At 35.3% G+C, this 72,089-nt stretch overlaps 1 protein-coding gene and 2 pseudogenes across 3 annotated transcripts; all 3 read left to right on the top strand.

Moving 5' to 3' along the window:
* Nucleotides 1–366: 366 nt before the first annotated feature.
* Nucleotides 367–798, top strand: LOC143391257 (mitochondrial import receptor subunit TOM20 homolog pseudogene; annotated as a pseudogene).
* A 19,578-nt stretch (nt 799–20,376) lies between these two features.
* Eed (embryonic ectoderm development) lies at nt 20,377–50,141 on the top strand. 3 transcript variants are annotated; one of them, XM_076846556.1, is made up of 12 exons: nt 20,377–20,798; nt 25,288–25,440; nt 27,219–27,311; nt 30,622–30,687; nt 32,056–32,181; nt 33,025–33,106; nt 37,039–37,130; nt 38,300–38,433; nt 40,564–40,669; nt 48,456–48,614; nt 49,353–49,426; nt 49,806–50,141. In XM_076846556.1, the coding sequence occupies exons 1-12, from the start codon at nt 20,685–20,687 to the stop codon at nt 49,930–49,932; spliced, it is 1,326 nt and encodes a 441-aa protein (XP_076702671.1). In that variant the 5' UTR covers nt 20,377–20,684; the 3' UTR covers nt 49,933–50,141. The 3 variants fall into 3 exon arrangements, 2 of the variants coding, with proteins under 2 accessions (XP_076702671.1, XP_076702670.1); XR_013090391.1 differs by having other exon boundaries at nt 20,585–20,798; nt 48,456–48,525; nt 49,206–49,426; nt 49,806–49,830; XM_076846555.1 differs by having other exon boundaries at nt 20,585–20,798; nt 48,456–48,525; nt 49,806–49,894.
* Nucleotides 50,142–51,655: 1,514 nt separating this feature from the next.
* LOC143393192 (U6 spliceosomal RNA) lies at nt 51,656–51,746 on the top strand (annotated as a pseudogene).
* Nucleotides 51,747–72,089: the final 20,343 nt, after the last annotated feature.

The following is a 72,089-nucleotide window of genomic DNA, read 5'->3' as shown; positions in this document are numbered from 1 at the left end:
ATGGAGTCACATTAGTTTCTCAATACTACTATGTAACCTCCAGTATGGCTAAAATTATAAGGACTGACAATATCATGGATTGAGGAGGATGTAGATCAATTGGAACTTTTAAACATTACTGGTGGCAATGGAAAATGGTACAACCATCTCGAAAATGGTTTGACAATTTATTAGCTATATGATGCAGAATTCTGCTCCTGGGTATTTGCCTAAAGAAATGAAAGCACACTTCTACACAAATATTTATCCACGAATCACCATAGCATCTTTAGTCATAATAGCTCAAAACTATAAACAACCCTATTAGAGCGGCAGGCTGCAAGGCTCATTGGAGTGCTTGCAGCGGCTTGGCCGCACTGAGGGAAAATGGTGGGCCAGAACAGCGCCATTACCGCCTCCGTGTGTGGGGCGCTCTTCATCGGCTACTGCATCTACTTCTACCGCAAAAGGCCCAGCGACCCCAACTTCAAGAACAGGCTTTGGGAACTAAGAAAGAAACAGAAGCTTGCCAAGGAGAGAGCTGGGCTTTCCAAGTTACCGGACCTTAAAGATGCTGAAGCTGTTCAGAAGTTTTTCCTTGAAGAAAACAACTCAATGAAGAGCTGCTAGCTCAGGTGAATATGAGAAAGGTGTGGACCATCTGACAAACGCAATTGCTGTTTGTGGACAGCCACAGCAGTTGCTGCAAGTGTTACAGCAAACTCTTCCACCACCAGTGTTCCAGATGCTTCTGACTAAGCTTCCAACAATTAGAGAATTGTGAGTGCTCAGGGCTTAGCTGAAGATGATATGGAATGAGAAACAAATGTCAACATAATAAAATCTCAGATAAAAAAAATGTTAAAAATTGTTAACTTGGAAGATGAACAGCTCTGGGGGAATAAGAGCAAATGTTTTTGTTATAGACTGTCCTACACTGAAGTCTACCAAAGTTATTGTTTGCTTTATGTAGATCCATTCATTTGTTTTATTTATTTTTCCCAGTGAAAAGTGTATTTGAGAGAGCCTTTCATTTTGTAAATACACTATAAGTTACCAAAAAATATAACAGATTTTATGTATTCCTAAGACGTGCAGTTAAAGTGTATGCATGGCATAGGTTTCTTGGGTTAAAAAATAGCCAGTTCTCAGTTTTAAAAGTTAGGCAAAAAAAGTGTGAAGAGTGCACATTTTTTAAGCTAATACGTTTTACTATAAATCAGAAAATTGGATAGAAACTTTGTTGTTTGTGAAAATGGAGCATTAAATCTTTGAGAGATCATTTCATCTCTGAAACGTGAAGTGTGCTACTGTGCTGTGTTAACTTTACCTCCTCCCTGTGTATCAGTTCTAAAATCTTTTATTTAAATCAGTGGGCTTCTGTTTTCTGGGTATTATATCCTTATTTTAAGTATATGGGGTTGCAGATGGCACCAGGAGTTAGATCTGTGTGTACCTGGTATCGCCACATGAGCTTCGCCAGTTGGTGTCTGCTCACTTTCCTCATTCATAGAAGGAGAGACTGGTCTGCTGATCCTCAAGTGTCCCTTTCAGTTTGCAATTCACCTGAATATATTTGTGCAGCCAGGCTTTGCTTTTTTTTTTTTTTTTAATATTCTGAATTTTGCATGCTTGCCTGAATTAATATTTCTAAATTGATCTTTTCTAAATGGTATGACTGTCTTCATTTTCACTGAGACTAAATAGTTTTGTCACTACTGTGTAAATTAATCTGAAACTTAAACTTTTAAGTAACTGAGATGATCTGCTTGTAAGATTATTCCTTTTTTGCTTTTATCTTCAGTGTACCTCCTTAATTCTTCAGCTTGATTGTCTTCTGCGGTGAATGAAGTGTGATCTTGTGACTAAAAATATGGGAAGACTGAGGCTGGTGGGACCTTTTATTTTCAAATAGTGGCATATTATCTGAGTTACAGACTCCATTTCAGAACTGAGAATAAATAAAGATCCTTGGTACTTAATGGCAAAAAACAAGAACAACAAAAACAAACAAACAAAAAACCCTATTGTCCATTAACAGGTAGATTAGTAAATGCATCACAGTGCATCCATACAATGAAATATCATTCAGCAATATAAAGGAACAAACTAAGTATCTGTGCAGCAATATACAAACAGCTTAAGAAGTACATACTGTGTTATTCTATTTATATAAAATTCCAGAAAATGCAAACTAATCTCTAGTGTTCCTGGGTCTGAGGTGAAGCAGGGAAGATAACTGTAAAGGGGAATGAAGGAAATTTTGGATAATGGAAATGTTTTGTATTTCAATTGGCCGTTACTCTGCTGTCAAAACTCATTTGCCTCAAAACTATCAACTGTTCATGTTAAATGAATGCAGTTTATTGCATATAAATCATACCTCAATGAAGTATGAGAAATGTTACGTGTACCAGGTGCAATGCTAAGGACTTAGTAAACACATGAATAATAATATATGGTTCCTGTGTACCAGGTGCAATGCTAAGGACTTGGTAAACACATGAATAATAAAATATGGTTCCTGTCCTATAGGTGTCATAATTGAAATGATATATACCTGTGATGGGATGCAGGAAATCCTACTCTAAAATATGACACCTTGGCATACTGACTATTTTAAAGTGAAGGAAATTGAAAAAAAAATACACAGAAGCAAGAAGCTTATTCTGATCTTCCCACATTTCTCCTTTGAAGCAGACCATAAAAAAAAAAAAAAATTCTTTGACCTACCTTTCCTGAAAGTAGGGTATAAGATCCTTATTCTGGAGTGATCCTGCCCTATGCCTGGAGGCCAAAAAGAATCTGAACAAACAGTACTTGCTCAGCTCCCCTCAGTTTATCACCATTAGAGTATTCCCTTTTGTTCTCCAATCACACTTCTACAGTGCAGTTTTCTCTGGCCTTTGGGTCTTTATCCATTTTAGATGACTCCCATGTCGCATAAAATTTGTATGAAATTAGTGTCTATTCTTTTCTTTTATTCAACTGTTTTTTTTGCCAGATTTTCCAAATTTGTCAGGCATGAACTCTGCAATGGGTGAAGAAAAGCAATGACGGTTCTCTCTTATGCATAGTTTCCATAAAGATAGAATTTGTTTTCTTTATGCTGTTCCCTCCTTATTCCCCTAGCCAACAAATATTTATTGAACTCCTATTATATGCCAGGTATTTGGCTGAATGTTAGGAGTACAAGGCAGACAAACAACACAATGTATCTGACCTCATAAAGCATATAATTTAATGGGGGAGACAGCAATACCAACTATAAACTAGGATGATGACTTCTGTGAATATCAATGAAATGCATTTGCATGGTTAGGGGAGGCTTCCTGGAGCAAGAGACAATTGTACTCTTATCTTAAAGGTGTGAGTTTCAAACCAAAGCTAATTGCTGTTTCAGAAATGCTCCCTTTCCTTATAGACAATGGTATCCAATGTGTTCATGTTTACTCTTTTGAATTAATGCTTCCCCAACTAATATTTCCTATTTTTCAAAAAGTTTTCAAAATAGGAGGTAATTTATCTATGCTTTTGGTTTAACACCGCAAATTGCACTTATGTGTTGACCAAAACCCTGGTAATTTTGTGCCTAAAATCCTTACCAACTTTCTACATTACAGTTTTTTATAACATTTGATAACATTCAGAGTTGACATTTTAAATCTTATTTTTGGTGGTGTAATTATAGATTCATTAATACTGCAAAACAGTCTGGTATAAATTAATAATTGCATTGTTAAGTCAGTTAAAAGTCTGTGATTGTCACAATGTTTGAGAGAGCTATTAGCATTTATGGGTTGAGATCAGAGAGGCTGAGTGACCTGGGATACTCAGAACATTTTCCCTCATCCAAAAACTACTCTACCCCAAATGCTAAAAGCATCTCTTTTGAGAAATACTACTAGAGGGTCTCCAATAGCTTTCTAGCTCTAAAAGTTTGTTAGTGAATTTTATTCATCCTTTTGAACTGGCATTGCTTTAGTATTCTAAATATCAAATTTAACAAATGGTCCATATCAACCAACTAGGCATCTGTGATGGTTAATTTTTATTTCTTTTTTGATATTTATTTTTTAGTTGTAATTGGAAAAAATACCTTTATTTTATATATTTTTTTATGTGGTACTGAGGATCAAACCCAGGGCCTTGCATGTGCTAGGTGAGCACTCTACTACTGAGCCACAACCACAGCCCCTGTGATGGTTCGTTTTTATGAGTCAACTCATAGGGCCACAGTGCTGAGCTATTTGTTCAAATGTTACTCTGGATGTTTCTTTGAGGGTTTTTGGATGAGATTAACATGTAAATGAGTGGGTACTGTGCAAAGCACATTACTCTCCATAATGTGAGTGGACCTCATTCAGTCATCTGCAGGCCTGAATAGAACAAAAGACTGACCTTCCTCTGAGCAAGAGAGCATTCTGCCAGCAGATGGCCTTCAGGCTAAAACTGCAGATTTTGGACTTTATAGCCTTCATAATTGCATAAGCCAATTCCTTAAAATAAATCTGTATATGTAAATATACAGGTCTTATTAGTTCTTTTTCTCTGGAGCACCCTGACTAAAATACACATTCTTATTCCTAGGCAGAAGATTTAGGAAAAGTGAGAAGAAATAAAGTTAAGGAAAATTGATCTCCAGTATTTACCCCATACAAATAGCCATGGCCTCATTTAGTGAATACCTCAAATGTTGAAATTCAACATTCCAAATATTTGGATTTCAAAGTGTCCCCGAGCATTTTGCTGAGCAGGTTTTCCTCTACACTTTGAAACTCATGTGCATCTAGAGGAATATAATCCATATGTTTCTGATTTATTTACACTTGACGCGTCAAAATCTGTTCATTGACACTCTGTACCTCATGAATGCTTAAACTAGCTCTATCAAAATTTTGTTTGAAGAACCACAAGTCACCTTTTGCTCCATCAAAGAAATAAAATAAAACCCCATGTTGGAATAAATTCAAAATGTATAATTTCTAATTTATTTAGTTCCCTCTCTTTTTAAAGTATACATTTTTATTATCAAATCTTCATTTGAAAAACTCTTATTTTGATCAGGGTTCTCTCCCAGGCATATTTTTAAATGTATCTACAAACCAAAAGCAGCAAGTAATTTTTGCATAAAATATATTAAGTATATATCTTTTCTTATTTTGGTTATTTGCACTGATGGTGAATTAACATCAAGGTCAGTGAATCTGAATGCAACCTGTTATAGAGAGCAGATGTATTTTTGTTTTTTATTTTTTCTTTAAGTGCCTCATGTTGTTTTGGAGTCTATGTAATTTGATCTATGTAATTACTCTTTCAACACAAAAACTTTCTCGTTGTTGACTTATTCCAGCATACACAGTACTATCTGATCCAACAGATTAATTCTCCTGAGACATCACATAATAACAAACCAGAATGAATATAGCAAAAGGAAAGACCAAATTTTCACAAATGTATTAGAAATACAGTTTTATACTTCTAATGGAATAGCCTTATAGTTATAAGTTAAATATCAGATCTCAGAACTGTTTGGGCCCTGACTTTAACTGATGGATAATAGTGAATTTCTTATGGTTCATTAACAAAATTTCAGATGATATAAAGATTACAAATGTTTAAACAGCAGCAACAAAACTCCTGTTTATCTAGCTTTAATTCCTAAAATTTTATTTCAGAATTGGGGATTTACTTGCATATTCTAGATTCTAAAATAATGACAGTTAATTAACCTGGCAGAAATTGTAGTCTTCAGGAATTAAATGTGCCATATATATATATATATATATATATATATATATATATATATATATATCTCATGCACCCAGGAAGACTTGGCCTTCAAACAGCAATGCACTTAATACTTAAAATCAAAATTAGGTAGAGAGGAGAACTGGATTATTTAAAATTAATTAATGTATCTGATTGCTTTTTAAATTAAAATAATCCTTTCTCTTAACTCAAAAGTAATATATGCATATTACCAAAAATACAGAAAATCAGAAAGGAATGGGAGGTGGGGAGGAAGGAAGGAAAGAGAAAAACCAATATATAAGTCCATTCACATAGAGAACATGTTGACAATTCTGTGGAAAGCTACATAGTGCAGGGTTGAAGAACTCCGTCCCAGAGTTAGGTTATGTGGACTCAAAACTTGCTACCCCACATATCATCTTTGTGACTCTGAGTTAATTTAACTTCTCTGTCTCAGCTTCCTCCTCTGTAAAAACAGATACAAGGATATCATAAAGATTAAATGAGATAAAATGTGCAACGTGCCTGGCATATAACAAGCCTGCAATGAATGTTACTTCTTAGTGCAACTTTCTGAATCCTTTTTGTCTTAGCACTTTAAATGGGAGCATTGCTAGTTTTGATTTACATTTGAAAAGAGCCCTGAATATATCAAAAGATGGCTACTTTTAACTAAAATATATTTTCCTGCATCCTTTCTTCTTTATTGTATAAGGGGAAAATTGCAGATAAAATCTTATCATTCTTAATATCGAAGATGGCAATTTTAAAGCAGGATCAAATTTTGTTTCAAAAACCAAAATTTATTTTTTAACAAATTTTCCTTTAATAAATGTTTTTTAGCTCTTCCACACACATTGTCTTATTTAATGCTTACACAAACCTCTCTGACTTGGTGACTCACTCCCGTAATTCTAGCAACTTGGGAAGCTGAAAGCAGGAGGATCACAAGTTCCAGGCCAGCCTCAGCAATTTAACAATTTAACTTAGTGAGATCCTGTCTGAAAATAAAAAAAAAAAAAAAATTAAAAGGGCTTGGGGGATGTAACTCAGTGGTAAAATGCCCCTGGGTTAAACCCCCAGTACCCTCAAAAATTTTTTTTTGAAAGATTAAGACATTGGAATTATCTCCATTGTTTGAGCTAATTCTTCACTTAAATTAGTGAACAAATCCTTTGCATTTGTTTTTGACACTATTTGAATTTGAGAAATTAAATAATACTGTACCTGTTTTTTCAACAAAGTTAATAATTCTATGTACTCCTATTTTTTCTATCTTAGAGATATCACCATTCAGGAAGTCAGCTAAACTATAAATCTGAGTCATCTTTGCCCCTCTCCCTTTAGTCTTCACATTCCTTGAATTAGGGAATCCTATAGATGGTATTCTTAAACATCTCTGGAAATAATTTCTTGCTTTCCATCTTCATTGTTACTGCCTTAGTTCAGGTCTGCAGTACTAAAATAGTCTCAGAGCTCATCTGCCAGCCTCCAGTTTTTTCCTGCAGAACTCTAAGCAAAAACTCTTCTTTGGCTACCTTTACGTTATTGATCTACAGTCCTAGGCTTTTCTTCATTAGCACCTCCCAAACTAAAAAGAAACTTATTATGAACCATATGCCAAAGTTATGCAGAATATACTTCTCTAGTGACTAGATATGAATAGTCAGTCTTTAGAACCCTTCCTCTTTTTTTTTAATCTTTTTTTTATTGGTTGTTCAAAACATTACAAAGCTCTTGACATATCATATTTCATACATTAGATTCAAGTGGTTTATGAACTCCCATTTTTACCCCAAATACAGATTGCAGAATCACATCGGTTACACATCCACATTTTTACATAATGCCCTATTAGTAACTGTTTTATTCTGCTACATTTCCTATCCTCTACAATTCCCCCTCCCCTCCCCTCCCATCTTCTCCCTCTACCCCATCTACTGTAATTCATTTCTCTCCTTGTTTATTTTCCCATTCCCCTCACAACCTCTTATATGTAATTTTGTATAACAATGAGGGTCTCCCTCCATTTCCATGCAATTTCCCTTTTCTCTCCCTTTCCCTCCCACCTCATGTCTCTGTTTAATGTTAATCTTTTCTTCCTGCTCTTCCTCCCTGCTCTGTTCTTAGTTGCTCTCATTATATCAAAGAAGACATTTGGTATTTGTTTTTTAGGGATTGGCTAGCTTCACTAAGCATAATCGGCTCTAGTGCCATTCATTTCCCTGCAAATTCCATGATTTTGTCATTTTTTAGTGTGGCGTAATACTCCATGGTGTATAAATGCCACATTTTTTTATCCATTCATCTATTGAAGGGCATCTAGGTTGGTTCCACAGTCTAGCTATTGTGAATTGTGCTGCTATGAACATCGATGTGGCAGTATCCCTGTAGTACGCTCTTTTAAGGTCTTCAGGGAATAGTCCGAGAAGGGCAATAGCTGGGTCAAATGGTGGTTCCATTCCCAGATTTCCCAGGAATCTCCATACTGCTTTCCAAATTGGCCGCACCAGTTTGCAGTCCCACCAGCAATGTACAAGAGTACTCTTTTCCCCACATCCTCACCAGCACTTGTTGTTTGACTTCCTAATGGCTGCCAATCTTACTGGAGTGAGATGATATCTTAGGGTGGTTTTGATTTGCATTTCTCTGACTGCTAGAGATGGTGAGCATTTTTTCATGTACTTGTTGATTGATTGTATGTCCTCTTCTGAGAAGTGTCTGTTCAGGTCCTTGGCCCATTTGTTGATTGGGTTATTTATTATCTTATTGTTTAATTTTTTGAGTTCTTTGTATACTCTGGATATTAGGGCTCTATGTGAAGTTTGAGGAGTAAAAATTTGTTCCCAGGATGTAGACTCCCTATTTACCTCTCTTATTGTTTCTCTTGCTGAGAAAAAAACATTTTAGTTTAAGTAAGTCCCATTTGTTGATTCTTGTTATTAACTCTTGTGCTATGGGTGTCCTATTAAGGAATTTGGAGCCTGACCCCACAATATGTAGATCGGAGCCGACTTTTTCTTTTATCAGATGCAGAGTCTCTGATTTAATATCAAGCTCCTTGATCCATTTTGAGTTACCATTTGTGCATGGCGAGAGGAGGGGATTCAGTTTCATTTTGTTGCATATGGATTTCCAGTTTTCCCAACACCATTTGTTGAAGATGCTATCCTTCCTCCATTGCATGCTTTTAGCCCCTTTATCAAATATAAGATAGTTGTAGCTTTGTGGATTAGTCTCTGTGTCCTCTATTCTGTACCATTGGTGCACTCGCCTGTTTTGGTACCAGTACCATGCTGTTTTTGTTACTAATGCTCTGTAATATAGTTTGAAATCTGGTATCGCTATACCGCCTGATTCACACTTCCTGCTTAGAATTGCTTTTGCTATTCTGGGTCTTTTATTTTTCCATATGAATTTCATGATTGCTTTATCTATTTCTACAAGAAATGCCATTGGAATTTTGATTGGCATTGCATTAAACCTATAGAGAACTTTTGGTAATATCGCCATTTTGATGATGTTAGTTCTGCCTATCCATGAACAGGGTATATTTTTCCATCTTCTAAGATCGTCTACTTCTCTTTTTAGGGTTCTGTAGTTTTCATTGTATAAATATTTCACCTCTTTTGTTAGGTTGATTCCCAAGTATTTTTTTTTTTTTTGAGGATATTGTGAATGGGGTGTTTTTCCTCATTTCCATTTCAGAAGTTTTGTCGCTGATATACAGAAATGCCTTTGATTTATGCGTGTTGATTTTATATCCTGCCACTTTGCTGAATTCATTTATTAGTTCTAGTAGTTTTTTTGTAGACCCTTTTGGGTCTTCGAGGTATAGAATCCTGTCATCCGCAAATAGTGATAATTTAAGTTCTTCTTTTCCTACTTTTATGTCTTTAATTTCTTTTGTCTGTCTAATTGCTCTGGCCAGTGTTTCAAGAACTATATTGAATAGCAGTGGTGTTAGAGGGCATCCGTGTCTTGTTCCAGATTTTAGAGGGAATGCCTTCAATTTTTCTCCATTCAGAATGATGCTAGCCTGAGGCTTAGCATAGATAGCTTTTACAATGTCGAGGTAAGTTCCTGTTATCCCTAGTTTTTCTAATGTTTTGAACATAAAGGGACGCTGTACTTTGTCGAATGCTTTTTCTGCGTCTATCGAGATGATCAAATGGTTCTTATCTTTAAGTCTATTGTTGTGGTGAATAACATTTATTGATTTCTGTATATTGAACCATCCTTGCATCCCAGGGATGAATCCTACTTGATCATGGTGCACAATTTTTTTGATGTGCCTTTGTATCCGATTCGCCAGAATTTTATTGAGGATTTTTGCATCTAGGTTCATCAGAGATATTGGTCTGTAGTTTTCTTTCTTTGAGGTGTCTTTGTCTGGTTTCGGGATCAGGGTGATGTTGGCCTCATAGAATGAATTTGGAAGAGCTCCCTCTTTTTCTATTTCCTGAAATAACTTGAAAAGTATTGGTATTAATTCTTCTTTAAAGGTTTTGTAAAACTCCTCTGTATACCCATCTGGTCCTGGGCTTTTCTTGGTTGGTAGTCTTTTGATTGCTTCTTCTATTTCATCCATTGATATTGGTCTGTTCAAATTGTGTGTATCCTCCTGACTCAGTCTGGGCAAATCATATGACTTAAGAAATTTATCGATGTCTTCACTATCTTCTATTTTATTGGAATATAGGTTTTCAAAATAATTTCTAATTGTCTTCTGTATTTCTGTAGTATCTGTTGTGATATTGCCTTTTTCATCCTGTATGTTAGTAATTTGAGTTCTCGCTCTTCTCTTCGTTAGCATGGCTAAGGGTCTGTCGATCTTATTAATTTTTTCGAAGAACCAACTTTTAGTTTTGTTAATTTTTTCAATGGTTTCTTTTGTTTCAATTTTGTTGATTTCCACTCTGATTTTAATTATTTCTTGCCTTCTGCTACATTTGCTGTTGTTTTGCTCTTCCTTTTCTAGGGCTTTGAGATGAAGTGTGAGCTCATTTATTTGTTGGTTTTTTCTTTTTTTGAGGAATGACCTCCAGGCAATGAATTTCCCTCTTAAAACTGCTTTCATTGTGTCCCATAGATTCCGATATGTTGTGTCTGCATTTTCATTTATCTCTAAGAATTTTTTGATTTCCTCCTTTATGTCTTCTGTAACCCATTGATCATTCAGTAACATATTGTTCATTTTCCATGTGATGTAGGATTTTTCCTTCCTTCTTCTATCATTGATTTCCAGTTTCATTCCATTATGGTCAGATAAAATGCATGGTATTATCTCCACCCCTTTATATTTACTGAGGTTTGCCCTATGGCATAATATATGGTCTATTTTTGAGAAGGATCATGTGCTGCTGAGAAAAAAGTATATCCACTTGATTATGGTTGATATATTCTATATATGTCAGTTAAGTCTAGGTTATTGATTGTGATATTGAGTTCTATAGTTTCTTTATTCAACTTTTGTTTGGAGGATCTGTCCAATGGTGAGAGAGGTGTGTTGATGTCACCCATAATTATTGCATTGTGGTCTATTTGATTCTTGAACTTGAGGAGAATTTGTTTTATGAACGCCACAGCACCATTATTTGGTGCATAAATATCGATAATTGTTACGTCTTGTTGGTGAATGGTTCCTTTTAACAGTATATAATGTCCTTCCTTATCCCTTTTGATTAACTTAGTCTTGAAGTCGATTTTATTCAATATGAGGATGGCCACCCCTGCTTGCTTACAAGGACCATGTGCGTGGTATATTTTTTCCCAACCTTTCACCTTCAGCCTGTGTATGTCTTTTCCAATCAGATGTGTCTCCTGGAGGCAGCATAATGTTGGATTTGTTTTTTTAATCCATGTTACCAGCCTATGTCGCTTTATTGGAGAGTTTAAGCCATTAACGTTTAGAGTTACTATTGATATATGTTTTGTACTTCCAGCCATGTTTGATTATTTATTTATTTATTTTTAATTTAGTTTGTTTCTCCATGATTAGCTTTCCCCCCGCCCTCTGTCTTTACCGAGGCACTCCCCACTGATGGTTTTGGTTATTGTTTTCCATTTCTTCCTCATGTAGTGTTTTGCTCAAGACGCTTTGCAATGCTGGTTTTCTGGCTGCAAATTCTTTTAACTTTTGTTTATCATGAAAGATTTTTATTTTGTTGTCGTACCTGAAGCTTAATTTTTCTGGATACAGAATTCTTGGTTGGCATCCATTGTCTTTCAGTGTTTGAAATACGTTGTTCCAGGATCTTCTCGCTTTCAGCATCTGTGATGAAAAATCCGTTGTTAACCTTATTGGTTTACCCCTGAATGTAATCTGCCTCCTTTCTCTTGTAGCTTTTAATATTTTTCTCTTTGTTCTGTATATTGGATATCTTCATAACAATGTATCTTGGCGTTGGTCTACTGTGATTTTGTGTGCTCGGTGTCCTGTATGCATCTACAATTTGTATATCCGTTTCCTTTTTTATTTCTGGAAAGTTTTCTGTAATTATTTCATGCAGCAGGTTACTCATTCCCTTGGTTTGAATCTCTATACCTTCCTCTATCCCAGTGAATCGTAAGTTTGGTTTTTTAATGTTATCCCATATCTCTTGGATGTTTTTCTCGTGATTTTTTTACCAGCCTTTCTGAGTTGGCTAGAGTCTTTTCAAGGTGATATATTTTGTCTTCATTATCTGACGTTCTTGCTTCTACTTGCTCCACTCTGTTAGTGATACTCTCATTTGAGTTTTTAATTTGGTTTATAATTTCCTTCATTTCTAGAATTATTGTTTGATTTTTTTTATTATCTCTATCTCCTGATAAAGATGCTTAACTTCTTCTTTTATCTGTTTATGTAATTCATTTTCAATGTGTTCTTTCACTGTTTGAATTTGTTGTCTCGTGTCCTCTTTAAGGTTCTATTCCATCTGTCTAAGGTATTCCTTGAGTTCTTTATATGACCATTTTTCTGATGACTCTAGGTCCTCCTGAATATTTAGGCTGTCCTGCATTGTTTGTACTCCTTTTCTTCCTTGCTTTTTCATGCTGCTCATGTTACTTCTTGTTCTGTTTGACTGCTGAGTTACTGTTTACTCTTATAAATTTGTTTGATGCTTGGGAGGAAAGATATTAGAAGGGAAGGGAAGTAGTCACTAAAGAGAATGAGAGTAAGCAGGTAGAATTCAAGGAAGGGGGAATAAGAAAATTGAAAAGAAAAGAAAAGACAAAAGAGAAAAAAATAGAAAATAAAAAATAATAATAGTAAAAAATGAAAATTAAAATTAAAAAATATAATAATAAAATTTTAAAAAATTTAAAAAACAACAACAAAAAAATGAAAATGAAAAAAAAATCCAAATTAAAAAAAAATTGGTAAATGCAGTCTTATAGTTTGATTAACTTCTCTTCCATTATGCGGAGCTGTGCCCACTGGGCCAAGCTTCTCCTCTCAGTAGGCGGGAACCAATCACTGTGCAGCAGCTCCTCCTCCCAGACTGGGCGGGTCTCCAATCCTGAGTGCCTAGGGCCTTCTCTTGTGTCTAGTCACTTCCCCAGTTTTCCTCAAGCCAGGCCCCGCTCACCAGTGATGCTCACCACAATACTGGCTACACGCCAGATCTGTTGCTCCTGGGAGCCCTGTTTTTATGAATGCCTGGGCACACTCTCCATGTTTGCCATTCCCTCAGACCCTGAGTTTGTAGAGCTTGGGGCTGAGAACCCCCAGCGAATTTGCTTGCCCTCCGGTAGCCACGCCCCCGGTAGCTGGTGCAAGAGACCTCAGTTGTCAGCACTGGTGGGAGCGGTAGCCGGGAGTTCCGCTCCACGGGTCCCGTGCCACTCCTGATTCCCTTGGTCTGGCTATCGCGCTCAAGGAAGATCTCGGAGGGGCCCTTAAGGTTTCCCCGCTGTGTGGAGAGGGATGGCTAAGGGATTACACACCTGTTTCCGCTGGTTTCAATGAAGTTGTCTCCTCCGCCGCGTTTTGGTGACGTCAGTTCTCTGCCATGGTGGTATCCCATGCAAATGGTGACAGTTCGTTCCCTTTGCTGGGTGACCAATGCAACGGGTGGGTCCTGACTGTCTCTCCCATGCCCCGTTTCAATCCTGTGGCCACTGCCTATGAAGGCTCGGTTGGCTTTTACCTCCGCAAGTTCAAAGAAGGGCCGACCAGTTGTTTCGGCGGGGTCGTTAGTGCTGAGTCATAGCAGTTTGGCAGGGGCTAGGGATGTGGCTCAAACGGCAGTGTGCTTGCCTGGCATGCGCGGGTGCTGGGTTCAATCCTCAACACCACAGATGATGAAGAGAGAGAGCTTCAGATGGATCCTGCAGACTATGGAAAGCAACGTTTCAATGATGTTCTTTAACTCGAGTTTCTTCGGGCGTCAGGAACTTAACCTCTTCACGGAAGTAAAAATCGAACCCTCCAACGCCCTCAGCTGTGGCCGCCTGCATTCCTTCCCTCCCACCTTGAGGAATTGTGGCAGAACACTTCCTCTTTATTGTAGAGGTAATTAGAAAGCTAAATTAGCAATCATAAGGTCTATACTTGATAAGAAAAAAGCATTATGTAATCATGAGAGAGATTTCATTCAAGCTGTATTTGACCCTAATAAATTTTTCCTTATCTGCAATAGAATGCATTTTTGTAGTACTACATGTATACCTATTGGATTGTCTTGGTCTCTAGGACTATATTAGGGTAACACAGACAAAAACTTACCTTCTAAACTAATTCCTACATCTTTATTAAGACTCCTCCTATTTCAACCAAGTTAAAATTAGTTCTCTCCTACCATCTTGCAATAATACAGTATTCTTTTTAAATGTTTCTAATATGAGATATTACTCAGTAATATTTCAGCATGAAAACTAAATAAGGTTGCTTTTTTTCCTGAGAGCTGGCATTTAAAAGAACTAGCACCTGGGTCAACCAAATCTGGGTTTGAATTCTGATTCTCCCACTGAGGTCTTTGTCTAGTCTGTTAATCACTCTGAGCTACAGTTCCCTCATCCATAAAATGTGGATTATGTAGTACCAGCTTCAAAGAGTAATTGAGAGGATTAGATGGTGTGTTGCACAGAAAACACTTTGTGCAGTACCAAACATGTGTAAAACACTCAATCTTTGCAGTCAGCTTGGCAGTGAGGAATCCTACTGCCAAGTGAGGAATCCCATCTAGGATGGGATTCATTATACAGTTTTTATTCTTAATGGTTTTAATATTGTGTCCACTATTTAATGAATAGACTGAGATCTAGAAATACTTATTTGGTTTACCCTTGTCTTCTCTTACCAGACTCCAAGTTACTAGAGGACAGGCATGACATTTTAGTTATTTTTAAATCTCAGCAACCTAGACAGTTCCTGGCACATAGAAGTTCCTTTAAAATAATTTTTTTAAAGAAATAGGCTCTTAGGAACTATTTTTGTTGTCTAGATCAAAGGTTCTCAAAGTATGCTTCTTGAATACTTGAATACTCAGTTTGTTAGAGATATACACTAAAAAACTATACCTCAACCTAGTACATCAGAATCTCTGGAAATGGGGTCCAGACAATTGTCATTTAACAAGCTGTCCAGATGATTCTTATGCTTGTTGAAATGTGAAAGTTGTGATCTAGACAGTATTTTTCTTTATATGTCAATGTCATTTTATAAATATCAAAAACATTATGTGCAACCAAACAAATCATACACAAAAGAGCTCATACTGAATTATTCCACTTATGTGAGATTTGAGAATAGGAAAAGCTCATATAAAACAAAAGTAATTTACAAATATAGGAAATACAGACAGTGGATTGCTTGGGGAGAAGAAAGGTGTGCCTGGGAAGAGGCAATAGGAGACTTTCTGAAGTGCTAGAAATTCCATCCACATCTTATTGACATGGATTACATGGATGTATATTCATCAAACTGTATGTTTAAGACCTGTGCATTTCACTATATATAAATGAAATATCAACAAAATTAAAATAAAGTAATGCCATTATAATTCCTTCTGTATATGTCCTATCAGCTGGATATACATTTTAACACAACAATCTTAATATGGTCTACAATGTCCTGCATGGTCTGATTTCTTACCTACTTTTCTAGCTTTATATATTATCATATTCTCTCCATTTCTCCAGTCCTTCACCAGCACTGACTATTTAAGCTTACCAATGACCTTTGTTCCTTTCATTCCTGCCCCCAGGGCCTTTTGTAGATGCTGTTATCACTCCTCAGAATGTTGTCCTTCTTCTCTTTCACCTGGTTAACTCATTCTTCTTGAAGTTCCACTCTTCTTTCTGTTCTTCAGGGAAACTCTGAAGCCTTCCTTTACTATATGAATCTAGAATCTTTTTATAGGTCTGCTACTTATGCTTATGCAGGTTATTTATATAAACCTAGGTTCTCACTTGAGGTGATGAATGGGGCTGAAATCCAGTTTATGCTCCACTCACAAAGACCTGTTCATGAACAAGGCTGTATCAAACTGGATAAAGGAGCATCTTTTTCTGATTCACCAAAGACACAGTCTGCTTGCCAAGGTTTACCTTCTCTGGGCTCTTTTTGCCTATGGTAATGCCTTTTTTAAATAAGACACCATATGGGCAAACAACAGCCCTGACTTTCTACTTCTCTTTATACTACTTACTACAGTTGTAATTTTACATCTATTTGGTGATTGTCTAGTTAAGTTTGTTTCTCTTTCTAGACAATAAACTCTGACAGCAGGAATCTATTTTATTTCCTTATTATCAAGTCTCCTCAGCATCTGGAACAGTACTTGTCATATAGAGGGTACTCAGTAAATATTTATTAAGTGCATGAGATACTTTTTTTTTTAATGCTGGAAGAATATCAGGCTTTTAAAAGGCAGGTCCTGTGTCCTATTTTCCCTTTTATTGAACCCCCATACTTGAAATTACATACTGCTGTGCACATAAAAGGCATTCAATAAATTTTTCCTCATTCATTCCTTTTTTTCCTCATTCATTTCTAAATGTTCAAAGAAGCCATATGATGTTCTGTTCATAGAATACTAGATCTGCAAGCATATGAGATTGCATGAATGATGATGAACAGCTTCTATTTATGAAGTAGAAGAGACAAAAATACTGTATGAATGAAAAATAAACTTCAATGGAAATGGGAAGGATTTAATTTAGCTTTTGAAACTCATTTCCTGATATGAAACTTATAATAGAAGACAATGCCAAAGAAGAATGTGAATTTTCTTTTTTATATAACCAAATGATCTTGGAAAGTTTTTAAGATCAACAATCATTTATCTGAAGCCAAAGGGTATTTCTTTCTTTTGGGGGGAAGAGAGGTAACTGGGAAGTGAACGTAGGGGTGCTTTATCACTGAGCTACATCCCCAGTCCTTTTAATTTTATTTTGGAACAGGATCTCCCTGAGTTGCTGAGGGTCTTGTTAAGTTTGCTGAAGCTGGCCTTGAATTTTCAATTCTTCTGCCTTTTCCAGTCTTCTGAGTGTCTGGAATTATAAGCACGTGACATTGTGTGGACCCAGAGAGTATTTCTTACTGAGTTCTCAATAGGCCACTTGAGATAGCATTATTTTAAGTTTAAGTTTTTTAAAAAAATTTTTTTTGGAATAGTTTTACAGAACAGTGGCAAACATGGTAGTTCCTGGACTCTCCTCATCTAGTTTCTGTCATTGTTAACATAGCATCATAGTATGCAAGTCAAAATTAAACTAAAATACATATGTTACTATTAACTATGTTCCAGACTTGTTTGTATTTTCCCAGGTTTGTCTAGCTATGTCCTCTGTCCTAAGTGAGATAGCTATTTTTTTTTGGGGGGGGGGGGAATTGAACCTAGGGGTGCTTTGACCAATGAGCTAAGTCCCCAGCCATTTTTCTGTTTTGAGACAGGGTCCCACTAAGTTGCTTATAGCCTTGCCAAATTGCTGAGGCTAGTCTTGAACTTGCAATCCTTCTGCCTCAGCATCCAAAGTTACTTGGATTACAGGTGTTATGTTATTGTGCCTGGCTGAGAAAACTTTTTGATGTTCTTTGATGGTGTGTAAAAGATCGTGTGGTTTAAAGACCAAGCAAGCTCTGTGAGGATAATTACATAAGTCTAGAGCTGTTGTTTCTTTGGCTTTTCATTTGATTGAATACAATCTTTAGCTCTGCTACTTGAGCTCTTTATCTTTGGACAAACTTTTAATTACCCTAAGCCTCAGTTTCCTCATTTGTAAAATATAGGAGGTAAGGCCTCTCCAACTGTGATGGTTTCTGAAATCCTTCATGGTAGAATTTGGTATTGAGAAACTGGGTAGATGTCTACATATTAATACTAGAAAAGTAGTACTTTATATAGAATACCTGTGATATTGACATATAGAGGGTACTCAGTAAATATTTATTAAGTGACAAATAAATAGTGACAAAGGCTCTCTCCTTGGCTTTAGTTAGGAGTCTTTGCACCCTCTTTTCATCTAGGTCTTGTCCTTGGACCTTGTCTTCAGCTTGTATAATTCAGTTGTACTAGAGTTCTGGTAAGTCAATTCAGAAAGAATTCCCAATCCTTGATGTCTCATTATTGTGGCTACCTTCAGCAACAATCCTGTTAAGTTGGCTTAGCTAGAATGCTCATGCCTTTGATATCTTCCTTTTCATAATTTTCAACCACATTCCCCCATCTCATCTTCACTTGTCTTTGCTGTATTTAGAGATGAGCATGATCCCTTTTCTCCATTTTATTTTGACATCTATCAAGACAGTCCTGAGTGTATTTTCCTAACCATTTAAACAACTTTCAGAATAAGTTTTTCTTTAACATTGTTAATAAAGAACATGAACTAATTTCTATTTATCAACCCTGATTCATCAGAAAATAAATTTAAAAATAATCCCTCCAAACCTTAATAAGACTCTAAAAATATTTTTGCTTTGTTACAGTAACATGAAATGCTGAAAATGTATTTTCTTTCCATGTGTCCTTTATTCAAATATTCAGCACTTTTCATCTAGAAGTTGATTCCCACTTCCCAGCTCCCACAGTAATTTGTACCTGAAACGCTTCTGTTGATTATCCTTATCTGTAGAGCTATATTTCACGAATATCCTTCCCAATAATGGGAGTGCATTTCTGTCCATGAAAGCCATAGCACCAAAGACTTCTTACTTTCTCAGTAACTGGCTCTATACTTGTCTCATTTCTCTTACATACTGAAGAAATCTTTGCAGTGCTTGACTCACTAGAAGTGCTCAACAATAACTGCAATTATTAAGACCTGAACTTGAATTTTTTCCCACTTAATTTTCCTGAGACTTCATTGTAAAAATCTTTTTCATTGCTTTATCTCCTTTTTTCTCATTCTCAACCAGTTCTCTGCTTATATCTAAAAGAAAGTGTGACTTGCAATCTGCATGCATAAGTAATTTAAGTATGCTAGAATATTAGGATGGGGCATTCTAGACTGGTTATCCACTGGAAGATACATTGAAATCTAAATGAGAAAAATATACATTATCAAGTGGGCGCTCAAGAAATGTTAGGTCCCTTCCTATTTCCTCATTTTACAGATGAGGACACTGACACCCAGAAAGATAAGTAATCACAATTACTTTCTGAAACAGGGGAATGCTGTATTTTATTTTATTGCCATCATTTTCCTCTTCCTGATACTCATTCAGTTATACGGTTTAATTACCCATCCAAGAAATCCACGGGTTCATTGGTGTATTTGGCATGGGTCAAGAGTCCAGACACATGCAACAGGGCCAAATATTTCAGCGACATAAAACAATTTTGTTGCCTTTTTCTAAAATTTTTTTTATCGTATCTGACATGCAAAACCAAAAAAAGGACCGTTGCCCAAGTCTCACAATCGCATACACAGTTAGCGAAGAGCAATGATTTACAGGTCTTGGCGTTTTCCAGGGCCTTGATAATCTTCTAACAGTTAAAGGGGGCACTTCGCTTGTAACACACTGGAATCTAGAGTAAGGTAATTTAAAGATATCTCTACTTAAATCTTAATTGGCACCAACTAGGTGATGATAATCATTAATTCATTGCAACAAATATTCATCAGAATAAGGTATTCGTCAAGAATTTAGGGTACATCCAGACTTGAATCTGAGAGCATTTTGAAATCCAGCCTACTTTGAACACCGATAGACTACCTGGTTCAGCAAACAAGAATTCGAAAAGAGGAGGGGCTTGGAGGAGGTGGCTCCCCACAACCCAGCGCGAGAATACGCCTGGGCGCATGCGCATCTTCTGGCGAGTGCCTTCCATTTGCTTGATAGGGGTGGCGATTCGGAAACCGTGTACAGTTTTTCGATTTCTATCCTCAAGCGAAAAATAGGGTGTCCGCGTTTCCATGATTTAGGGAAAACATTATCCTCCAAGTTCAATATTAAGGACACTTGGAATAGACAGGAAAAACAATAGGTGACTTATTGTATTCCTTCCCCTTCTCTGGGACATTGGTGGTCTAGTCCATTCCACAGACTTTCGCTCCCTTGCAGCGGGTCGGAGATCGAAGGATTGAGCCAATTGCGGCTGAAACGTCTTTGGAAGGAAGAAAGGGGTGAGGGAACATCCCTTTGAGTTCCGCCTCTTCTTTTCGAGGCGGTGGTGGGGAAAGGGGACCTACGAAATACTGCCCTCTTAAACCAACGGATCATACGTCTCCGTGCAATCTGCCGGGAGGGCGGCGGGAAAACAGCAAGACGGGAGTGGGTAAAGGGAAGAAGCCAGGAAGCCGCGCAGGCGGGCGCGCGCGCGCGCCCCTTTTTCAGCAGTGTGGCGGGGTCGCACGCACGCCCGCCTCGGCGGCTGGGCGCGATTTGCGACAGTGGGGGGAGCGGTGGAGGTGGCGGCGGCAGTGGCAACTTTGCGGCAAGCTCGGGCCGGGCTTGCTTGACGGCGGTGTGGCGGAGGCCCCGCCCGAGGCGGCAGGAACCTGGAGGGAGGCGGAGGAATATGTCCGAGAGGGAAGTGTCGACAGCGCCGGCGGGAACCGACATGCCTTCGGCCAAGAAACAGAAGCTGAGTAGCGACGAGAACAGCAACCCGGATCTCTCTGGAGATGAGAATGTGAGTGCAGCCCCTAGCAGTCACGCGACTCCGGAGTAGAAGTTTTAAGTTCTTTTAAAACTGTAGGAGCGGGGGCGGGCGGGCGACTGTGGGGGGAGGGAGAGGTGTCACCCTGTACTCGGGAAAACGCGGGCGTGCTGGAGAAAATTGAACTTGTCTCTGGGGGGATTTTGAGCTGGGGCTGAGAACGGGCAGAAACTTGGTGAAGGAGAGGTATTAAATGGTTACAGGGGTCTGAGAGGTCTCTTTTGAGTTCCTTTTACATGTGATGCAGAAGTGTTTGAGTCTTTGGGGGATATAGGGAAGATTCCGGATCTGAGATTCATGTAGGTTTAAAAGGCATGTTAGAGATTTTCCTAAGAGTTGAAAGGAAGAGGCTGAGTCTGTTAGGCACCCCTTTCAAGGAGTTTAGGGTCTGTGCCGTCCGTAGATACCAATAGAAACTCCAGGATGGAAGGTATAGATCTTTGACATAGGGGTTTAGATGACTTTATTAAAGAAGATCTTGTGGCTGCTTCTGCCCTGTCGGTGGAGGTGGGGTGTGCCCGAGTGTCGCCTTTTCTGTAAAGGCATAATTGAGAGTGTCTTCTTCTGACTAGGAGGGGAACCACGTTTGAGTTAGGTATGGGTGGGGGTAGTTTCTCCTTTGGCAGTTTGTAAAGGGAACAACCTGGAAGATTTTAGGCAACCGTGGTAAAGACAGATTTATTTAGATGAAGGTTAAACGAAGTGTGAGGATTAAATGAGGTAATATAAGTAAAGTGGTTAAGGAGTATCTGTCCCATAATAAATAGTACACAAATATTTGTTAATTATTTATAATAATTACCGTTACTTATTTTGTGATCATATAGAGTTATATTTCTGGCCCTTTCATATGCTTAATAATCGGGCAAAATATAATGAAAATGTGAAACCTACTTAGAGTGAGGAAAAATTCAGGGGACAAAATAAAGTGAAAGCTCATTTTCTTTTTTGTAGACCCCTGAGGGGAATATATTCTTTGGTACCTTCTGAAGCAATTCAAAACCAAATGCTTGGATTAGCTTTTTGTTTTGTTTTCTCCAAATAGGGGACAGAGATTTTAAACTTTTTTTGGTGTTTATGTTTGGACCCCTCAATGAAGCCTTTGGAGTCTTCCCAAAATAACATTTTTAAATGTAGGAAATACAGTATATGGGGTTACAAAACATGATCAATTATAAAATTGTATAATATATTTTTTAAAGTTTTTTTAGGACCAGGGGGATAGCTCAGTTGTAGAGCACTTGCCTAGCATGTGGGAGGCCCTGGGTTCCATGGGATTGGGGGGTGTGGGATCAGATTTAATAATATATATTTCTTTTAACAACAGAATCTAGCATTGAATTTGAGGGTAGTGACAGGCTTATTTTTCAAGATCCATAGCAACTGTAATACAGGTTGGCATTCCTGATCTGAAAATGCAAAATCTGAAATGCAGAAAAACCAAAGAGGGTAGTAATTTTACTCTAGAGGAAGGGAATAATGATAAGGTCAAAAGCAGGTAGGGGAAGAATGGGTTTTTTGAGTTGAAATTTGTTGTTGGCACTCCAAATGTTTAGAATTTTGGAGCTTTTAACATTTTTGGGTTAGGAATGTTCAAATGGTAAAGTATATGCAAATATTCTAAAATCTGAAACACTTTTGGTCTTACGCATTTTGGATAAAGGACACTTAACCAGTGTGATATAGAAATAGAAATATCTAATTTCCGGGCTGAGGTTGTGGCTCAGTGGTAGAATATTTACTCGCCTACATAGGTGAGGCACTGGATTTGAGCCTCAGCAGCATGTAAATGTAAAATAAAGATATTGTATCCACCTAAAAAAAAACAACTAAAAAAATAAATATTAAAAAAAAGAAATATCTAATTTCTATTAGTGACAGTCATAACTATGCTAACATTGGCATCTGTTACCTCCATTATAACAGAAGGAAGTGTAAAATTTCAAAGTGGTGGAAATTAAGATGTAATTTTTTTCCCCACTTGAATTCACAGACCTTCTGAATTCCATACAACACAGAGTAGAGAACATTTTGTAAAAATAAGTTCCAGAAAAACTAACAAGGACAGTGGTTTTACTCTGTAGGGAGGGAATAATAACAAGACCAAAAGCAGGTGGGGGAAGAAAGTGTTTTTGAGTTGGAGTTAGGTAACCTGAGCAGCTAACACTCTTTAAAAAGTTATTAAAAGAATTGAAGAACATATTTGAGATTTATTGTATATATTTTCTGTCATTTTATCAAACTTTTTAAGATCAGATGACAGTAAAGTAGTTAGTGTCTGAAAGAGTATTAATGGTTATTGTGGTTAACGATACCAGAAGGCCTTATCTGGAGGCTTGCCCTTTGCTAGAGTAATGGGACAAGATTAAGGGACAAATTACTATTCCTGAGTCTGTTTTCTTGTTGGGCATTGTCATTCTGCACTTTGAGGAAGGAGTAGGGTGGGAGTCAGCCTGAGTACATATTAAACAAAGATTTTATTTTAATTTAAAGACAAAATGAAAGCATTTTGTTTCTGTTTGATTCCATCTTGCCTTTGGAGGATATAGATGGGTAAATTAAGTGGTCAAGAGGTAAAATATGCAGTGTGACAATGTTTTTGTATGACCTCTTGACTAATGGCTCAGTGTTTAGCCAAAATAAAAAGAAGTTGTGTTATTTTGTTCTGTGGTGCTGGGTGTTGAACCCAGGGCCTCATGCATGCTAGGCAAGCACTCTACCACTAAGCCACATTCCCAACTCCAGAGTTTGTTCGTTTTCTTTCATTTCTCTTCTGTTAAAAGGTAATTTTTCAGAAAAAAGTGTGTGAACATTGTTAACATTTTTATTTTACTCACTTGAAGGAATTAGGTAAATGTTATAACTTGTAAACCAAAAAAGCCAAACAGTCAAATTTATATAAAATAAAGAAATGAAGGGATGAATTGCAAATGGAGAGAAAATATTTTTTACACTAACGGAAAGGGAATTATACTGAATTTATTCTGTGGTGACAAAATTTGCATGTCTATCAGTTATCTATAATTTAAAAAGAATTGCAAAAATACGTAAAAGACAGTGAGGAAGACTAATCTGATAATTTGGAACTACAAGCATGGTTTTTTCATTGATACATTTTTCTATCCTGGATTTTAACTATGTAAATACAACTGACAAGTGGGGAGAATAGGGAGACATAAAGAACATTTCAAGCTAGGAACCCAACTTTAAAATTTTACATTTTCTATTTCCATAATGTTTAATTGCACTCACATTAAATTACAGTTCAAATATTTGTTGAGCACTTTGTGCCACCTGTCTCCATCCATTTTTTTTTATGCTAGATAATTAGTATTTTCCAGAATAGGGTATTTTTTTTTAATGCATTTCATTTTGGAGTCATATGAAGTTTGAAATCCCCAGGAAATATATTGTTGTTTTCAAGTGAGTTAATATGGGTTTTTTTACTATGCCTTTTGATACTTCAGTTAATTTTAACCTTCTGTAATATAAACCAGCTTTAGGAAGCAGTAATTTAGAAATAGTCCCTAAAGGCAATGTTTTTTAGACTATTCTAGCAGATGTTAGTAGGCACTTGAAGAAAGAAAGATCAAAACAAAACAAACTTTCCCTTGAATGAATTTAGGGTCATAAATGTAAATAAATCATCTTATTTCTAAGGAGACATTGGAATCTGTACTCCAAGAAGGTAGTGAAATTCTCTTGAGATTAAAGGGCCTTTAGTATGTCTTCTGTACCAGAGATAAGAAATAAATTAGAAGAATTTTTAGGATTTCTGCATTCATTTCTGTATTTGGAAGGATTTTACTTTTAACTATTGTCTTCAGAGTTCTGATTATGTTAGGACTATGAGGCACATTTTATTTACAGATAGCCATTTGAAGCCATTGAGACTTTAAATTCTGAATAGTTTGTTGTCAATATACAGCATATGAATATCAGGACTTGTAAAAACTACATCAAAGTGGAAGCATTAACACTTTGGCCTCAAATGGCCACCTACCTCCATGCTCCAAACTGAGTAACAAGCAAGGAAATTATAAAGACATGTAGATCAGTCAGATTTAGTAGTCACAGTTTTAGGGTGGAATCCCAGCAACCCTAAATGAGAATAGTTAGGCTTTCTCAACACCTCCTTATCTAACAAGTGCCCTAAAGATTAAATGGTCCCATGCATTAAAGTAGCTGGCATAGGTCAGTACCTTATTATGTAAAGGCAATATTACTTTTCCATTATCAATCTGATTAGTATTTTGTTTTCATTTTTGCTGAAATATAAAAATACCTACAAAAATTCTGATGTTTTGTATCCTTATTTGAAGACAGAAGTACATTTTTTCTTTCTTTCTTTCTTTCTTTTTTTTTTTTCAGACTTCTAGGTTCATTAGATCTTTCCAGTATAAAGTCACTTGCCTGAAAATATCACTGTCTCATGTAATTTTTCTTAATTTACTGCTTATAGGATGATGCTGTCAGTATAGAAAGTGGTACAAACACTGAACGCCCTGATACACCTACAAATACACCAAATGCACCTGGAAGGAAAAGTTGGGGAAAGGGAAAATGGAAGTCGAAGAAATGCAAATATTCTTTCAAATGTGTAAACAGTCTCAAGGTATGTTCAGAAAGACAGGTTTTTTGGGCTGAATGTTAGGCTTTAGAATTATTTCTCAATGGCATACATTTTATATTCAAGGTACTCTTTTAAGTTTAAAATATTTTAAAGTTAGAGGGTTTTAAGGTTTTTTTTGTTTGTTTTTTTTTTGAGGTTCAAATAGCATAATACAATCTCCCACATTCAGCTTTTTGGCTTTGTTTTTTATTTTAATTTAAATGTGTAATACTGAGTATTGCAGGTGGTTTTGCTTTATTGTTTGTTAATTCAAATAAAATATTTTAGGAAATGTTACTCTTTATGTTCTGGTAAACCTTAAAAAACATGAGTAACTTCTGGAACCAGTTATTAAAAAGAACTGAATGTTACCCACTAACTAAGAAGTATAAATTGAAACAGATGTCTTACTTTGTACAGTTTTTTAAAAAAATCTTTTTGTCCTTTGCTTTATTTATATTTGTCTTAAAAGGAAAAGGTGTGCAATTTTAAAAACTTTTCAGTAGTCAATATTTGGGGAAAATAAGATATTAGGGTTATTTAAATTACTGCCTCAGTAACATTTACTTTATAAAAAGGATTACTGATGTTTATTTTAAATGTTTTCTGATGTATTTCCACTTTGTGTTTTTTATTTTTTAAGTTTGAGGTTATTTTTCCTGAAGGAAAATAAACATTATGTTACTTCATATATATGTGTTTAAATGTAGATAGCTAATTATACTTTTAGGTAAAGGTTTAGGAGAGTTTAAGAAGCTGTGGCTACATGATGTTTTCCTGTCTGTAGCAAAAATTAAGTGCTTAGTGTGTAAAAGAGAAATTAATCTCAGCCTCTCAAAAAAGTGTTTATTAAAATATTGAGATAATATTATATTAGCCTAAGAGTTAGTTACTATATCTGGAAGATATTTTTAACTGCCTTTAAATAATTCAAAAGCCTAAAGCTGTGGCTTTTCAAATGGATAAGAAAATGAAAGTTGTTAAATTTTAAAGTGAAAACAGTACCTTCCAGTAAACTTGAAATTTAGTGTTAAATGCCAGGAGATTGCCATGAAGTCCTAAAACTGAAAAATAACCATGTAAACAAAAGTAAGTAATCTTATGATCTATCTGTTTGTATATCTCTGAAGGTATAGTCCATTTACTCCCACAGCCCTCACTATTCAGGTGTTCTTTTTCATTATTAAATTCCTGGAATGTTTGTCTTTAAAGAACCAAATTCAAGATTATTTAAAATTGTTTATATAGAGTTAATAGAAAGCAGTAATTTAAATAGAATTTTGATAATGTTTCACTTTACAAAGGAAAATTTAATCCTAGTAAAATTTAGTGATTGCCAAAAAGTTATATTACCTCTATAAAGCCATTTGTTGGTTTCCTCTTTTGGAAAAATAAATTTATCCTCATGACCCAATATGTTAAATATGTCTATCAAAATTTACCCAATGTATTGTGATTTGGGAAAAAACGATTTGAGTTAAAGAAAATGAAAGGTACATATCAAAGTTTTTTTATAGACAAATAATTGTAACCTAAATAAATGTTACTGAGGCAGTGCTCAAAGTCTTTGATTGTTATAAAACTTTATCATATACAGTATATAAAGATGTGAAAACTGGTCTAGTCAAGATTTTTTAATTTTATCGTCAAAAGTCAGTTTATGCATGATTCACAAAAATAACAAATTATATTTTAGAGAAAGGGTAAAGGTTAATTCACTATCTTTTTTTTTTTATTTCTAAGAGACACTGTTGAATTTTTATTTCATGATTATTTTATAGGAAGATCATAACCAGCCATTGTTTGGAGTTCAATTTAACTGGCACAGTAAAGAAGGAGATCCATTAGTCTTTGCAACTGTAGGAAGCAACAGAGTGAGTGTTATGGGGTCTTTTTGGCCCTCAGCTTGATTATTGGATTTGTTATTATAGAATGAATGATTTTGAACTAAATTTTGTGTTTAACAATATGATTTAAGAATGGTTTAACAATATGATTCTTTTATCTAACAGTAAAACTTTCTAGAAATTGTCAATTTAAAACTAATATTTATTATTGGAAAATACATTTATTACTAAAGTAGGTCATCAAACAGGTTTTATATTTCTTCATAAGTATTTTGGGTGATTGAAAGAACTAACTTCTCTCTTGCTGTGTGTGTGTGTCCATGTGTGCATGTGCATTTGTATGTGTGGTGTGGGGATTTGTGTGTGTGTGTGATGTGGTGCTGGGGATTGAAACCAGGGCCTCACGCATGCTAGGCAAATACTCTATTGCTGCACTATGTCTTCAGCTCTGTTTTAAAATTTTGAGACAGTGTCTTGCTAAGTTGCCTAGGCAGGCCTCAGACTTTTGTTCCTCCTGCCTCTGCCTGTGGAGTATGTGGAATTTAGAGACCTATGTTACCACATTTGACTACTTTTCTCTTTTTTTAAAGTTATTTTGTTATTTATGAATTGAATTGGATGAGAAATTTGTGATTTTTTTAAAAAAATAAAGTAATTAATTGCTCTATAAATGAAAGCTTAAAGCCAGTGGATTTAAATAACAGTTTTGCAAGTGTTTTAATTATTTGCAATAAATATCTGAGTTTGCTATTTATTTTCTTACTAATTTATTTTGTGGTGCCAGGGATCCAGCTCAGAGCATTGAGCATGCTATGCAGTACTTTACCATTGAGTTTGCTTTTAAGAAAGCCAGAGTTATCTTAAATTGAGTGAAATGGGTGAAAAGAGCAATGCTGGCACATTTTAACATAAACCATCACTTAACTTTTTTTTTTTTTTTTTTTTTTTTTTTAAGTACTGTGGCTTGAACTCAGGGGCATTTGACCACTGAACCACATCCCCAGCCCCATTTTGTATTTTATTTAGAGAGAGAATCTCACTGAGTTGCTTAGTGCCTCACTTTTGCTGAGGCTGGCTTTGAACTTGCAATCCTTCTGCCTTAGCCTCCCAAGCTGCTGGGATTATAGGCACACACCATGGCATCAACAACTTTTTTTTTTTTTAAATAGTTGTAGATGGGCAGAATGCCTTTATTTTATGTGGTGCTAAGGATCAAACCCAGTGCTTCACATATGCCAAGCATGTGCTTTGCCACTGAGCTACAGCCGCATCCTCTAACGTTTTAATTAAATAAGGGGCTAAATTAAATAGCTGGGTTGCAAAGATGTACTCATTCTATTCATTTCTAACTAGAATTTCCAGGGAGTCCTCACAGGTTTTCTTTTAAAAATTGAAATCATCTCAAGGAAAAATTTTCCTCTTTAAGTCTATAAGTAGCTAACATTTTGGTTACCCATTAATACTGTGGTGGGAATTAAGATGAATAGCATAGAAATAGATTGATGTGTTCAGAAAAAGAAATAGGAAGAAAATAAACTAATTGGATATGGACTGTTGACAAGTCACTTACTCTATCTACCCTTAGCTCAAAAAGGAAAGAAATGAATCTGAGATGTTCATTAGTCATTTAATTGAGTAAAATGACATCTTATGTGTCTTTAGTAATTGTGTTAAAATTCATTGAGAGTTGTAATTTTTAATGTGCACTACTTGTTTTCTGTATTTTTGATTCCTTGTATTAATATTTTTTTGTTTTAGTAAGTTAACTTGATAACAGGGAAATTGTCCGTTCAGTATTCTTCAAATATCAGCCATTCTGGGCTGAGTCCTTCCAGTTCTTTTTTTCTAAAAAATAAATTTTGACTTGAGGAAGTTTTAATTACATTAAGACTCTGGTGCTCGGGCTGGGGTTGTGGCTCAGTGGTAGAGCACTTGCCTTGCATGTGCAAGGCCCTGGGTTCGATTCTCAGCACCACATAAAAATAAATAAAATAAAGGTATTGTGTCCATCTACATCTAAAAGATTTTTTAAAAGTACTTGAAAGTTACTAGTGAAGTTGATAACATGGGATAACAGCTTTTCTTAGTGTTCAGCCAAACATAGGTTGTATGATATGTAGTCTTCCTATAGTTGTTGAGTTCTCATATTCTTTGAAAATAGCAATCAGAGGAAAAGTGTAGTTTCAAGAAAGATTTTCTAACTGGCTTGAAGCCCATTAATTAAAATTGAATCCATTTTTAAGATATCCTCATAAACCTACCATTATAATTCTTCAACTTGGCCATGATAGTAGTAGAATTGGTATAATTTCTGCTCAAGTATGCTAATTGCAGTGTTCTAAGCTTTCTAAGAAAAAAAATCATTTAAAATGACATTGAAGCGTATTACATATAGTTTATTGAATTCTAAAAAGTCCTGCCATTAGGATTTCTTTAAAAGAAGAAAGGGAAAACAATTATCTTTTAAGATATAATTAACAACCACATGAAGATTAGTTTTTAGATTATGATCTAGGGGAGATTATTTTATGAATTTAATAGTGATAAATGATATATAGGATCTTCATAGTATATGCTGCTATTAAATTTTAATAGATTTTTGCTAATGTGACTAAGGTATAAGAAAAATGGAACAAATTTTATAAAAATTTTTAAAGTTGTATATGTTGCTATATTTTAAATTTTGGAATATGAATCAAATGAAAAGGACTACTATACAAGGAAAAGCAATTCATTGTTAGCAAATTGTAGACTTTTTTATGTTAATAACGGCCTATAACTTCATAAAGTCTTTAAAATTTTTTTTAACTAATTCAAAAAAGCACAAAAATTATACATATTTATTGGGTATCAGCTGATGTGTTGGTACATGGATACATTGTATACTCTTTAATCATGGTAAATGTATCTGTTTCTGAATATTCGTTATTTCTTTATGGTGCCAAAGACTTTTGTTATGGATTTAAATAAAGGATGATAAACCACAATTACTTTGGGTGTTCAACTTTATTCACTTTGAGAGGTTGGTGCAATTATAAGGATGAAGAATACATTTAAATGATGGGAAATAAAATATTTGTAAAATATTATAAAATTATAAATATAATTTATAAATTAATAAATAGAAGCATTACTAGAATATTTTATATTCTGGATATTATGTAAAACGTGTTAGGCTTTATAATGATTTTCAGAAATTTATAAGTTTAAAGGAGCTATTTTTAGGGCAATAGTTTCTGTAGAGTCTTTAAGATAATATTGTGATTAGAATGTTTAGAAGCTAAAGAGTGTGTTTCTGTATTTGAGATGAAATTTACTTTATTTTTGTTTTCATTAGGTTACATTATATGAATGTCATTCACAAGGTGAAATCCGGTTATTGCAGTCTTATGTGGATGCTGATGTATCCTTTCCTGGGTTTTAGTATCTTTGGTCAAAGACATTTATTTTCAATAAATAAACCAAAATTTTCTAAATTAATTCCCTCAAATTACTGTCCTTTTTTTTTAATTAAATTTATTTTTTTAGTTGTTGATAGGCCTTTTTAAAAAAATTTGTTTATATGCAGTGCTGAGAATCGAACCCAGTGCCTCACACATGCCTGACAAGTGTGCTACTGCTGAGCTCCAGTCCCAGCCCCAACTTACTATCCTTTCTTTAGCCAATGTTATTCCTTCACTGTCATTGTCACCCAATAGAATCTTGGTATCTGATTTTCCTAATCTTCAGAATCAGACTGGAGAAAGGAATGTTAAAAATCTGGTAATAGAAAATATTAGCTGAGACTAGGACTAGCTAAAACTTCTTGTTTCTTTGATTTTGCCTAGAATTTTTAAATTTTAGCATAGTTTTAATAATGAACTTGAGTTGATCAGAAGCTGTAACTGTCAGTCATTCCAAGTATTGGATCAACAAAAGCTTAGATGGAAATAAAATATTACAAAACACGAGTTAATGAATAAAAGGAAAATTTAAAAGGCAGAGGATTAGGTAGAGCAGTAAAAGCTTCTTCCAGATCCATTTGAAAAACCAAGCAAACAAGATAAAGACAGTCTTCTCTAGGTGATAATGGAAAGAAGTATTGCTAGTTGGGGAAGATCTCACACAGAAAAAGTGGAAAGTGGAATATTTATTTTTATTTGGAGATGGACAGAACTGTCAAGATAGAGGGTCAGCAAAGTAGAGCCTACAGCTTGGCCTAGTTTTGTAAATAAAATTTTATTGGTATACAACCATGCCCACTTGTTAACATTTTGTCTGTAGCTGTTTTGGCACTACAGGGACACTATAAGAACAGAGTTATACAAATAGCTAAATAATAAATACAGTTGAGTGAAGGGACTAGTTTTGTTTACTCATTTGACATGGATTTTAGACCTAAAATTACCATTTTATAAATTTGGTTGTTTAATAAAAAATGAGAACTTATATGTCAAAAACTATACTGGTTTTGCCGGTCTCAGTGGCGCATGCCTATAATCCCAGCAGCTCGGGAGGCTGAGGCAGGAGAATCACGAGTTCAAAGACAGCCTCAGCGATGGTGAGGCGCTAAGCAACTCAATGAGACCCTGTCTCTCTAAATAAAATACTAAATAGGGCTGGGGATGTGACTCAGTGGTTGAGTGCCCCTGAGTTCAATCCCTGGTACACCCTCCCCTCCCCGTCCCCCCCCCCCAAAAAAAAAATACAGCAGTGTTTTGAGAGGATTCTACATACTACAATTATTAACATTTATTTCAAAAATATATTTCTTAACTGTGGCATTTCTTAGGCTGATGAAAACTTTTACACTTGTGCATGGACCTATGATAGCAATACAAGCCATCCTTTGCTGGCGGTAGCTGGATCAAGAGGCATAATAAGGATAATTAATCCTATAACAATGCAATGTATAAAGGTGGGTTTTATGGCTAAATTGCATATTTTGAATGTACATTGGTGAAAACATACTGTTTTCAATGTAAAATTAATCAGTGACTGCAAAATTTACAATTTGTGCATTGTTTATTGCTTTCTTTAGACAAATCTTTTTGAGTCCTTTGTGAAAGTTGTGTAATCAAATTGAGGAATAAGTGGGAAAAATGTTAATATTTGTAATGCTTTCTTTCTTTTCTTCTTTGGCAGAGATTAAACCTAAGGGTGACATCCCTGAGCTACATCCCATTGCTTTTTATGCTTTATTTTGAGACAGGGTCTTGTCAAATTGCTTAGGGCCTAACAAAGTTGCTGAGTCTGGCCTCTGAACTTGCTATCCTCCTGCCTCCCAAATCACTGGGATTACAGGGGTATGCCACCACCAGGCTTGTAATGCTTTTCTTTTAAAATAATTTCCCTCCTTGCCTTTCTTTTGAGAGGCTTTCAATGGACAAATACCAGGTTTTGCAAGACACCCAAACTGGGAGTTGTAGATTGAAGGACACCTTGTGATTAACTGAATGGTAAAGCCTAGGAAGATGAAATGGAGACTGGTTTAATTAACTGTTTTTAACCCTGGGGGCACATTAAATTACCTAAGGATCTTTTAAATGAGTCTTTGCTAATCCAGTCCTATCAGAACATCTTCAAGTGAGACTTGAGCATCTTTTTCCCCCTTCAGTCTGCAGGACAATTTTAATTTGTAGCTAAGGTTGAAAACCACTACTTTAATGAGTAAAACTATTTTTCCATTTTCTTAAGACTTATTAAAAAAATTTACTGATTTTCGAGATATGAAATTTGAAATATTTTAAATTTATTGTAGCACTATGTTGGCCATGGAAATGCCATCAATGAGCTGAAATTCCACCCAAGAGATCCAAATCTTCTCCTGTCAGTAAGTAAAGGTAAGAGAGTCTTATTTCTTCGGAAATAACAATTTTAAAGAGTAGGCCACTTCCTTTCTGCGCTCGCACTTGTGGTGGAGGCAGCTAGTGCGCTTCAACATGCAGGATGATGCTGGTGAGTTCATGGACCTATAAATGCCACAGAAATGCTTCACCAGTAGCTGCATCATTGGTGCCAAGGACCACATGTCCATCCAGATGAATGTGGCCAAGGTGGACAGGGTCACCAGCAGGTTTAATGGCCCGTTAAACCTATGCTATCTTCGGGGTCATTCTGTAACAGTGAATTTTTATAAAATCTTAGGCTACGTTAGTATTTCACAAACTAAGAATTAAAGAAAGGAACAGTGAAATGTACTTATGGCATTGACATCAGATTTTAGTAAAATAATTGGTACTGACAATGAAGTATATGTTACCCTTCTCATTTAGCATATGGTATTGTTGTAGTTCTAGAACTTTGTCCTTATGTGAATAATTATAGTTTTGTCAGTTTTAAGTGACACAGGCTCAAAGTTATTGCATTTAAAAAAGTTTTTAAAGATAGTTTTAAAAACATTTTTACCAGTTACTATCACTCTGTCTAATCATGTAATCAATACAGCATATGACAATCACTGTTTTTTTTTTTAATTTTTGAAGATTGTTGTATAAAGGATTCTTTGTAGAATTCCATAAAATTCTTATTTCTCCAGCATAAACTTTTAAGAATATTTTCTATGAAGATAAAGCTTTGTATTGCTCTTATGCTTATGCTGACATTATAAGTTTATTCTGGGTCTAAACAGGCCACTTAATCATTCTAAATCATTTCTGAGCTTTCCAAAATGAATTAGGTTATGTTGTTTCTATTTTTCATTGCCTTCTCTTATGCTTCTACGTATTCTAGTCAAGTTTTTTCTTAGGCGTATCAGTCCTCAAATTAAAACTTGGGCTGGGAATGTAGCTCAGTGATAGTGTTATATATAGGAAAGCAGGGAGCTGAAACTCCAAATCTCAATTCTTGTGTTCTGACATAACAAAATTTAAAATCAGACACCAAAAGCTATTCAAGAGGACTTTAAAGAGAAAGTAGGTGAAATTAAAGTAAATAAGCAAAGTGAAACTTAAAGCAGAGAGCACTCTTACAATGAGACACTGGGGCATCTGAGCAGAGAATGATAAAAGGAGACAATGCTGTCTACAAATTTATTAGTGTTTAATGTTTACCAGAATTAGAGACCACTCTGTACTCTTTGCCAATCAGGTGTTCAACTTCTTTCAGGTAGTGGAGGGTTTTGGTTTTTTTTTGTTTTGTTTTTGTTTTTTTTTTGTGTGTGTGTGTGTGTGTTGCTGGGGATTTAACCCAGGGCCTTGTGCATGCAGGGCAAGCACTCTACCAACTGAGCTACATCCCCAGTCCCAAGGCAGTGGAGTTTTTGACCTTAGTTGCTCATCTCTGGAACTGTCATGGTGGCCATCCTATTTAGGGGGCTTCATCTACAAGTCAGTCCCATGTTGATGTGGGCACTGGGGTCAATAGCTGGTCAGAAATTACCTTAGTGCACCTGTTTTACTAAAGGAAACTTTCTTCCCAGACAGATGAGATACCTATAGCCATAATTCCTAGCTTTACATCACCATCAATGGACCCTGTCAAGTCCCATTAATCCTTTTCTTTTGACATATTTCCCATTAGCTCCTTTGCTTCTGTTTATTGTCTACAAATTAACTACCACACTTTTCTTTCTCATCTACTTTGAAATAGATTAAAGAAGGACCTAAAGTAATTTAAGGAACACTTATGACCTTGCCATGCATTTCACTGCTCATTGGTAGCTGCTACCTAACATTAGGGCATGCCTAGCATGTGTAATGCTGTGGGTTTGATTCCCCAGAAACAAAAAAACTCCCATATGAAAATTGTGTCAATTTTTTCTGTAAATATTGAGGCTGAAGTTAAAATGACTATGACCAGGCCAGGCATGGTGGTGTAAGCCTGTAATCCCAGCAGCTCGGGAGTCTGAGTGAGGCAAGAGGATCATGAGTTCAAAGCCAGCCTCAGCAATTTAGCTGTTTTACAGCAATATTAATATATAAGCAATTCAGCAAGACACTGTCTTGAAGTATAAAAAGGGGATGGGGATTTGTCTCAGTGGTTAACCACCCCTGAGTTCAATCCTCTATATTTAAAAAAAAAAAGAAAAAGAAAGAAAATTACCACTAGGAAAAGATGTTACTTTTGTCCTCTGGTGACAGTAATTGAGCTCAAATATTCCTGTATAGCTGAGTAGACTAATTCTTTTCCTTTAAATATCACAATTTTTAACCCTGGTCTTTCCCTATTGTATGAGCAAGAATGTTTTTAAAAAGCATACAGCCTTGGGCTTAGGTTGTGGCTCAGTGGTAGAGTGCTTGCACAGCACATGTGAGGCACTGGATTGGATCCTCAGTACCTCATAAAATGAGTAAACAAAATAATGGCATCGTGTTCATCTATATAGCTTTTTTTTAAAAAAAAGCATACAACCTTTTCAAGCTGAGTAGAAATTTTACTATAAATGATGCCATCAAGAAAGTGAAAAGACAACCTATGAATGGGAGAAAATATATGTCATGAGCATATGAGCTCCTACAGCTCAACAATAAAAAGACAACCCAGTTAAAAATGGACAAAAGTTCCAAATAAACATGTCTCCAGAAAACGCACACAAATGACCAATAAACAGATTAAAAGATGTTCACCATTATTAATCACTAAGGAAATTGAAATCAAAAGCACAATGAGAACCATTTCACAGATAGTTAGGGTAGCTATAATAAAAAAGGCAGATAGGTATTGATTGAGATGTGGAGAAATTATAACATGATCAAACATTGCTGGTTGGAATGTAAAATGTAACCATTTTGTAAAACAAGCTAGCAGGTCCTTAACATTAAACATAAAATTATGAATTGTAGGTAGGGGTGTGGGTTTGCTCGTGCATGTGCACATACTTGTACTAGTGAAAAACATTTGTATACTCAAAAACTTGTACATGATTGGAACCAAGAAATCAGTTTTATAGCAATGTTAATTTCTCAATGTACTATTGCCTCCTGGTGGTAATTATATAGTATGTTAATACACATTTACAATATGAGTATTGTTATATTTCAAGCTCTATGTGGCATGTCTTTTGCTATATATTTTTTAAAACTTTTTATATATACATGACAGTAGAATGCATTTTGACATTATACATACATGGAGTGTAACTTCTCTAATTAGAATCCCATCTTGTGGTTGTACATGATGTGGAGTTTCACTGATGCTTGCTATACGTTCTTTATTGTTTAATAGAATAAGTTGGGATGGGGCAGGGGGTGGTATATTTCAGTGATAGAGGGCTGGCCTAGTATACACAAGGCCCTGGGTTTGGTACTCAGGGCTGCAAAAAAAAAGAAATAAAAGAAGTCGTTCAAATTACAGTTACGTAATTTTCAAAGGAAAACTGTCAGTCGTGTTACAATGCATATTGTTTTCAGTCATTTTTGGCTTTCTGTAGAAATCTTATGAATCTGTTCAATCCCTTTTGACTTGTTAATGAGTGTGGTGAAGGGAAGAGCTAGTACCTTATTCTGTGGTATAGTATAAAATTATGTTAAATCTCTGTTTTAATCTCAAAAGTATCTCTCCATCAAATTAGGATATTATTTAAAGAAACTTATTTGACATAAATAAGCTTAAAATATTTTTAAGATTACATAATTTAAAAAATTTGTCTAGTTAATACTATAAATGTTATAAATATTTTAAGTTGCTATATAATATGGATTTCATTATTAGTCTTTACTGTGTGTGACTTAAGTCTAAACTTTTATAGTGTTTGCTTCTCTAAGGAGGTGCTGAAAAAGTTCACAGTAAATGAATGATAAAAAGTTCATCTTAATTTTTTGTATGTTTACATTAGATCATGCTTTACGATTATGGAATATCCAAACGGACACTCTGGTGGCAATATTTGGAGGTGTAGAAGGGCACAGAGATGAAGTCCTAAGTGCTGTAAGTTGAAAGCTATAGGACAGTAAAGTTCAGGTTTATAAGCTGTGAACAATCCCCATGGAACTCTGTTCTTAATAGAAAGCATATGTTTGTTTCATACAGCCTGCCAGGCAGGCATTTTATTTATTGAAAATGTAAAATTTTGATCTTACTGGTGAAAGAATAGAGCAAGAATTTTTTTGGTGTTTGTTTTTTAAAATTACCTGTAGTTTATCTTACCAGTGCCTAGATTCTCATGTAAGAATAATATGAACTTATTCCTTTCTATCTTTAATCTAAAATCACCCCCAAAAAGGTAACTTTTTTTCTTTTTCCTGTTTCTTAATTACTGAAGGAACACATTACACTAGTTAAGAAACATTTTCTTGTTCGGCACTGTAGTGCACACCTATAATCCCAGCAACTAAGGAGGCTGAGATGGGATTGCTGGTTCAAGGCCATCCTCGGCAACTTAGAACCTGTCTCAAAATTAAAAGGACTGGGTGTATGGCTCAGTGATAGGGGGCTTCTGGGTCCAATCCAGAGTACTGCAGAAAATGAAAAAATATATTTTCCCTTTTTCTTTGAAGTAAGTTATCTACTTTTTAGAAAGCATTTTATTGTGCTCACACTGAGTTTAAGGTGACTTTTTTCCAACTCTCCTGTTTTTTTTCCCTTTATTCACTTAAAAAGTGAATTCTAACACCAATATAACTTTGAAATGTTTTGATTTACTAGTATAAAATAAAATCTGAGTTGTTTAAGGACTCATAGGTTCAAATTCAAATATCAATTGAATTTCTTGATTGGAGTTGGACAAGAAAAGCAATGAAACTTTTCAGCTTTTTGTGTCATAAAATAATAATTTTATCTCAGCACTCAATATATACCTTGAAAATCAAGCAAAGGGAATACTTTAATATAATGGAATAAATAAAAGTAAAATTCACATAATTTACTTTCTGGCCTTCCATATTATAAGAACTCATTTACTCTGGTGACAAACCAAATAAAGCTTTAAATCTTAGAAGTAGTAAACTGTGATTTATGGATTACATAGATGAAAAACAAAATGGAGTTAGTATTTTGATTTGAAATACAATTTTCACTGTGTTAGGTGAAAATTGGACAAATATAATTTGTGATGGTAATTTTTATACTTAATTTAAACTTTTCTGTTTTACATATAGGATTATGACCTTTTGGGTGAAAAAATAATGTCCTGTGGTATGGATCACTCCCTTAAACTTTGGAGAATCAATTCAAAGAGAATGATGAATGCAATTAAGGAATCTTATGATTATAACCCCAATAAAACTAACAGGTAACAGTTAATATGCTTTATTGTGCTGTTGAATAGATGTGTTTTACTTTTTCCCTGAATTGTTCAATAAACCCCCAACACTAAGTTTAGAAGGCCTTTTAATAACCTTTAGGTATAATTTATCTGCCATAAAATTCACCCCTTTTAAATGGAAACCTTTTATTTTTAATGCTTATGGCTCAGTTTTTACAATCCCTTTAGAACTGTTTTTGCCTTCATTTAGTAGCATATTTTACTGATTTTTATTTAGCTATGCATATACTTGACCTTTTAAATTTACACATATAACAGTTTTTTAAAAAATATTTTTTAGATGTTGTTATTTATTTGTACATGGTGCTGAGAATCTAATCCAGTGCCTCATGCATGCTAGGCAAGTGCTGTTCCACTGAGCCACAACCCCAGCCCCACATATTAACAGTTTTAATAGAATAAAGTAAAAGACACATCAGTAAATTCTAATTCAAGATAATAGAACGTATTTAAAAAGAATAATGATAATATAACATTTTTTTTAAATGAATCTCACTTCATTAAATAGAGAAAATTTAAATTCAGAAGTCTTGTTCCATGATACCATGTGGTGGGCAATTTTGTAACTTCCTTGTGTTTTTGAAATGTCTCAGTTTTGGAAATGCCTGAATTCTTAATTCAGCTAACTTTTTTAAGCATTACATGAGGCTATCATTAACACTTTCATTTTAAACATATGTTTACGTATACTAACTTTGCCTTTTTGTTTAAGCAAAGAGCTAGAGGTTATCTTCTGGTTTGCAAACTATATTAATAATCGTTAAATTTGTAAGCCACATTTGAGTATACTCATCAAACCTTAGTGACCTTTAAGAATAAATACAACTTTCAGAATTCTACTTTAAAAGAGCACAGACTAATATGGTGTTGAATTTGTATTTTGAAATTATTTTGTATATTTTTGAAATAAATACAAATTATATTTCTTAGTTTACAGAAAATAATATTGAGTTGTGCTGGTTATCTCCTTGAAGGAGTTTAATCCTAAGACTTTTAATATGTACTTGACTTAAAGGCATTTAATGTAATTGTGTAACAGTTAAAAAATTATGTCAAATCATCAATAACATTTGAATGTTTTAACAAATTCCCAGAATTTGAATTGGAAGCATTATACCAGATAATGCAGCCCAACATGCTTTTTATATGAGGGCAAATGTAAGAAGAGAACATGTCAATTGACTAAGACAATTCATGATGTGTAATTCTATAATTATTTCAGTATAAAAACGGGCTCTTGGTTGGGGAAGCAGTCACTGGTAAAGTACTTGCCTAGCATATATGAATTCTGGGTTCTATACGTAGCACAACAAAAACACACAAAACTGAATTATTTACTAGATTAGAAATATTAGGTGTAGTATTAAAACCAGTAACTTCAGAATTGGTAGCAGCTTATCTTATTCATTGTCTTCTTGCAAGTGTCTTTAAGGGAAGAAATGGAGTCACATTTTAGTTTCCTAAATATAGAAATTATTTGGAAAGGTCTTTAACAGATTTCTGCAAGGCTGTTTCAGAAATTATTTCTTGAGGCAGGACTGTAAATTTATTTGTAGCTGACTTTGAGATGATGTTTCATTGCTTCCAGAAAGATGGCTATCTTAAGTATGTTAACTTTCATAAACCATTAATGCTGAATTTTAAAGGATTAAATAAGTAGTTTAGTGTACTTTTGTGGGAAAGTTTCACCCCTGCTATCAGATCTCTTTCTTTTTTATTGGTTAGGATACTCAGAATTGAATGGATTAATTTGGGGTCATATGTAGTACAATTTTATTTTTTAAATATCATTGGACAAAAATAAGATTGAAAATTGATAATGGAAGAAAATAGAGAAAGAAAAATGGAGACTTACTCTTCAGTAAACAGATTGAAATATAAGTTGTCTGGAAACAGAGGAATTGATAGTCACATTTTATTTTTAAAAGTTTTATAAGTCAGGCTACAGATGTAGCTCAGTAGTAGAACACTTGGCTAGCATGCAAAAGGCCCCTGGCCATACCACAAAAAAGAGTTTTATAAATTCAAAAATTAAAACTAGTGTCATCTCTAATATTTTTTTTTCTTTTAACTTTTTACATTTCTATTTTCCTTCAGGCCATTTATTTCCCAGAAAATCCACTTTCCTGACTTTTCTACCAGAGACATACATAGGAATTATGTTGATTGTGTGCGATGGTTAGGCGATTTGATACTTTCCAAGGTATGAAAAGAAACTGCAGTTAAGCTGTACTTTTCAGAGAGAGAGAAAGAGAGTGTGATTGTTTGAGTGTGTGTGTGTGTGTGTGTGTGTGTGTGTTTGAAACTTTGCAAATTCATTTGGTTAAAATGAATACTAGAAGGGAAATTTGACTCTCAAAGTCTAATATTTTGGTAGATTTGAAAACTTATTTTAAGAATAATACAATTATTTGTGCTCTAGTAAGAGAAATGTAGCTTATATGGTGATAGTGTTTTCTGATATTTGATGATGTTGCAAAATAACCAATAATTAAAACCAACAGTGTTTCTTTTTTTATTGATATGTTTGTGTCTATTTCAATAACATTTTATTTATAAAAACAGGTGGCTGGAGTTGGTTGGTTTATAGGCTATAGCCCCATCCTGCATATCCTGCTCTAACATGTTGATGGATGTAGGTATACCCTTCCATATTCATGGGTTCCACATCCTGCATTCAGCCAACCATTGATTGGAAAAAAAAAAAAAAAAAACCTGCACATGTATAGACTTTTTTGTCATGATTCTCTAAGTAATGCAATATAACAGTCATTTACATAGCATTTATATTGCATTAGATGTTATAAGTAATCTAGAGATGATTTTAAGTATATGGGAATACTGGGTGTAGTGGCATACCCATGTAATCCCAGTCACTTGGAAGGCTAAGGCAGGAGGATGGCAAGTTTGAGGTCAGCTTCAGCAGCTTAGTGAGATGTGAGATTGAGTCTTAAATTTTAAAAAAAGGGAGGGTATGGGAATGTAGCTCAATGGTAAAGCACCCCTGGGTTCAATCCCCTTTGCCAAAAGATAAATAGAGTCTATGGGATGATGTGTGTAGGGTATATGCAAATACTGTGCCATTTTATATAAAGTACTTGATATTTGGGGGGGTCCTGAAACCATTCTCTTACAGATACTGAGGGCTCAATTTTCACACACACATTTTAAGATGGCAATTGAGAGAAGTTATTGGTGATGTTATTTGAACATTTGAATTGTCAGATTTGGAAAAAATTGCTATTTGGTTTCCTTTCTTGATGCGGATTTCAGGATATTCGTGTATTCTTGGGCCAGAACCTAATTTATTTTTTTTCTTTTCCTATGGGTATAGTTTTACTGTTGTTGTTTATTTTTCCCCCCCTTAAACTTTTGATCTTGAAATACTTAGATTCAGAGGAAATTTCAAAGATAGTAAGTACAGAGAGGTCCAGTGTGATCAATTCCCAATTTCCCCTAATGGTCATATTTTACATAACTATAACACAATATCAAACCCAGGATATTGACACTGTTATTATAATGTGTGTGTAGTTTCTTGTTATTTTAATCACATGAATTTTGTCATTTCAAGAATGTAACAGTTTGGAATCTTTTGAGATTGTTTTTTCCCACTCAATGTAATGCCCTGGAGATCCATCCAAGTTGTTGCTTATATCAGTAATTCTCCTTTTTATTGATAAGTAGCATTTCATTGTATGGGTATACTACCACAGTTTATTTAACCATCTATTGTAGGTTGTTTTGGTTGTTTCCAGTTTGGGGCTATTACAAATAAAGCTGCTAATTAATGATTTTGTACAGGATTTGGTGTGGACTTGTTTTTCATTTCTCTGGGATAAATGCCTAGAAGGGCAATTGCTGGGTCATGGTTAAGTTTGTTTAGTTTTTTAAGAAACTGCCAAAACTATTTTCCAGAGTGGCCGTGCCATTTTACATTCTCACCAGCAATGTATGAGAGATCCAGTGTCTCCGAATCTTCGCCAGCATTTGGTATTGTCATTATTTTTTATTTTAGCTGTTCTGATAGGTGTGTAGTGATATCTCATCGTGGTCTTAATTTGCATTCCCTGATGGCTAGTGTTGTCGAACATCTTTTTCATGTGCTTATTTATCATCCATATATCCTTTTTGGTGATGTCTCTTCATATCTTTACTCATTTTCTAATTGGATTGGTTTTGTTTTGTTTTTACTGTTGAGTTTTCAGAGTTGTTAATATATTCTAAATATGACTCCTATGTCACATACATAGTTTGCAAATATTTTCTTCCAGTCTATAGCTTTTCATCCTCTTAACCGGGTCTTTAAAATGTCTTCAATTTTTATGAAATTCAATTTTTGATTTTTTAAAAAAATTTTGTAGACAATGCTTTTAATGTTGTGTCTAAGAACTCTTCACTAAGTCCTAGGCCTTAAAGATTTTCTCTTTTGTTTTATTTGTTTTCTTGCTATGTTTTCCCTCAAATGTATGATCTATTTTGAGTTAATTTCTGTAAAAAGTACAAGGTTCAAATTGAAGTTAGTTTTTTCCCTATACATATCCAGTTACTCCAGTATTATTTTTTCAAAGACTATGCTTCTTCCATTGAATTGCTTTTGTACCTGTCAAAAATTATTTGAACATACTTTGTTCCATTGAACTGTATGTCTGTCTCTGTGCCATCACTACATACATGGTCTTCATTATTGTAGCACTATGATAAGTCTTGAAATTGGATAGGTTGATTTCTCGCTTTATTCTTTTTCAAAATTGTTTTTAGCTATTCTAGTTCTTTTGCCTTTACATATAAGTTTTAGAATGAATCTTGTCTACATTTACCAAAAAAAAAGAAAATCTTATTGGGATTTCTTTTGGGGATGAGGGAGATTTTGATTGAAATTATGTTTAACTTATATGTAATTTTGACGGGCACTAATATCTTGAGTCTTATAATCCATAAATACTGTATGTCTTTCATTTATTTGTTTTTTAAATTGTATTTATCAGCATTTATACCGTTTAGCATACAAGTCCTTGTTTGTGCTTTGTTGGATTTACATCTAAGTATTCTTTATTCTCTTTTTTAGCTATTATAAATTGTATTTTAAATTTCCATTTCCATGAGTTCATAACTAGTCTATAGAAATACAATTGATTGAATATTAATCTTGAATCCTACAACCTAAATAAATTGCTTTTTCTAAGAAGTTTTTTTGTTCTTGTTGATTCTGTGATTACTTGGGATTTTCTATGTAGACCATCTTGTCATCTATTAATAGGACAATTTTACTTTTTCCTATATGATCTGTATGCCTTTTCTTTCTTTCCTTATTGCACTGATGAACTCAACTGTTAGTACTACGTTGAATAACCATGTTAAGAACAGACATTTTGACTATAGTCTCATAATTATTAGCTGGGGTTTTTTTATTGTTGTTGTTCTGTTTTGTTTTAGGTATTCTCTGTCAAGTTGAGAATTGTATTTGCTTCCTAAATTTTTGAGTTTTTCCACAAATGGGTTTCATTTTTGTCAAATGCTTTTTCTTCATAGTTGATAAAATTATGTTTTTTCTTTATTCTGTAGCCTGTTAATTTAGTGGATTGTACTATTTTTTGAGTATTGATCCAGCCTTGTCACTTACTAAGAGACAAATGATTAAATCTCCAACTATATTGTAGATTTTTCTTTCTCCTGACAATTCTATTACACGTTTTGCAGTTCTTTTGTTCGGTACATATATATTTGGTATTGCTGTATCCTGGTGGCTTTACCCTTTTATTGTTATGTAATACTTTTTAACATCTGTTTGTTATAGTTGTGTAAGTTTCTTATAGATTACATATCATTGAGTCATTTTGTTATTAATCCTCTCTGGTGGTTTATTTGATTTATTTAGACCATTATATTTAAGCCTTAACATAGGTAATTATATTAGTCTGTTGGATTGGTTATTTTTGTTTATATGTTTTTGTTTTCATTTCTCTCTCTGGGTTTTTTTCACTATTACTTCCTGTACATTATATTTTTTAGAATTCCATTTTTATTTATGTATTATATCTTTGAGTATATTTCTTTGTAGTTTTTTTCAGTGGTTGCTTTACTATATATGTGTAACATGTCATCCTTGTATTGGTATTTTATCAATTCAAGTGAAACGTATGACTTTTCATTCCTTTATTCTTCATTTATAACTCTTAAATATTTGCTTTATATTGAGAACCACATCAGAATCTTGCTTCAGTCATCAAATATAATTTAGATGACTGAATTATAATTTTCAATTATAAAAGAAAAGGGAGAGAGTACTACATACTACTCATCCTGCTTTTTCTGTTCTTCCATACTCATAATGCCAAGATGACTCCTTAAATAATTTCCTTCTGTTCAGAAAACTTCTTGTAGGTAGGTTTGCTGTTGACAAAATTCTCTTAGTTTTCCTTCATCTAAGAATGGCTTTATTTCTTCTTCATTCTTGAAGGATGTAGTCACTGAATATAGTTTTCTGGCTTCACAGTTTTTTAGGTTTTGTTTTTTAACTATTGAAAAAGTGTTTGTCCCCTCTTTGGTTTGATGAGGGATCTTCTGGAAATTTTTCTCCCCTGTAGATAAGGCATTCTTTTTGTTTCTGCTTTCATCATTTTTCCTTTGTCTTTAGTTTTTAGATTGAACATGAATATATTTGTAGTTTGGGGTTTGAGTATAATTTGAATGGAGATTTATTTGTTTTATTTTGTTAGCGTTCACTACCTTCTTGAATCTTTGATAGATTTATTATTATTATTATTATTATTATTCTTTTAGTCATAGATGGACACGATACTTTTATTTTATTTTTTTTTTATTTTTATGTAGTACTGAGGATTGAACCCAGAGACTTACACATGCTTACAGGAGCACCCTAGGTTTATGTTTTGGGGGCATATTTTTGTCTCAGATTGGAAACCTTTCAACCATTATTTGAGTTATTTTTTAACCCTGCACTCTCCCTAGTTTGGAGTCTGATGAAATGTTAGATCTTTAATTTGGTTTCTCGGATTTTTTTTTTTTTTAAGGTCTGTTTTCTTTTTTACTCAGATTGGATAATTACTGTTGTTCTCTTTTTAAAATTCTTAACTCTCTCCTGTTTTCTGCTATTCAGCCCATCCATTGAAGTTTTAATTTTGATTATAATACAATTTTTATTTCAAATTTTTCCATATATATTCTGTGTCTGAAACCTTTTTTAGTTCAAGTGTATGTATTTGTACTCATTAAAGCATTTCTATGATTGCTGCCTTAAAATCCTTATCAGATAATTATGACATCTGTTGCTTCAGTATTGGTATCTTTTCAAGTTGAGATTTTTCTGATTCTTAGTATCCCAGTAATTTTTTATTGATTTGTGGATATTTGGGGTATTATGAGACTCTAGATCTTCTTTCAAGCTTCCCTTGTGGTAGGCTTCTTTGAGACTTTTCAGCTGGGGAAGGAGAGCACAGCCTTGTGGTTACCAGTTAGTGGGTGGGAGTTCAGACTTTCTACTAGGCTTCAGTTAATACAACCATAGTTGGGGGTTTGGGATGCCACATTAGTGCTGATCTAATAGTCTCCACTGCTGTGTGGATAGTTAGTTGTGGCCTTACCACTGAGTGGTTGTGACTGTCCTGACTCTGTTAGGCCTTCTCTAGCCCTTCTCTGATACTAGGCCAGCCAGAAAGTCACCTTATTGATGCTAAGGGTATGGGATACCAGTGGATATGTAATCAAGGTACTTAGTTATGACTTAAGAATGGTTCCTTACCAGGATTTTGTAGGTTCAAGTGAAGATGAGTCATGGGTTTTTCTGTGCTGTTTTGAGAGGCTTGTCTTTACTTGTTAGCATTCTTGCTTTGTTGCCTTCTCTAGCATCCAGTCTGGGATATAAAGAAAATCCAGAGAACTCAACACTCTTATGGTTCACATTCCTGGGTTCATAACTTGTCTGCCTTTTCTCACCTTTAAGATTGTTTGCTTTATATATGATATTTAGTCTTTTAAGTTACATTCAGGGGAATTAATAGAGAAGAGTGAATCTGCTCTTTTTTTTTTTTTTTTTTGGTAGCAGCAATAAAAAGCCAGTAGCTTTAAATTTCTACCCTTAGAACTTAATCTGGCCAGTTGTTCAGTAGTGCACACTTATAATCCCAGCAACACAGGAGACAGGCAGGAACAACACAAGTTTCAGTCCCTTAGCAACTTAGTGAGACACTGTCTCAAAAAAATAAAAAGGACCAGTGATATAATTCAGTGGTTCATGAACCCATACTCCTGGGTTCATTTCCCCATACTGGGAATGTAATCACACTTAAGGACAGGATTTCTGAATTTAGGTGAGAGGTTGGACTAAATATTAATGGTCATTTCAAATCTGGCTCTGTGTTAAAAATCACTGAAAGAACATGGTAAAAATAGATTTCTACACTTTATCCCCCAATGATTCTAAATTTGGCACAAGAACCCTAGAAATCTGTGATTCTAAAACGCTCCCTAGATGATTTCGAAGGTAATGAATCAGCTCTGGTAAATTCTTTTTATCTTCCCTTACTTTAGTTTTCCATGAGGCGGGACTCTAATAATTAAAATTCTTGACTGGGGATGTAGCTCAGTGGTAGAGTGCTTGGCTGGTATGCCTTAGGCCTTGGGTTTGATCCCCTACCACAGGGGGAAAAAATATTCTTTATCAGCACAGTAAGAAGTACATGAAGAACAATTTTATAATTCTTATGCTTCTGCCTTCCCCTTAGAGATTCTGATTCATTGGGGTTGGGGTCACGATGAGGTTCCTGAGAAAATTCCACAAGTTATTATTGATCTAGTTGTACACTTGTTCAAGAGTCATTAAGCTAAGGTGATCTCTGAGGGTACTTTGTAGTTAAGAACTTGTGTAACAGATACCATATAGCATTATGTTTGAAAAATTTGAAAAAGAATAAAAAAATGTGTTGTCCTGCCAGGTATGGTGTGCATGCCTGTAATCCCAGTGGCTCTAGAGGATTGCTATTCAAAGCCAGCCTCTCTAGGTTCAATCCGTGGTATTAAAAAAAAAAGAAAAAGTATTATCCCATTCTGATCGTATTATGACCATGTGGTTAAACTGTTTAAATGCCAGTGACCCTTGCTGCAGGGTTGCCACCTTTGATAGTGTAAGCTGCACAGCAAAATCCAGGGAGCACTGCTTACTTAAACCAAGGTTTCTTAATCTGGAGTTATTGAGGTTGTGCTGTATAATGTAATTTGGTGAGGAACTATCCAATTCATCAGAAGATTTTTGTCAGCATGTCTGGCTTCTACCAATTAATAATATGAAAGGCACCCACAGTTTTGAAATTTTCTTTTCATTGTATTCTTTACCAGTTCCTGCCTAAGTAGGAATGTGTGCACAAAGAGTCAGTGTTACATGATAAGAGAAGTTTAACTTCATATCATTTGAGCCCATTCACATGTCGGTGTCTTGATGTTAAACTACTGCTTTGATTGCCTCCTTTTGCCCTACTTCAAACCTGATCTTCAAGGCACATTGAATGAATTCATTATATCTGTTACCTGTCAGGTGGTACAGACACTGTGGTTGAAGAATCCAATAAAGGATTAGAAATAAGTTTGAAAGTTAGGGAAACTGGTGATAAAAAGAAGGACCAGATATTGAAAAGCCATGTATTCTTATACAGTGTTTTTATAATTATACCTTTGAAATGTAATTTCAAAGTATCTTGGGTACCAAAGTATCTAGAGCTGAATGTGGTTTGATTATGAAGAGAAATTGTGACTTCCAACATGAATATTCCAAACAACATAATTTTTTTGTATTGTCTAATTTTGTTGATCAGATTTCTTATACTCAAATGTGGACGTTGACTGTATACAAATGAATGTGTATCACTGGATTAACCACATTCTTTGACTTGTCATTCTAAAATAATAGTCTTGTTTTAAATTTTTAAAATTCAGTTCTAAAATTAATACTTGTTTTTCTCATTTTTCTCTTTTAGTCTTGTGAAAATGCCATTGTATGCTGGAAACCTGGCAAAATGGAAGATGATATAGATAAAATTAAACCTAGTGAGTCTAATGTGACTATTCTTGGGCGATTTGATTACAGCCAGTGTGACATTTGGTACATGAGGTTTTCTATGGATTTCTGGCAAAAGGTAGCAGCATATTTTTACATTTTGAAATTATTTGGCTTATAAAACACCATTGTAATTCTAGCTTTTTCTGTTATATCCATGTTCTTTTTACTCTAAGAATCTATCTTGATGTTTTGTATTGATTAAAAAATTCTGCCATTGTGGGCTCTGTATACCATCTGCAATGCCTGTTATAAATAAAATTGGCAGTTTGGTATCAGTAGTTAAATTTGGGTTACATTCCATAATAACTGTTACTAACATTTAATATTTTAGTGATTGGAGTGTTAAATTACTTCTGTAGCTTTTTCCTAGGAAAATCAGCATGGAAGACAGGTTAAATACTAGTTACTAGTTACCTAAAATATTAAAGAAATCTGTTGTTAGAATTCTGTGGTAACAAATTAATTCTCTTTAAAAAAAGAAAAAGAAAAACAGGTTTTGGAAGAGCTTTCCACAGCTGTTGCTATAATTCTTTAAGGCAGGGCAGAAAAAAGAGTACCACATTACAATGTAAACTGTAAAGCCCTTCATAAAATTGTGAAGTGCCTTCTTATTTTACTCAGGACACCTGTGAAATATTAATTGCTCTTATTCCTATTTACAAATCAGGAATATAAGATCCAAAGAAATAGTCAAGAGCGCAGTCAGAGGCTGGAACCGAGGTTTTTCTGAAGTAAGAAAGTTGTCTTAGGATTGTTGAATGCCTTGGAGCATGGTGATTTTATTAATTTGATGTTTTTAAAAATGTTTACACAGATGCTTGCATTGGGCAATCAGGTTGGCAAACTTTATGTTTGGGATTTAGAAGTAGAAGATCCTCATAAAGCCAAGTAAGTATTTAGAAGTTTCTGTAATATTAAAGACTTCTGCCTTATTTCCCCCAAAGTTTTATGCAAATAGAGAAAAAATATTGACACTTGCAATATCATCCTTAAATAACATTTAACATTTACAAATTTCAGAGTTACAAGTATTTTTTTATTTTAATAATGAGCACCTTGGTGATACTTGTACAAATTATATGGTGCCTCTTGAGTTTAAAATATACCCAAATTTTATGAGATTTGAGATTGACTTTTAATGAAGATAGTCTGGTTTTAAATGCTTTTTAAAGAGACTTGGTATCTGTTTATTTTCTTATTCATTCTAAAGGTAGATATTGGTAGTATAATGTAAAATATTTAACCTCTTGTCGTGTTTTTTCCCTAGATGTACAACACTGACTCATCATAAATGTGGTGCTGCTATTCGACAAACCAGTTTTAGCAGGGATAGCAGCATTCTTATAGCAGTTTGTGATGATGCCAGTATTTGGCGTTGGGATCGACTTCGATAAAATATTTTTTCCTACTCAAAATTAGACTGTGTTGTCTGTGTAAAATAGAATTAATGTATCTTGCTAGCAAGAGCACATAGAGCATTTAGACTTGTTTTTCAGCGTTCAATCAGGCTGAGCTGAATGTAGTGATGTTTACATTGTTTACATTCTTTGTACTGTCTTCCTGCTCAGACTCTACTGCTTTTAATAAAAATTTATTTTTGTAAGCTGTGTGTTATTTTATTTTCACTATGATGAAAGCAAGTTGAAAGTTATAAAATTATAGCTTATCTATTTGTGATGATCTTTTTTTCTTAACTGGAGAAAGCAATTTAATGTAGAGAGTAAGTGTAGGCTCTACAACTAAGCTGAAATTAAATATTGGCTCTGCAACTGTGTAACTTTGGGTAAGTAACATCTCTGTGCTTTAGTTTGCTCATGTGTAAAATGAATAATACTACCATAAAAATGAGAAGCAAATTATTTTAATGTATTTGGGGCATTTAGAATATTATTTGCCATATAATAAGCCCTAAGTATATTTTATGATTATTGGCTATTATATGCTTTATGGTTTTATAGTTTTAGTGATTTCTTCTGTGATGATTCCCCAAGTAATTATATTTAAAATTCAGTAGCATTAGAACATATGTTTTCTTGTCAGTAGATTTGTAATTGGACCATTAGTAAACTTAGTGGAAATGTTATTATTAGAACAAAGGAGAAGACATACTGTTTAAATGCACAGTCTAACAATGAAAGATACAGGGAGTATGTCCATGTATGAGTTATTGCCTCATTTCTAAAATGGTAGCCAATAGGCTAAGTGAGATTAAGTAGATCTCATAGAGTGGAAGGTTTTGGTCTCAGACATAGAGCATGTTGCATTTATTTGTGAACAACAACAACAAAATCTCCAAAGAGGACCACAATCACATGTCGAATGTTAACCAACCTGAAGCAGAATGAAGAAAGCCTGAGTAGTCATGAAACTATGGTAGAGGTAAGGTGAGGTGAGCCAGGCCGGGGTAAAATATGGAAGACTGATTTTGTCAAGTTTTTAATAGGATTAATAAAATTTTCTTTTTTGTATTTTTAAAATTTGGTTTTGATATTGTATACTTGTATGGTATTGGACAGTGTGCTGTCTCTGAAGCAAGGTCTACCTCCCTGAAATATAGTAATTTAACTCTTAGTAAACAGGAAAACTTTATCAACATTTGTCATCTTTGCATCCGATGGATCGATCCTTCTTAAGTCGCAAACCAAAAGCAAATAAATTTTAATGCATAAACATTAAAGATAGTACTGTGACATCCATTTAGCAAAGCAAGGTGGTCCAGTTTATTACTGCATGGTGAAATCCTTCCTGTTACATGACTAACTTTGTGAGAGTATGTTCCTTCTTAGAAACATATTATTCACTACTTGAATGGGAAAATTCTACAATGTACGTCATCTGAAGACAAGCTGAAATTTCACTTACCCAGTCAGCTTTGTCACTATCTCTTAGAGTATAGTGCTATGTCTGCCTCTCGTGATCTTCTGATTCATCTAATAATTTAGAAATATCTTTCTTTGTAATTTTTTTCCTGCATGAGCAGAAGATGAAATATTTTGAATTCTCAGCTTTGTTCCATGAAAGCTGAAAGCAAACCACAAAGATGGCATCTCCTCTTAGACCTTGAAAAACGATTAAATATTTGAGTGATCAAGAAGACTGAAGAATGACAAATTGAGCTTGCTTTGGCAGCACATATACTAAAATTGAAAAGATAAACAGAAGATTAGCATGGTTCCTGGACAAGGATGACACTTTTTTTTTTTTTTTTAATGTTCCATATGAAATAAAAACCTTTCAAGATAAGCAGAAACTAATAAAAGAACTCATGACTAGTAAACTGCATTACAGAACTTAAATATTAAACAAATTGAAAAAGCTTCAGAGCTCACAGAAAAAACTCATTTGAAGAGTAGCTAAGCAAATGAGAAATAAGACTAAACAATAAAATGACAGAAGTTAATAAACATCTCAACATTGAAGATATATTGTCTCAACTCTCCAATTAACAGATGTTAGTTGGCAGAGTGGATTAAAAAATAGGTCCCAACTATATGTCTGTAAGAGACATATCAAAGACAGCCACAAGCTGAAAGTGAAAGGATGGAAATTGATAGATATGCCATGTGAATGGAGTCTGGAAACAAGCAGAAGTAGCTACTCCCATATGACAAAAAATATATCAGAAAAAGGAAAAAAGGTCACTTTTCATTGGTAAAGGGAGCAATCCAACAAGAAGATATAACAATAATAAATGTTTATGCCTCAAGTATGAGCATAACTGATTACATAAAAGGCACTACTCAAATTGGAGCCCCAGATAGCCCCTAGTACAATAATACTGGGTGATTTCTCTGACCATTAGATAGCTCATCTGGACAAAAACTCGGTAAAGACTCTGTGGATGTTAAAAATATAAATCAAATGGACCTAAGGGGCATCTTCCACCATGCAACCAGCGCACTGGTTTCATTAATGAGGTTCTTGGCATAAAAGTTAGCTAGTGAGATTGAAATAAACACACAGACTCAGTTACGTTTTTCTATGACCAGGTCCGAGACGGCTCCCCCTCTGGCTCCCACCTTGAACCACCCGGTAGGGCAGTAGGGATTACTCAGGGCTAACAGGAGAGAGAGAGCACGCCAGGGAGTGGCCTTTTATTGGGAAAATTCAGGGGAGAATTCCATCCAATGAAGGTTGAAGGGGGCAGCACTCTAAGGTCAGGGTCAGTGATTGGCCCCAGGATCAGTGGTCAAGTCACACCCCCACATGGACAGGCTCTCGCTCCAGGAGAGGGTTGGGAAAACTCCGACACAGTTTAGCCAGAGCGCCTCAGACCCAAACCGCGAGTTGCCCAGTCATGTGTGAGAATGGCTCCCCACAGCATCTATAGAATATTTCATACAATAACAATATACTTCTCAGAATCTCATGGAACCTTTTCTAAGATAGACCATATTTTAGGCCATACAGCAACTCTTACTAAACCAAAAAAAAAAAATTGATACAATTCCTTGCATCTTATCAGATCATTATGGAATGAAATTAAAAATCAGTACAACCAAACCCTATGAAAGCTGTATAAACAGCATGGGGATTGAACAATACTCTAAAGGATGAATGGGTGATAGAAGAGATTGAGAAATTTAAAAATTCTTAAAATAGGAAGTGATGCAACATACCAGAACATCTGGGACATTGCGAAAGTAGTTCTGAAAGGAAAGTTTATAGCTGAGTGCCTACATAAGAGAATTAGAAAGGTCCCAAATAAATGACCTAATGATGCATTTCAAGGCCCTTTGAAAGGAAGAACAAACCAATTCCAAAACCGATAAAAGGAAGGAAAGACTTAAGATCACAGCTGAAAATCAATGAACTTGAGGATAAAAAAACAATCCAAAGGATGGATGAAATAGAGTTCTTTTTAAATAGATTGATTGATAAATCCTTAGCCAAACTAAAAAAGGGAGAAAAGTAAGATTAATGAAAATCAGAGATAAAAAGGAGAACTCATCACAGATGTTAGAAATCCAGCATATCATTAGGACTATTTTGAAAACTGGGAAACCTACAAGAAATGGATACATTTCTAGATGAATACATGCCAAAGCTGAAACAGGACGTAGGAAACCTAAACAGGTCAATAACTTGTATTGAAATACAAGCAGTAATAAAAAGATTTTAATGAAAGTTACAGAACATAAAAAGAAATTGAGCTTTGAAGATGGAAAGAACTCCATGTTCCAGGACCAGATGGGTTCTCAGTCAAATTCTACCAAACCTTTGCAGAAGAACTAATGTCAATAATCCTGAAATAATTCCATGACATAAGGACATAACCTTCCAAGTTCATTTTATGAAACCAGTACCACGCTCACACCAAAACCAGATAAGGATACATCAAGGAAAGAAAACTATAGACTAATATCCCTGATGAAATTAGATGGAAAAATACTTACTAAAATTTAGCAAATTGTGTCCAACAACATTTCAAGGAGATTGTACACCATGACCAAGTTGAGTTTATTTCAGAGATGCAAGGATAGTTTCATATATGTAAATCAATAAATAATTCATCACATTAAAAGAATTAAGGTCAAAAATCACTTAGTAATCTCAATAGATGCAGAGAAGTCCGAAAAATTCAGCACCCATTCATAATAAAAACACTGAAGAAACTAGTAATAGAAGGACCTACCTCAACATCATAAAACTATATATTAAAAATTCAAAGCCAACCTCATAGTAAATGGGGAAAAATTGAAAGCATTTACTTTAGAATCTACAAGACAAAGATGTCTACTCTCACCACTCCTATTTAATGCAGTTTAGAAATTCTAGCCATTAGGCAAAAGAAGCAAATAAAAAGGATAAAAATAGGAAAGGAAATTATCACTGTGGATGATATGACTCTATACCTAGAAGATTAAAAACAACAACAACAAAAAACTCCACCAAAAGACTTCTAGAGGTAATAAACAAATTTGGCAAAGTAGTAGGTTATAAAACAATATATACCAACAATAAATCTTCTTAGAAAGAAATCAGGAAAACAGTTTTTACAATAGCCCAAACAAAAGTAAAATACCTAGGAATGTATCTAACTGAAGAGGTGAAAGTGTTCTACAATGAAAGTTACAGAACATTAAAAGAAATTGAAGAGCTTTGAAGATGAAAAGACCTCCATGTTCCTGGATAAGCAGAATTAATATTAAAATGCCCATACTACCACAGGCAACATACAATGCAATCCTTATCAAAATAACAATGATATTCTTCACAAAACCAGGAAAAAAACAGTCCTAAAATTCATTAGGAAGAATAAAAGACCCAGAATAGCCAAAACAATATTAAGCCAAAAAAGCAATGTTGGAGGCATCACAATACCTTACTTCAAATTATACTACAGAGCAATGGTAACAAAAACTTAATGATATTGGCATAAAAACAGACACATGGACCAATGGCACAGAGTAGAAGACACAAGAGACAAATCCACACAGATAAAATTATCTAATCCTTGAAAAAGTTGCCAAAAATATACTTTGGAGATACAAGGATAGACAGGCTTTTTAACAAACGGTTCTGGGACAACTGGTTATCACATGTGGAAGAATGAAACTAGACCCTTATCTCTCACCCTGCACAAAAGTCAACTCAAAATGGATCAAATACCTATGAATTAGACCAGAAATTTCAACTTGCAGAAGAAAATGTAGGGTCAACACTCCAGATTTTAGGCACAGGCAACAACATTCTCAATAGAATTCCTAAAGCTCAGGCAATAGGTCAAGAATTAGTAAATGGGATGGCATTTAGTTAAATAGCTTCTGTGTCACAAAGGAAACAATTAAGAATGTGAAGAGTGAACCCAGAGAATGGGAGAAAATCCTTGTTAGTGACTCTTGCAGAGGATTAATATCTAGAAAATATAAAGAGCTAAAAAACACTTCACCAAAAAACCCAATTAATAAAGGGGCAAAATAATTAGACACTTCTCAAAGAAGAAATACAAGTGGCTAATAAATACATCAAAAAATGTTCAGCATCATTAGCAATTAGGGAAATGCAAATCTACACTTGAGATTTCATCTTATACCAGTCAGAATGGCAATCATCAAGAATAGGAATAAATGCTAGAGTGGATGTGGAGAAAAGAACACGTTTACACTGTTGGTTGGACTAAATTAGTACAACTACTATGGAAATCAATATGGAATCTCCTCAAAAGACTAGGTATGGAACCACCATATGACCCACCTATACCACTTGGTATTTACTCTGAAGAATTAAAGTCATACAACAGTGATATATGCACAACCATTTTTATAGCAGCACAATTTACAATAGCCAAACTATTTTCAAAAGTTCTAATGCCAAATGTGTGAGTGCTTTCCACACTACCAACCAGTCTGGACACCAACTGGTTTCTAGTAATTCAATTCAGTTCTAACACTATCTAAGTTAGCATCAGACCCCACAGGTTAGGAATTTAGTCCCACTAGACTGCACGTATTTTAGATGCCCATCCTTAAGTCTAGATCTCCCATACTTCTGACTGACTGTAAGCCCCTCAGCTTTAATAATTTGCTAGAATGTCTCAAAGAACTCCAGAAAACAGCTTGCTTAGTATTACCAGCTAAGGCTACAGATCAACTGCCTCATGAAGGAGGTACATTGGGGGAGGTCTAAAGGGGAGATTATATCCCAGGGAGTAGAATGCACCACTCTTTGGGCATGTAGGTGCATTCACCAACCCAGAACCTTCTGAAACATATTGCTTAGAGGGTTTTTTTTTTTTTTTTTTTTTTTTGTGTGTGTGTGTGTGTGTGTGAGAGAGAGAGAGAGAGAGAGAGAGAGAGAGTAGGTTCTATTAGTAGCCATGTTAAATTACTGGCCATCTTCTGCCCCTCTCTGTCTCAAGGTAGAGCTGAAACCTTCTAATCATGCCTTGGTTTTCTGATGGTCAACTCCCATCCTGAAGTTATCCCCAAACTCCTAATTGCCAGTTATCTCAATATACAAAATGATTCTAGAACCTTGTGTCAGGAACTGGGGATCAAGACCAAAAATGATCATTTCCCTCATAAAAACTTTGCCAACATCAACAGACTATATATATATAAAATGGTGGTCCCCTATGATAAAGCCTGGTGACATTATAGCGGTCTGTAAGCACACTCTATGATGTTTGCACAATGACAAAATCAATGACATTCTTTAGAATGTGGGCCTTTGTTGAGCTACATATGGCTGTGTATGTGTGTCCCCATACTGGGGATTGAATCGAGAGGCTCTCGACCACTGACCACACTTCCAGCCCATTTTTTTCCTCTTTCTCTCTCTCTCTCTCTCTCTCTCTCTCTCTCTCTCTTTCTCTCTCTCTCTCCCTCCCCCTCTCTGTCTCTCTGTCTCTCTCTCCCCCCCCCTTTGGGTACTGGTGACTGAACTTGGGAATTTGACAACTGAACCACATCCTGATCCCTATTTTGTATTTCATTTATAGACAGGATATCACTGAGTTTCTTAGCTCTTTTCATCCTTCTGTCTCAGCCTCCTGAGTCACTGGGATTTCAAGTGTGCGCCCAGCCCATTATCATTTTTGATGCAGGGAATCACTGAGTTGCTGAGGCTGACCTCAAACTAGAGATCCTCCTTCCTCAAGCCTCCCAAATTACACCTGTGTGACACTGTTCCTGGTAACTATTTTTTTTTTAATTTTTATTTTTAATTGACAATTGCTTATGATATTTTAAATGTTCTAATATGGTTTGCTAGTCTTGTTGAGGATATTTGTATCTATGTTCATGAGGGATATTAGCTTTTTATTTTGTCCTTGTCTGGCTTTGGTGTTAGAGTTAATGCTAGTCTTGTAAATTGAGTTTGCAAGTAGTCCCTCCTCATGTTTTTGGGAGAGTTTGAGAATTGGTGATAGTTCTTTAAATGTCTGGTAGAATTCAGGTGTGAAGCCCTTCAATTCTGGGCTTTTCTTTGATGGGAGACTTTCTGTTACTGAGTAAATCTTACTTATTACTGGTCTGTTCAGATTTTTGATTTCTTCATAATTTAGTCTTGGTACATTATAGGTTTCTAGTAATTCATTAGTTCGAGGTTATCTAATTTGTTGGCATATTATTGTTCATAGAGTTCTCATAATGCTCAGCATTCTGTGTTTCACGTGTAATGTCTCTTATTTCTGATTTTATTTATGAGTATTCTGTCTTTTGTCTTAGTCTAGCTCAGGGATTTTTAATTTTATTTAGCTTTTTACTTTTATTTATTTATTGTTTCCAGTACTGGGGATTGAATTCAGGGACTCTCTACCACTAAGCTACATCCCCAGTTCTTTTTATTTTTTTATTTTGAGACAAGGTCTTAAGTTATGGAGGCTGGCCTAGAACTTGAAAGTTTCCTGCCTCAGCTTCCTGAGTTGTTGGGATTGTAGGTATGTATCACCACACCTGGCTTTTTAAACTTTTTAAAAAACAAACTCTTGGTTTTATTGACCTTCGTTATTTTTCTTGTTCTTTGAGGTATAATGTTAGGTTGATTGAGATCTCTTTTGAAGTAAACATTTAATGCTATAAACTTCCCTCTTAAAACTACTTTTATTGCATCTGATAAGTTTTGGTATGTTATGTTTCAATTTTTATTTGATTCAAGATATCTTTTTTAATTCCCTATTTATTCTTTGACTTGATAATTGTTCAGCATGTTTCTTATACAATGTCATAATATTAAGATTTTTTAGGGCTGGGTTGTGTCTCAGTTTAAAGCACTTGCCCAACATATGTGAGGCACTTAGTTCAATTTTCAGCACCACATATAAATAAATGAATAAAATAAAGCTCATCAACAACTATAAATAAATAAATAAATAAGATTTTTTTGTATAGCTAACCTTGTTTTGCCCATACATCCACCCCAGATTATTTTGAAGCACACCATGTCATTTCATCTATAAACATTTTGTTAAGATAAAAAAAATCAATACCATTCTCACTTTTTTTTTATAGTGCCTGGGGAATGAATCCAAGGCTAGGCAAGCACTGTACTACTGAGCTATATCCCCAGCTCCAATTTAATAATTTCTAAATCACATGTGCTGTTTATATAGAAGCATAAAGAGTAGTCTATTATGCAAAGGGTCTAAGTTTCAATCCTCAGCATCACAAAAAGAAAAAAAAGAAAAGGTAAAATCCACCTTTAATTTACTTCCCAGAAATGATTGCATTTATTTATGAGATGTTTTTGTGTGCATAATTTTAAACAAATGATATTACTAAAAATGTTGTTTATATGCTTTATTTTCAGGTTGTTTCTGATTTTTCAAATATTAAATTATTTTGGTTTTTGTTGCATGTTTTGATACATTTCCATTAATACAGTTTTATCTGTTGACTGCCTTGTTGTTAGACATGTTCATTACTTCCATTTTTTTTTTTGCTTTTATAATGTTTTATTAATTGCCCAGCATGCAAATCTTTGTGTGCCTCTGTGATTCCTCAGATTCATTCATCAGAATCAATTATTGAATGAAAGGGCATTTTTCTCTACTGTTGCAAATTATATTTGCCCCAACAGTATATATTAGAGCTTATGTCATTTTTTTTTTTGTTTATTAGTCTATATCTCTGTAGATCAGGGGTCAACAAATTTGTTCTACAGAGACCTAGATAGGAAATATAGATCTTATAGGCTCCGTTATAACTATTTGAGTCTGCTCCTATATCATGAAAGCAGTCTTAGTGTTATGGCAAAATTTCAATAAATCACCAAGTCAACTTGAAGCAGGAGATGGAACCATTTTTATTCACCAGCTGACGGGCCAAAGGGCAGGCTACAAGTCTATACCCTTCAATCTTCTCCAAGGGTTACAGCACACCTTTATAGTCTAAAATCATATTAAACATAAGTGGCTGTAGCTATGAATCAAAACCATAAACAAACATGAAATCTAAAATCATAGGCAGAAGGGGAAGTGGGTCATTTTGAGTACAAGTTGAAGAACAGTAACTAACATCTAAACAATTATTCTCTGACAGGGTACATTGTCCAAGAAAAATGGGAACTAAAAAAAGGACAATTTACATTATATAAGAACAGAAACAATTTTGTTTCTAAACAGACTATGCTAAGCAGGATCAACACAATGACAGGGGTGGAGTTTTCCCATAGGAGAAGCATTTCTTCCTTTTCTTTTTTAAAAATATTTTTTAGTTGTAGGTGGAACAATGCCTTTATTTTTATTTACTTATTTTTGTGTGGTGCTGAGAATCTGACCCAGTGCCTCACCTGCACTAGGGGAGTACTCTACCACTGAGCCACAACCCCATCCACAAGAAGCATTTCTTATATGGCATGGAGTCTCAGTAAAATGAAGTCTGTTTGGTCATTGCCCATATAGCCTGGCCCATAACAATAGACAACATATAATGACAGGGCATGGCTATGTACCAAGAAAACAATGATAAAAACAGACAGTGGGCCTATTTCCTGTCCACCAGCCATTTTTTTGATAACCCCTTTGGTGGTTACTAGTTATTAAAACAAGAGAACTCTTAACAAGGTTAAGAGTTGAAGGTCAACCAGATGGTTCACAGCCAAATTCTTAGCATGCTCAAGAGTCTAGGTTTAATTACTAGCACACACATGCATTACAAAAAAAGGTACCAGTGCTGTGAAACCCTTCAGCTCTCCATGTATTTCTACATCATGCAGCCTCTTTCCTTCCTGGATTACAAATGTACCTTGGATAATGAGGACACCGGAAAGTGTATACCTAGTTCACCTGGACTTCAACTTAAAAGTGAAAAAGAGGGCCAGGGATGTGGCTCAAGCAGTAGCGCGCTCACCTGGCATGCGTGAGTCCTGGGTTCGATCCTCAGCACCTCATACAAAAAAAAAAAAAAACAAATATTAACATGCCCTGCAGGAAGGCAGCGAATTCACAATGCTTTAAATTTCAAAACAGTGAAGCAGCTAAAAGAGGCTGTAACAACCTATGGTCCTCAAGCACCCTTCACTGTAAGCATGGTCGAATCCATTAACAACTTGAGCATGACGCCAGCAGATTGGGCTAATATGTGTAAAGCTGTGCTAAATGGAGGACAATACCTGTTATGGAAGGTTGCCAATGAGGAATTTTGCAAGGAGACGGCTAGGCGAAATGCAGCAGCTGGTTATCCTCAGAGAAATCTAGATGTGTTGTTAGGAAAGGGACCTTATGAGGATCAGCAGCAACAAATTGCATATGATCCTGGTATATACGCAAAAATTGCTGTAGATGTGGTCAGGGCATGGAAGACTTTACAAGGACATGGAGGTTTACAAGGTCAATTATCTAAGGTAATACAAGGAGCTAATGAACCTTATGCTGAATTTGTGGATAGGCTTATTCAAATAGCTACCAGAGTTTTTGGGAATACAGAACAAGCAATGCCATTAATAAAACAACTGGCTTATGAGCAAGCGAATTGTTGGTGCAGAGAAGACATTAGAACATGGAAACATGAAGATTTAAACACATATATTAAATTATGTAGAGATATTAATGAACAAGGGCAAGTCGTGGCAGCTGCAGTAAAACAGGTTTTAGATGCCAGGCCAAGAACATACTACAATTGTGAACAAACAGGACATTTTAAAAGGAATTGCCCCATAGGAGGAGGGTTTAACAAAACTAGGTATCAAAGGAGTAGAATACCAGGCCCACGATGCCGTAGAGGGAGACATTGGGCTAATGAATGCCATTCTCAAACCACCATAGAGGGTACTCCATTATCAAAAAACGAACAAGGACCAGGTGTTTATCCACGATATCGTGGAGAAAGGCATTGGGCTCCGTTGCCAAAAAATGGACAGGGGGGCCCAATGCTCCAGGGCCCCAAACCACAAATATACAGAGCACTGGAGGAACCCAGCAACCCCATCAGGGTAGTGCCCAGGACACATTGTCCATTAGATCTCTTATCAGACAAACCAGAGGGAGCGCAGGGTTGGACATCTGTGCCTCCACCAGAGCAGTACTAACTCCAGAGATGGGAGTTCAAATCATTCCCACAGGAGTAAAAGGACCTCTTCCCCAAGGAACAGTAGGCTTATTATTGGGACGCAGTTCTTCTACACTAAAAGGTCTTATGATAAGTCCCGGGGTAATTGATCCCGATTATGAAGGTGAAATAAAAATTATAGCTAGTTCTCCAAAGGGTATATCAGTAATTTCACCAGGAGATAGAATAGCACAGTTATTAATAGTACCCAGCCTACATGATAAATTTTCCAATCGTGCTGTAGAAAGAGGTACCAGGGGATTAGGCTCCACAGGTGTAGATTGGGCTATGCTTTCTTTAAATTTAGATTCTCGCCCCATGCTAAAACTAAATATTCAAGGACAGGAATTTAATGGGCTACTGGATACAGGTGCAGACCTTAGCATCATCTCTCATCAAGAATGGCCAAAACATTGGCCATTACAACAAGCCACTCAAACACTTCAAGGTCTAAGAGTGGCGACTAATCCCCATAGAAGTGCAATGGTATTAGATTGGAAGGATCCTGAAGGATGTGAAGCAACTATACAGCCATATGTATTGGATCATCTTCCCGTAAATTTATGGGGATGAGATGTCCTAGATCAATTAGGTTTGACATTAACAAATAACATCAGTCCTAACGCGCCCACTACTAGGGCTAGACAAGGCTTTAGGAAAGAAAAAAGATTAAGAGAACAAGAACAAGGTATGACAGCACCAATTCAAATAAATCAAGAAATAAATAGACATGGATTGGGTTTTCAAAAAGGGCCACTGAGACAATCAAAATTACTTGGAAATCAGAAAGACCAGTGTGGGTTCCTCAGTGGCCCCTGACTATAGAAAAGATACAAGTAGCCCATGACCTGGTCAAACAACAATTAGCGGAGGGACATATACAACCTTCCGTATCTCCCCATAATACTCCCATTTTTGTCATTAAAAAGAAATCTGGTAAATGGAGATTATTGCAAGATTTAAGAGCCATTAATAATGAGATGGTTATTATGGGACCTGCTCAATCAGGGATTCCCCAATTGTCTGCTTTACCAAAAACCTGGTATGTTTTAGCTATAGATATTAAAGATTGTTTTTTTTCAATTCCAATTCATCCTGAGGATAGTCCACATTTTGCATTTACTATCCCTGCACTAAATCATGAAGGTCCTGATCAGAGATATGAATGGAAAGTACTCCCTCAAGGGATGGCTAATAGTCCAATTATGTGTCAAATTTATGTTAACAAAGCAATCCAGCCACTTAGAAATAAAAATCCTGAACTACAAATATTTCACTATATGGATGATGTGTTATTGGCACATAAAGATAAAAATACATTGCTAGAATGTTATGCCACACTTACAAATTTATTAAAAAGTTATAATCTAGAGATAGCAATAGATAAAGTACAATTAAATCTTCCAATTAATTATTTAGGAGTTCTATTATCCTCAACCATGGTCCGTCCACCAAAAATTCAAATACGAGTAGATAAACTCAAATCACTTAACGACTTTCAAAAGTTATTGGGAGACATAAATTGGATAAGGCCTTATCTAGGCATACCAACAGGAGAGCTAGGACCTTTATTTGATATCCTAAAAGGTCCATCAGATCCAAATTCACCCCGCATGTTAATGCCTGAAGCAAGAAAGGCATTAAAAATCATTGAAACATATATGGAAAATATGCATTTGGATAGAATTGATATAAGTTTGCCTTTATTATTTATTGTACTACCAACAAAAAATATTTCTACGGGAGTATTTTGGCAAGAAGGTCCATTATTGTGGATACATTTATCTTATTTTCCTAATACTATTCTTACTAAATATCCTGAGGCTGTAGGACAATTAATACTCAAAGGAATAAAAGCAGCAAAGGGAGTGTTTGGGATTTCTCCCAATAAAATTATTACTCCATATACTATGGATCAAATTGATGAGTTAGCTAATGAGTTAAATACTTGGGCAATAATCATGTGTAAATCTAATGTTTCACTTGATAATCACTTACCATCTAATCCTTTGTTGTCTTTTTGGTCTAAGCATCCTGTAGTTTTTCCAAAAATGACAAGAAAAACCCCTATCATGAATGCTCCAAATATATTCACTGATGGGTCAAATAATGGTACAGCAGCAGTAGTTACCCCTGATCAAACTTTTACATTTTTAGTACCCAAAGAATCAGCTCAAAAGGTAGAGCTTAATGCAGTATTACAAGCTTTTATGATGTTTAAAGATTCTGTAATTAATTTATTTTCTGATAGTCAGTATGTAGTTAATGCTATAGTATCCCTTGAAGATGCTGGTAGGATTTCCCCTTCTTCTACTGTTTTCTCTTTGTTTTCCACTATACAAAGTCTAATCTGGGATAGAAAAGATCCATTCTTTATAGGACATATCAGGGCACATACAGGATTGCCTGGAGCCCTTAGTTTGGGCAATGAATTAGCAGATAAATCTACACATGACATACATATTTTCTCCACATAGAAGAAGCTATAAACTTTTATTAAAGGTTCCATGTCAATGCTAATACTTTACAAAAGTGTTTTAAAAAACTAAAGAACAAGCCAGACATATAATAAAACAATGTCAAAACTGTGTGACATTTTTACCACAGGTTAATCTTGGAGTCAATCCTAGAGGACTGATACCTAACCATATTTGGCAGATAGACGTCACACACTTGCCAGAATTTGGAAAATTAAAATATTTGCATGTTACAGTTGATACTTCTTCCGGATTTTTGATGGGCTCCCTTCTTGCCGGAGAAAAAACTAAAGATGTTATAGCCCATTGCTTACAAAATTTTGCCACTGTGGGCATTCCAAAACAGTTAAAACAGATAATGGTCCTGGTTATGCTTCTACCTCTTTTAAACAATTTTGCTCATCATTTGGCATTACTCACATAACAGGAATCCCATACAATCCACAGGGACAAGACATAGTTGAAAGAGCTCATCAAACTATTAAAATGTACTTATTAAAACAAAAGGAGGGAATTGTTAAGGGGTATATATATCCCCCAAAGATAAACTTAAAATAACCCTTTTTACTCTAAACTTTTTAAATTTGGATTCATCAGGGCTTAGTGCTGCGGAAAGACATTTGTATCCAAAAAATGTACATAAGCCTAAGGTACTTTGGAAGGATATTCTAACAGGACAATGGAAAGGTCCTGACCCAGTGATTGTCTGGAGTCGGGGCTCTGTTTGTGTGTTTCCACAGGGAGAACAGCAGCCAATTTGGATTCCAGAGAGATTAACCAAAACAATTTCTACAGACCAAAAAGAAGATGATTTGGCTCAAATCCATAATAGCTGATATCCAAAACTCCAGTTTGGCTATCCTTGCATCTGTGACAGAACCAGGATGCTTTTTTGAATATCTATTTTATTATTACCCTTTCCCACATCATGAAGTTCTATTTTGTTTTTTGAGCTCATAAAGACCTAGGTTATTGTTTTGCTGATCAGTTCTATTTTTTGACTATAGAGTTTTTAAACATTGCAATGGAGATTTCACCTGTAAAAAGTTATAAGGCCTTTACTAGTATGTTATGTGTTGTATGTATTATATTATGTATGCACACTTGTGTTTTATGTTGTATGTTTGTATGTACGTATGTCCATATATCATATATAATGAGCACTCATGAAAAAATGGATCCAAATATTTTTTTTTTATTCACGTGATTTAAATGGTTTAATTTAAATTGGGTAAACAGCTGTTGAGGATTGTTTTAATATGTGAACAAAAAAGGAGGTTAACAGATCTGTTTGTTTACTTTCACCTTTCCTTTTCATTATATTTAATAATTCTGTTCAGGATAATGTAAATTGTTCTAAAAATTGTTTTCTTTTAGTGCCTTCTGGAATGTTACATAATTTTTTTCTTTAGCCATTATTGCCAGAATTCCTATCTTCATCCCAGCGCCGGTGAAGACAAAGATAAAACCAATCTACAGCTTCTGCAATAGCCATCACTGAACTGCTTGCAGAACTTGCCTGACTATGTATCACTTGTATGCATTGTGAACTCACTTGTATGCATTGTGAACTATCTGTTGGTGCAGCGACTTGTGGTAGTGTTGGGGTATTTTTGCTGATGGTGTCATCAGTGGTACAATTTTTCCAAAAGGAGCCATCAATTGGCTTGGTGCATCTTCCTCCCTTCTGCTTGTCATGGTCATTCAGCTAAAATTTGGGGACCAACAGAGGTGAGGCAAAGAACCTCATTCCCCCGCTGGTACAAAGACCTATCCACAGGTGTGGCTGTATGCTGGATCAGTAGTCAATGATGGGTAAGATCCAATTGCAATGGTACCAACCTAAGATAGGAAGCTGACACCTTGAGGTCAGCTCATCCGATGACGGGTAAGAACCATATGTACTATTGAACAACCTAAGGCAGGCATGGTCCCTAAGCCACATGCTTGTTGTTTAAGCAGAGGGGGGAGATGTTGAGAGCCACAGCTGAAGGGGCCCCAGCAAACTTCCAGCTGCCAGCAAACTTCAAGCTGCCAACTGATTGGCTCCTCTGCGGTGATGCTCATTGGGCTATTTCCCTGCCCTTTCAGACCACGGAGCTGCTCATTGGGGGACTTTTTTTGGCTCCGCCCACACGACCCAGCCAATCGGCCTCAAGAGCAGGGGGGGGGGCGAGGTTGAGAGGCTTGTGGGAAGCTGGTGGTGGCAGTTGGGCTCTGAGGGTTTTTCCTGAGGAGCTGTGTGGTGCGGTGTGTGTGTTCTAAAAATAAAGTTCGTTTCTTTTGACAAGTGGCTCCTGAATTGTTCCCAGCCAGACTGCGGCACACAAAAATAGCTCAACTGTTTTTATTTTACTTTATACCATATATTCTAGTAGTACTAAAATGCTATATCTTCTTTTTACATTCAAATTAAAATCTGGTTCAAACTGAAAGCTTGGCCTCTTGAAACTGTCAACACTTCTTCTTGCTTAGTTGTAGATAACTGCTTATCTTGCACTTGTTTTTAGCCTCACTGAATTCTACACATTGTGGGTCCATTGAAAGTCTGTGCTCATGGCGAATTATGAGTGCTGTATATTTATGGGAGGAGCAAGAAACTTTCATATTGCATGTATCCCCTGTATGTAAACAAATGCCACACTGTTCCATTAGATTTCACTTATGATGTGAGTGCAAAGATTAAATCATTAAGAATTTCTAGATGGGGACAGCAGAACAATAAACCAAGCATAGGGACTTTCTGAGCTCAGTGCCCTGTATTGCCTGGATCACATGTGTGCCTACAGAAGCTACCCTGCCTGCCCCCAGGTCCCATGCCTCCCTTTTCCCAACAGCACCTTCTAGAACAAACATCTGTTCATAGGCTCTTGGAACTGTCAACACTTCTTTTCTATACTTCCTAAAATTTTATCAGTCTTTTTGATTCTGGATTTCTTTGTTCAGTTTAAGTGAAATGAATAAAAAAAAATCCTACACCAGCAACACACACACAAACCCATATTTTCTCCTTTTTTCAGCAATAGGAAATAGGGGAGAATCCAGGAGCCATATTGTGCTCTGTGGGAACAACCTGGACCTGGAGAATCTGTGAGGCAGAGCTGATGGTTGCTATTTTATTTTATTTTTAAAATTAATTTATTTTTTATTCCAATTTATTACATATAACAGTAGAATGCATTACAATTCATATTACACATGTAGAGCACAATTTTTCATATCTCTGGTTGTATACAAAGTATATTCACACCATTCATATCTTCATACATGTACTTAGGGTAATGATGTCCATTTCATTCCACCATCTTTTCTACCCCCATGTCCCTCCCTTCCTCTCCTACCCCTCTGCCCTATCTAGAGTTCATCTAATCCTCCCATGCTCCCCCTCCCAACCCCACTATGAATCAGCCTCCTTATATCAGAGAATACATTCGGCATTTAGTTTTTGGGGATTGGCTAACTTCACTTAGCATTATATTCTTCAACTCCATTCATTTACCTGCAAATGCCATGATTTTATTCTCTTTTATTGCTGATTAATATTTCATTGTGTATATGTACCACAGTTTCTTTTTCCATTCATCCACTGAAGGGCATCTAGGTTGGTTCCACAGTTTAGCTATTGTGAATTGTGCTGCTATAAACATTGATGTGGCTGTGTCTCTGTAGTATGCTGTTTTAAGTCCTTTGGGTATAGACTGAGGAGTGGGATAGCTGGGTCAAATGGTAGTTCCATTCCAAGTTTTCCAAGGAATCTCCATGCTGCTTTCCAGATTGGCTATATCAACTTGCAGTCCCACCAGCAAGGTATAAGTGTGCCTTTTTCCCCACATCCTCGCCAACACTTATTGTTGTTTGTATTCTTAATAGCTGCCATTCTGACTGGAGTGAGATGAAATCTTAGAGTAGTTTTGATTTGCATTTCTCTAATTGCTAGAGATGTTGAATATTTTTTCATACATTTCTTAATTGTATATCCTCTTCTGAGAAGTGTCTATTAAGCTCCTTGGCTCATTTATTGATTGGGTCATTTGTTTTTTTGATGTTTAGCTTTTTGAGTGCTTTATATATCCTAGACATTAGTGCTCTATCTGATGTGCAAGTGATAAAAATTTGATCCCATTCGGTAGGCTCTCTCTTCACCTCAATGATTGTTTCTTTTCCTGAGAAGAAGCTTTTTAGTTTGAATCCAACCCATTTATTGATTCTTGGTTTTAATTCTTATGCTATAGGAGTCTTATTAAGGAAGTTGTGACCTAATCTGACATGATGGAGATTTGGGCCTACTTTTTCTTCCATTAGGCACAAGGTCTCTGGTTTAATTCCTAGGTCCTTGATCCACTTTGAATTGAGTTCTGTACATGGTGAGAGATAGAGGTTTAATTTCATTTTGATACATGTAGATTTCCAGTTTTCCCAGTACCATGTGTGTTGAAGAGGCAATCTGTTCTCCAATATATGTTTTTGGCACCTTTGTCTAATATTAGATAACTATAATTATGTAGGTTTGTCTCTGTGTCCTCTATTCATTCTATACCATTGGTCTACAGGTCTATTTTGGTGTCAATACCATGCTATTTTTGTTACTATGGCTCTGTAGTATACTTTAAGGTCTGGAATAGTGATGCCACCAGCTTCATTCTTCTTGCTAAGGATTACTTTGGCTATTCTCAGTCTCTTATTTTTCCAGATGAACTTCATGATTACTTTGCTTTTTCTATTTCTATGAAGAATGTCATTGGGATTTTTGAATGGGATTGCATTAATCTGTATAGTGCTTTTGGTAGTATAGTCATTTTGACAATATTAATTCTGCCTATCCAAGAGCAAGGTAGTTATTTCCATCTTCTAAGGTTTTCTTTAATTTCTTTCTTTAGCGTTCTGTACTTTTCATTGTAGAAGTCTTTCACCTCTTTGATTAAGTTGATTCCCAAGTTTTTTTTTTCTTTTTGAGGCTATTGTAAATGGTGTGGTTTTCTTAGTTTCTGTTTCCTAGGATTTGTCACTGATGTACAGAAATGCCTTTGATTTATGGGTGTTGATTTTATATCCTGCTACTTTGCTGAAATCATTTACTAGGTCTAGAAGATTTCTGGTGGAATTCTTTGGGTCTTCTGGGTATAGAATCATATTGTTGGCAAATAGTGATAATTTGAGTTCTTCTTTTCCTATCTGTATCCTTTTGTCTATCTAATTGCTCTGGCTAAAGTTTCAAGAACTATGTTAAATAGAAGTAGTGAAAGAGGGCATCCCTGTCTTGGTCCAGTTTTTAGAGGGAGTGATTTCAATTTTTCTCCATTTAGAATGATGTTGGCCTGGGGTTTAGCATAGATAGCTTTTACAGTGTTGAGATATGTTTCTGATATCCCTAATTTTTCTACTGTTTTGAACATGAAGAGGTGCTGTATTTGGTCAAATATTTTCTTTGCATCTATTGAGATGATAATATGATTTTCATCTCTGAGTCTATTGATGTGATAAATTACATTTATTGATTTCTGTATGTTGAGATAGTTGCTATTTTAAGGATGACAAACAGAATGAAATCCCAGGCCTTTCCAAAAAAAAAAGGCACTTTGGGGGTATCCTACTACAGAATGTTGAAAAATTGCTGCATAGAAATTAAATGATATTAAAGGTGACTTTAAGCAAATGCCTGAGAAGAATAAAAGTCTAAAAAACTGATGGTTTCCTTGTCCAGAAATGCTTAAAAGATTTAAATGCTTACCTGAGGCAAAGGGGGCAGTCAGTCATTCTGCTTAATTGCATCTTCAGGCTTGTATGAGGTATCATCAGGATAATAATTTCAAAATTTTTCTTTTTAAATGCAACCCACAGTAAGACAGACATAATAGTCCAATCATACATACACAGATGCACAGAAGAAACAAAATGTTCCATGAAACAATGCACTTCCCATGTATAATACATTCTGAATTTTTTTTCTTTTTCATAATGCTGATTATGACTCAAAAAAGTGATTTCACAACCTCTAATGGATCTCCACCAAGCAGTTTGAAACACACTGATCTGGGGAGAATTGATCTAGATGGCTTCTAACAAGGGGGTTGGGAGCAGAACCCATGCTGTCAGAAATATAAGCATAAATAAAAAATACCGCACGGTCTCTTTAACCAGATACCAAGAGAGCTGACACTGTAAAGTTTGTACCTTGCCCTACTTTCATTTATTACCCCTGGGTTTCCCCTGTTGTGGTTTATAGAAACTATCATTTTGGAATTGAGCTGGTGGATTTCTACAAAGATTTTTGGTATTTTGTTGCTGTTTTTCTAAATGCAGAGGAATACTACCAGTGAATGAAAGCAGACTCATTTCACCTTTCTATCTTTAGTTACCCCAGGCTGATGTGGAACAAAAATGTTGGGTGATTTCTGTTATATTTCTCTGTAATGGGTGAGAGAATGCGTGTGTTGAATTCTGAAACCATTAAATTTTGAATGTAGTACTGAATTGACACCCTGTGCTATGTATTGGCCATTATCTAATTTTCTTTATTCATTGCAAAATTATGGGTATATAAAACTTTTTAAAAATATTTCTTTTTTAGTTATAGATGGACACAATATCTTTATTTTATTTTATTTTTTTATGTGATGCTGAGGATTGAACCCAGTGCCACACACATGTTAGGTGAGCACTCTACTGCTGAGCCACATCCCCAGCCCTGGCAAAATCACTTTTTAAATGTAAAATTTAGTATAAAAGTGTTTGGTGTATTTTTTTTCTCAGTCTGCTTATAAAGTTAGGCTTAAGTTCTGCAATTCTGAGTAGCAACCTCTCTAAGAGTTCTCATATTTCCCTCATTCCTGGAGTAAATATGGTTGAAATAAGAAGTTTGTGACTTTTGGAGGTTAAAATCCTCTATTGAAGTCCCTCCAAAATACTTCTTACCTTTGCCTTAACATATAAGCATTTAGTGCAAAGCAGCATATATCTGATTTGCGAGGTGTGCAAAACATTTCATTACCAGGCCCCTGTTGTGCAGTGGTTCTCAAATGTGCAAAGAGCTGCATTTGTGGGCACGCACCTGTGATCCCAGCAACTTGTGTAGTTGAGGCAGGAGGATCTCAAGTTCAAGGCCAGCCTTGGCAATTTAGACCCTGTATCAAAATTGAAAACATAGCAAGGATTAGGGATAAAGCATATGTGGGTTCAATTCTTATGTACAAAGAAAAAAAAAGTGAATGTATCAGAATCATTTAGGGAAGATACATGACATATTTAAATCCCAACCTGAGAGATTAGAATTAAGAATTTTTAAAAAACTTTTCCAAGTGATTCTGATACACAGACTTTGAAACTGTTACTTAATTACAAATGTCATAATTTAAAAATCATTTGATATATTTCAAAAGTAATCTCATTTTTTTCCCTAAGCTATAAGACTGTACAACAAAATCACCCAAAGTAGATCTAATGATATAAAGTTTCTCTTGGTCAGGCTCAGCCCAGCCCATTTTCCACAGTCAAGTTGAAACTCTCTCCCTGTTACAAACTAGTGTCCCAAACCCATGTCAGAGGCCACTGATGGGAGTGGTGGAGAATTAATAGCTATTACTTGTTGGGTCACTTCTATTGAGACTTATAGTTTCTGTCCCAGATTGGGTCCTAACTCAGCTTCCTATCAGGACTCTTCTCTTTTAATGATTTTTACACTCTAGTCTTCAGGTCCATGACCAAAAGCCAGGTTAGCCAACAAGCCAGCTGTGAAAACATTTTGGGACTTGATAGGGCCCCTCACTAGCTGATCCCTCTGTTCTTCTGCTGGCCTTGCCACGTTCAGAACTTTAGTTCCTGCCAGCCTGCCTTTCTGGTAGGGTTACAGGAGATTGGTTTCAAGTACCAAACAACCAAGTTTTGAAATCACACATAGGCAAGGCTTTAATTGGGATTTCAACTGAAGGGAGACAGCAGTGAACAAGGAACCAAGCTGCTACTTGAACAAAGGTAGATGTAAGTTTATTACTTATATGCTGGTGTGGGCTCAAGTCCAGTGATTTTCCACTGGTCAGGGGCACAGTTCCAAAAGATACTTATTGCATTAGATTTGTTTGGACCACTGGG

The sequence above is a fragment of the Callospermophilus lateralis genome, chromosome 2 (genome assembly GCF_048772815.1).
Source record: "Callospermophilus lateralis isolate mCalLat2 chromosome 2, mCalLat2.hap1, whole genome shotgun sequence".
Classification (NCBI taxonomy): domain Eukaryota; kingdom Metazoa; phylum Chordata; class Mammalia; order Rodentia; family Sciuridae; genus Callospermophilus; species Callospermophilus lateralis.
The sequence above is the reverse complement of the archived record's forward strand: the minus strand, read 5'-3'. Positions and strand labels throughout refer to the sequence as shown.

Excerpts from the sequence above, each read along its gene's own strand:
- Eed (XM_076846556.1), top strand. The coding sequence starts at position 20,685 with ATGTCCGAGAGGGAAGTGTCGACAGCGCCGGCGGGAACCGACATGCCT. Across the intron at positions 38,434-40,563 it reads AACCCCAATAAAACTAACAG|GCCATTTATTTCCCAGAAAA; the intron begins GTAACAGTTAAT and ends ATTTTCCTTCAG. Across the intron at positions 49,427-49,805 it reads GAAGATCCTCATAAAGCCAA|ATGTACAACACTGACTCATC; the intron begins GTAAGTATTTAG and ends TTTTTTCCCTAG.